We start from the raw sequence: 68,664 nt of genomic DNA, 5'->3' as shown, positions 1-68,664 counted from the left end.
TGAAGAATTTTGAGTTATTTGGCTTTTTATTCAGCAGCTCTCCAGTTTTCATTTTAAGCAATCTGGTAACCAGGTTCCAAACGACCCTAGCAACCATGCATTGATAGGAATAAGAGACTGGAATATGAATAGGAAGAGGGGCTGAACAGAAAGCTCAGCAATAAAAAGTATCGATAACAATACTAGTGCAGCCTTCCAGAGCATTCGCTTTTTAGAAGGGGTCAGCGACGCCCATTTGAAAGCTTCAAAGAGTCAGAAGAAAAAGGCAAATACTTATAAAAGTATAAAAAAATAAATAATGAAAACCAACTGAAAAGTTTCTTAGAATTTGCCATTCCATAACATACTAAAAGTTAACTTAAAAGTGAAACACCCCTTTAAATCAGCAGTGTCCCACTTTTTTGCCCCTGGGAGTCGTACAAGATCCAATTGAAAGCCGCCGTTCATTTTGGTGCAACGTTTGGCTTTTCGTGTGAATAACAAACCAGTCACTTCAGTAAAGTTGGCCATCCTGCCTAGGATTTAATTGTGTAATACACAGATATAAACTATATTGACGCTTGTATATAATTTGCGTCTGTGGGCAATGTATGAGCCATGGAGGCGGATTATATACCAGTCTAGTGATAGCTGTGAACTTTAGCTAAGGAAAATGCAAATACATTGGTATAAACCAGTAACTTAACTAGGGTCCCAGAGTCAGACCCTGCTGAATGCTGTGCCCCCCCTCTCTGGAAGCCATTTTATAGGTGTCAGGGTTGCCAGGTCTAATTTTACAAACCAGCCAAAGTCAAATACAAAACTAGCCCAGAATCAATTTAAAAGTAGCCCAAAAATATCACAATATAATATGTACAGTGAAAAAAAACTCTTAGGGGCCGATTCATCAAGAGTCGAATATCGAGGGTTAATTAACCCTCGATATTCGACTGGGAACTAAAATCGTTCGACTTCGAATATCGAAGTTGAACGATTTTGCGCAAATCCTGCGATCGATCGAAGGATTTTTCGTTCGATCGAACGATTAAATCCTTCGAATCGAACGATTCGAAGGATTTTAATCCAACGATCGAAGGAAAATCCTTCGATCAAAAAATCACAGGCAAGCCTATGGGGACCTTCCCCATAGGCTAACATTGACTTCGGTAGGTTTTATCTACCAAAGTAGGTGGTCGAAGTATTTTTTAAAGAGACAGTACTTCGATTATCGAATGGTCGAATAGTCGAACGATTTTTACTTCGAATCGTTCGAATCGTTCGAATTCGAACGAATTTAACCAATTCGATGGTCGAAGTACCCAAAAAATACTTCAAAATTCGAAGTTTTTTACATGTGAATTCTTCACTCGAATTTTGTAAATCTGCCCCTTAAATATAAATGACTATATGTGAATATATGTCTTTATCAAATTTGCACTTTCACACATTTTTCCATGAAACAAAATCGGACAGATTCGCCCATCAACTAGTGCGTAACTACTAGGGTTGCCACCGGTCGGTATTTTACCGGTCTAGCCGGTAAAACACCTGGCAATGCCCTTGGCCCGCCCCAAATTCGCTCAGTACTTACCGTTTTTTTCAGGTTTCTGTCCATCGCATGTGTTGCTCCGCCCCCTGTGCATGACTCCACCCCCTTTATGTCACAGCCCAACCATTTTTGTTCCCGCCCCCTCACCGGCCGGTACACTTTTTTTAGATGAGATGGCAACCCTAGTAACTTCAGACGGGGGCCCAGGAAGTATAGGGGCCTCATAATGCCCTAACACATATACAATTTTAATAAATATTGGTAAAACAGGTCAACTACTAGACATTTTTGTGGCCAGCAGATTTTTGCCCCAAAATTGTCTGAAATTAAGGAAAGTCACTGTAAAAAGCGAGAATGCTTAAGAGTGACAGGAGACTGGGGTATAGAGCCCAAAATCTGGTAACTCCCGACTTCTACACAAGTCAGTCCCATTGCATGCTGAGTATTGTAGTCTTACATTAAACTCGGTAGTTGGCAAATTGTTAAACAAAAATTACATTACCCGAGACGCAGGCTTGGCCAACAACAAAAAACTTCGGCTGGTTTCCAAAGTACAAACCAGCCAAAAGCCCAAAAAGTAGCCCAAATCCGTACCTTGGCTTTTTTGAACTTTCAAAACCCGCCTGGGCTTTAAATTAGTAGGCCCCTGGAAACCCTGTGTGCCGACTGCAGTATCAGGTTGTAGACTCCTGTATCAGAGTGCCGTCTGCTGTATCAGGTAGAGAGATTCATGCTGCTGCACTCCAAAATGTTGACATTCTGTGTGTATAAGTGCCAAAGTCTTTAGCACTAATAAACACAGAGTTTTACTATTTCGGAGTGCTGCATCGTGAATCTCTCTACAGTATTTGGTATTTGGGAAGCAGCTTGCACCCGACGCTACAAAAAGCATAAAGTGGAAGCAATTTAACTTTGATTGTATTGACTGTTGTATCAGGGTGCTAAGGGCTATGTAGGGGGTTGTGGAGAGCTGCATGTAGGGTTGCCACATCTGTTTAGTTTTTGACCTGAAGAGTTTGTTTTTTTAAAACCTGTTGGGGTCTCAATTTTCTGTTTGGTTTTCAGCCTTGTGAAACCCCAATAAATAAAAAACATTTAAAGGGGTTGTTCACCTTTAATTCAACTTTTAGTATGATAGAGAGTGATATTCTGAGATAATTTGTTTCAGCAATCTGGTTGCTAGGGTCCATTTCGGGGGTTCAGCCGAATCCAAAATAGTGGATTCGGTGCATCCCTACTAATTACTAACAACCATGCATTGATTTTGACGTGGAAATTTCTTATATTTCGCCATATGGCTGCCACCGATGCGGGATAAGCGTCTTTACGACCGACCTTTGCACAGTCGCCCGATCATTCCGATTCCCATCCGATTTGTGTTCATCAGGCATGAATGCAGCATGTCGGGTGTGGCGCCGGTTGGGATTGAGGAATACGGACCACTGAACAAAGGTGTATTTTTACAAGATCAGTACAAGCCATGCTAAGATCACTGTGTCTGTGTATATGTATATTACCGGGGGAAGTGCCTTTTGTCCTGGTGTCTTTTGTTTGCCTAGGGCAGTCTACCTTTCCCCCCCCTCTTCTATGGACATGTGTCTGTGTGCTGGTTCCACCAATTGATTCATAGCATAACATGCTCATTGATTGGATATATTGTAAGACCACCTTTTGTCTTGGTGTATAATAAACCACTGGCCATTGTAGAAGGAGGCAGAATACTGGACCCTAGCTAAGAACGACTGCTGTGACGTTATTTCCGGGGGATTGCGCAACATCACCACACGATACATCAAGGTTTCCGGATCGATTGTCCATTAAGGCAAAAGATCATTTAAGTCTACCACAACAATTTAAATAAGAGACTGGAATATGAAAAGTAGAGACCTGAATAGACAGATGAGACATACAAAGTAGAAATAACAATACATCTGTGGCCTTACAGAGCATTTGTTTTTAAATAGGGTCAGTGACCCCCAATTGAAAGCTGGAAAGGGTCAGAAAAAAAGGCAGATAAAAAAAACTATAATGAATAAATAATGAAGACCAATTGAAAAGTTGCCTTGAACTGGCTATTCTAGAAAATACCACCCTTTAAACTGAGCCAAATTAAATGAGTTAAAAAACAAATATGTCAAAATGAGGATGGTTTGTAACTCTAACTTATCAAAGATGAACCAGGTTGTTGACAACCAAGAAAGGATATTTAAAGAAGAATATACTAGCAAGTATGAGGGATTAACTTCAACAGTGCTTGTAGATATCAGAGAGATGATAACCACACCACACATATACATAGATCATTTTGAAAGTTACATAGTTAAATCGGGTTGAAAAAAGACCAAAGGCCATCAAGTTCAACCCCTCCAAATGAAATCCAGCATCCACACAAACACACACTGACCCCTCCATACACTCATATAAATGATTTATACTCATACACTAACTACAGATTTTAGTATCACATTAGCCTTGGATATTCTGCTTGAAATCATCCAAGCCACTCTTAGGCATTAACAGAATCAGCATCACAACATCATCCGGCAGTGCTTTCCACAACCTCACTGCCTTCACTGTGAAAAACCCCCTACGTTGCTTCAAATAAAAGTTCTTTTCATCTAGTCTGAAGGGGTGGCCTCTGGTACGGCGGCCACAGAATGACACTTCCCAGAATTAGACAATTTGTAATCCACAAAAACCTCTAGATCTTTCTCAGTTAAGGAAACTCCCAACACACTGCTATTTAGTGTATAACTTGCATTTATATTATTTTTGCCAAAGTGCATAACCTGCATTTATCAACATTGAACCTCATTTTCCAGTTTGCTGCCCAGTTTTCCAATTTGGTCAAATCATTCTGCAAAGTAGCAGCATCCTGCATGGAACCTATAGTTCTGCACAATTTATTATCCTCAGCAAAAGTAGAAACAGTACTTTCAATGCCCACCTCCAGGTCATTAAAAAATAAGTTGAAAAGCAAGGGACCTACTGCTGTACTCCACTAACAACACTGGTCCAATTAGAAAATGTTCCATTTACCACCACTCTTTGTAGCCAGTTCTCTATCCAGGTACAAATACTATGTTTCAGGCCAACATTCCTAAATATAAGCAGTAACCTTCTGGGTGGCACTGTATCAAATGCTTTAGTCTAAGTAAATCACATCCATTGCGATCCCAGAATCGAGGTCCCTGCTCACCTTCTCATAAAAGGAAATTAAATTAGTCTGGCAAGATCTATTTTACACATAAAATCACGCTGGCATAAACTCATAGTATTATTATTTGCAACGAAGTCCAGTATCTTATCTCTTAATACCCCTTATCTCTTAAAGCTTTCCTACAACTGTGAGACTAACCGGCCTAAAGTTTTGAGGCTGAGAACAGGATCCTTTTTTGAATAGCTGCACCACATTAGCAATACACCAGTCTCTCTGCACCATGCCAGACCTCAATGAATCCTGAAAAATTAAGTAAAGCAGTTTGGCAATCACAGAGCTAACCTCTCTAACTACCCTGGGATGAAAACCATCTGGTTCCGGACCTCTTTTGAATTTCTTCATGCGTGAACCATGTTTAATTAGTTGTATTACTAGGATTGGGACTATTAAGAAGGAAACCTTCATTAACGGATTCCTCATTTGTGTAGACCAGGGGTGCCCAAACTTTTTGCAACGAGGGCCAGATTTAGTGAGGTGAAAGTGACCATTCAGCCCAGCATTCTTTGAACCATTAACATTAAATTACAGGAATCAATTAACCATAGCAGTAATATTTTGGGCACATTAGTGAAATGATCTGCCACTTGGTCTATACTGCTGCCTGTGTGCTGAAGGTGTTAGTAATAGACACGTACTGGAACGCAGGAGTATGGACCAAGTGGCAGATCATTTCACTAATGTGCGTAAATATTACAGCTAGGCGATTCTTGATCGCACTGTGCTGGGGGGCCTCATTATTATTAATTTTATGAGGAGGCTGAGGGCCAGTATAAATTTGAATACGAGCCGCAATTGGCCCCCGCACTTTTGGACATGCCTGGTTTAGACAGACAAAAAAAATTGTTCAGAATCTCTGCTTTTTTTCTGTTCTCATCAACCAGCTGACCCCCCCCCCTACTTAAGTATCTACTGCTGCACATGCACCGTAGTGTGAAAAGCCAAACCTCAAGGGGTAGATCACTTGAAGTTAACTTTAAGTAGGTTATAGAATTCTAAGCAATTTTCAGTTAGTCTTCATTGTTTCTTTTTGTTTTATAGTTTTCTTTAATTATTGCCCTTTTCTTCTAACTTTACATTTTCAATTGGGGGAGGGGGTCACTTACTCCAGCAGCCAGAAAACTATTGCTCTTTTGAGGCTACAAGTTTATGGTTACTTTTTATTACTTATTTTTCTATTGAGGTCCTCTCCTCTCAGTACTTTAGCTTTGTTTTTAGTAATAGTGATAAGGCTAATGTCTCCGGTTGCTTTCCAGCATGCGAAAATGGGTATATAATCACCACTATGGCTCCCGTGTGCTGCTGCATGTTTCCCAATTTAAAGTTAATCTATAATAGGAGACAACAGTTGTTTTTCAAGTAAGAGAAATATGCCTTTGTGCAAATAGCCTTGTGGACAACACTCAGTAATCCTCCTTTGCTTGCTAAATATTATTCTTTTAATCTGTATAAAGATTCAGCCTCTAGACTCAGACCTTAGAAAACTCTTGATATAAAATGCACTGGATCCTAGTTGGCTGACTGTACCCAGTAGTGCAGACCACATAGCCTATTCACAGTATCCCATAGAGTTTAGCCCACTGGGAAATAGACTCTTCCCAAAAATACACTAGATTTCAGCATGAGCCAGCATTTTAAACCTGGATAAAATAACATCATGTTTTACAACTATGATTTAAAAATGTAGCTAAATCATACATTCCAGTCATTCCAAAAACTGAAAACAAGTAGCATGTCCTATATGCACTAAATTCTCATTTCTATGGCTATTCCTTTTTAACTAGAATATAATCTAACTATTTAAAAAGATCTATTTCCTTATTTGTACACCATTCCATTAGCAACTAAATATACAGCATCTGAGCGGATACAGTCTAGTTTCTTCGTTTTCCCACTAGAATTTAGCCCATCCTTCCTGGAGCTGATCATTGGCTGAGACTTTGATATTTTGGCTATTCTTCTATCCATTCAAATGGTAGTTTTCTGTTTTCTTCCACATCTTTCAGGTTTTGGTTGCCATTTTAAAGCATTGAGATCATTTCATCTGAGAATCCCATAATTTTCTGCACTTCTTTATGTTTCCCCTTCTCCAAACAACTTTTTAATCAAAGTACACTGTTCATCTGAAAAATGTCGGGAATGAGCCATTTTACTCAGATTTCAGTAAGAAATTCACTATAACCAGCAGCACATGCTTAAATAAGGGCCATGACTGACACCTGTTTTATCACAGAATAACTGGCCTCACTAATAGAACTCCACACTGCTACTATTTGGAACAAGCTATTATGATTTTGAACACTGCTATTATTTGGAATGAGCCTCAATGAATGATTCAATGACACAGAATCAGCAGCATGTCATGACCTTCGGTTTGTTGGTTTCTATTACTCTACTACACCTACTAGTAAATTTGCTTTGTAGAAATATAATTTCTATCAAAGACAATGACTGATCAGGTTAGTGATGTCGGACTGTTATTATTCTCAACACAACTGTATGACTAGATATTCTCCTAAATAATTCTTTGGCACAGTGCCGAATGTGTTTTTTTAATAATGACAAGTCCAGCATCCCCACCACTTCACTCTGCCATGGATCACTGTCAGTATGATGATCTTACTGTGAAATGCTGGGTAGGCTTTATGCCAGACATACTGGGACCAAGGTCATCCTCCAGAAGAAAAGGCCACATCTTCATACAAACAAAGGTAACAAGTTTTTTTGCAAGTTGCATGTTTGGACTGTTGAAAACGTGTAGCTTTAAGTAAATGCTGGTCCCTGGAACAAGACATCTGTTACAAACGTCTTCATTTTACATTTCAATAAAATAATCTTGATTCCTCATTAGTCAGTTCAGTTTATTCTCAGCAGCATGGAAGGGAAAACAATCTTTTTGATTTTCCCAGAGGAAGCGAAGGTTTAAGCAAGGGGTATTTTTACCCTTTCTCTCTCTCCGATGGCACTTCCTCATGTAATATGCTATCTGACAGACAAAGAATAAAAGGAGAGCTGGCACCAGGAAACCTGACATGTAATGTGCAAAAACCTCTCTATTTTCCCTGTTCTCTGCCACATATAGTTGTCTCTCCAAACATATTTACATGCATAATCATGTCATACTCTGTAGTAAATTGTGATGTATGTAATGGGAGATGTGGGGTGTTGCATCTTCCTGATGTCCGTGGCCTAACTGTCAGTACTGTATTTAAGTAATGGTACCTTTGCAAACAGCTGGGAGTAGGCATTAATGCTCCCCATCCATTACAGAGTGGAGAGGTAAAAAAGAAAACCAATAACTGTAAACACTAGAGCTGTGAATAGTGGTTTCTGAATAGTGCTCAGGTAAGGAACTGAAGCAATAGTTTATGCAACAGGGTATATACTGACTGTATATGTAGAGTCTGGCTACACACTTTAAAGTTCTTCCACTGTGCATATGATGTCCATTCTATTCCCGCACTAAGTTGTACCCCATCAGAGCTTACTAAATCCCCCCTTGAATAAAAGATATGTGGATGAGACAAATATAACCTTAGGGACCTAGCAGAGGAAGAACACCTTTCCTATAGTATATTCAACCGAGTGGCAACCCTACATGAACTATTTCCATTTAATGAACTACTGTATCTGTGTAACTGTCATCTTATACAGTTACAGCACAGTATTATGGGCACCTGGCGGATCCTGCTGTCTCACCAAACATAGCTACACCGTGTCATACTATGTAGTAAACTGTGGTGTATATAATGGGAGATGATTGTTATCTTATAGAGTAAGATGGGGGGCAGTTACCTTATCTCAAAGGAAGGGGCTTGCACCTTGCTGGTGGCAGTGCCCCTGTCAGTACTGTATTTAAGGAATATTACCTTTATACACAGCTTGAACTAGGCTTATATGCTCCCCATTAATCACATTGAGTGGAGAGGTAGAAAAGAAAACTAACAACACTGTAAACATTGGATCTGCGAGTAATGGTTTCTAAATAGTGGGCAAGCAAGGAACAGAAGCAATCATTTATGCAACAGGGTATATAATAATTTCATATGCAGAGTTCAGCTAGACACTGCTGTCCATTCCATTCCATCAGAGCTTACTGAACTCCCCCCCCCCATAAAAGATGTGTGGAAGAGACCAAAATAATAAATTAGGAACTTAGCAGAAGAAGAGCCTAGTTGTCTTCACTTAACTTCAGAACCACTTCCTATAGTATATTTAACGGAGGGGCAAACCTATATGTACTATTTAAGTTTAATAAACGTCTGTCTTTGCAACTGCCATCTTATACAGTTACAGCACAGGACTACAGGCATCTTGCTGATCCTGCTGTTGCTTTAGCCCATATCAAAGCCAACTCAAGACTTAAAGGAGAGCTAATTCTCTTTTCTTGAGGTTAAAAAAATTATATATAAGTATATAAAAAAAATTATAACAGTAGGAATGTAAAAACCTAAAAGCGCTTTTTCAGGGTAGCTAACCTCTTTTACTGTAGGGGTTTGAGGAGTTCATGACACCCCTTTTGCTCTCCCTTCTACTAAAAGTTCCATGGAGAGCGTGGGGTGAGGTAAGGCTGTGTGTGTCTGTGAGTCTCTGGGGGCTGCTCCCCACCCTCCAGTGAAGCTTATAATATAGTGCAGTAGTACAGATAACTGGACCAAGAGGAGGGAGCAGGCGAGGAGTCAGATGTCAGGAGGTCACAAGATTGAGATGGAGGCAGCGCAGTGTCAGGAGTAATGTGTATACAGAGGAGGTGCATGCACTGTGCCGTTCTGCTGTACTGGCTTGTAGGAAACCATATATTCTGTGTAGCTGATTGTCACCTTCTCACTGCGATACCTGTGTTAAAAAAAAAAAAAAAAAAAAAAAATGCTAATGGGCACACCTTCTTACTTTAAGAGATACGGACACAAGAAATGAAACCTTTTATATCTATCATAACATGATTTATAATTTTGCCATAAAAGTATTTTCCCAATGCTTTTACATTAGCCATCTGATACCACATGGGGGCTGCCATGTCCTACAGTAGTCTGTCAGCATTAGAAACTAACAGGTTGAGGTTGGCAAAAAAAAATATCTACATTAGCAATACAAAAAGAAGGGTATCAGGCACTCAGGAGAATCTCCACAAGGGCCGGCAAAAATAAAGTTAAAATGTAATATTTATTGCAGATTCATTAAAAAAGGAACAGTATCTCCATTAGCCAATACCCCTCTATTTGTACTTTGCTCTTTTTTCTGCTCCTTAAAGGACATGTAAACCCCCTCCACAAAAATTTAATCAGTTAACAGCCTCCTTTAAATCTTTAGATACCTGCCACTCTGGTTGTTAAAAGGTTAACAGTAAGGCTGCAGCTTCCCTTCAATCACTTAAGATTCCTTCTCTTCCTCAGCCCCCTCCCTCAGGAATTCTCTTTGGCTGTTGACTTATGAGCATGCTCAGTTCTTCTCAGCTTAGATCACTAAACACACCCTCCAGTCTAACAGCCAATAAAGAGATAGCATTGCTGGTTCCCATAGAAACTCTAGCTGTTTGATCCTATTTTTTTCCTCTCCTAACCACCTTAACCATTACAGTGCTCAACCCCAGCAGAACTTTTTATGAAGGTATGTTGTGCCTGTGTAACCTGCATTCTGCATCACATGGACTTTACAGCATACATGTCCTGTTTGCAGATGTCAATGTTACTGATGAGATGTCAGAGGGAGAATGGCTGCAGGGTGAAAACTGTTATTTGTTTTAAGAAAAATGTTATGGAGCTGGCAAATGGAGGGGGTATATGCAGTACAAATGATGTGGATTGGGGGGGGAGGATATGCCCGACTTATAAACATGGTAGGAAAATGTAGGCTTTATATGTCCTTTAAGCTGAGGGTCTGGGGGCTGGTGCACCGGTTCCACCTGGTGAGTGATCAACATATTTTGTGTCCTGTGCCCCCCTTTAAATCTACATTAATATTTTGAAGAGTAGTGTTTTTAGTGTTTCGGTTTAAAATCCATTAATTTTTCATAAAACATTCAGAACCTGGAATGTCCTTATTAATGGATTCAATGACATATCCCCTCTGTGTGCTATTAAAATGTTTACAGCAATCAGAATTGGATCACCACAAATATTGAACCATAGCAACCATGTACTGGGTACTGATAAGGAATAATTCATACAAATATCATATTCTCCAAGTAGACATCAGTATTAGAGATATACCGAATACAGGATTCGGTTCCGTATTCGGCCTTTTTCAGCAGAATTCATTTTTCACAAATCATATGCTGCAAATACAGCAGGGAGTTACTGAGAACTTTGTGGGGGTCATTTATCAACACTGGGCAAATTTGCTCATGGGCAGTTTCCCATGACAACCAATAAAATTGTTGCATTCATTGTTCTACTTGCAGCTGGCTTTAAAAAGGTAATCACTGATTGGTTGCTATGGGTAACTGCCCATGGGCAAAATTGGCCAGTGTTGATAAAGGACTCCCACTCTCCTAGAATACCGGAGACAAGCGTTCCAATTGAAAAGTAGGAGAAGCAGAAACAGTGAGCAATGACACTAGGCATGGTCATGTGACCATCCATTGATTAGAGCGAGCATGCAGCTTTTAAAGGAACAGTTCAGTGTGAAAATAAAAACTGGGTAAATAGATAGGCTGTGCAAAATAAAAAATGTTTCTAATATAGTTAGTTGTGCAAAAATGTAATGTATAAAGGCTGAAGTGACTGGATGTCTAATATAATAGCCAGAACACTACTTCCTGCTTTGTATCTCTCTTTAACGTTGAGTAAGTCAGCGACTTGAAGGGGGGGCCACATGGGACATATCTGTTCAGTGAGTTTGCAATTGATCCTCAGCCTTCAGCTCAGATTCAAAAGCAACAGATATGAACCATGTGGCCCCCTTCAAGTCTCCGATTGGTTACTGCCTGGTAACCAGTCAGTGTAAACCAAGAGAGCTGAAAAGCAGGAAGTAGTGTTCTGACTGATATGTTAGACATCCAGTCACCCCAGCCTTTTTACATTACATTTTTGCATAACTATATTAGAAACATTTTAATTTTGCACAGCCTATTTACCCTATTTTCACAATGAACAATTCCTTTAACTGCACTACTTTCTAATCATTCCTATGGGATTTTTAGAAGTGTATTTATCAATGGGTGAATATCAGAATTAGTCATTTGCTAAATACGCTTCTGAAAATCCCATAGGAATGAATAATAAACGCTACTGTAGTAAACTCTAATTTGCCATTTTTATAAATCTGCCCCTATGTCTCTTAAGTTTTGACCTTTAAACACACCACAGTCTGACAAATATTGGGCCAACCACTTACAGACTGCAAAATAATACCAGTTTTTCTTAAGAATTCAAGTGGCTTTATTACATTTCAAACGTTGCTTATGAGGCCCTAGCTACATTATGCTTTAGCAACAATAAGGACCTCTCAAAAAAAAGGACTTTATGACGTATGGATATGATCCAATACTGATAGCTATGAGCATTTTGAAGGGGTGGTTCACCTTTAACTTTAAGTATGTTATAGGATTACTAATTCTAATCAATTTTTCAATCGGTCTTTATTTTTTATTTGTTATAGTTTTTGAATTATTTGCCTTCTTCTTCTGACCCTTTCCAAACTTCAAATGGGAGTCACTGACCCCTTCTAAAAAACAATTGCTATGTAAGGCTACACATTTATTGTTATTGCCACTTTTTATTCAGACCCTCTCCTATTCATATTCCTATGTCTTACATAAATCAGTCCATGGTTGCTAGGGTAGTTTGTACCCTAGCAACCAGACAAACTGTAAACGGGAGAGCTGCTGAATAAAAAGCTAAATAACTCAAACACCACAAATAATAAAAAATGAAAACCAATTGCAAATTGTCTCAGAATATCCCTCTCATACTAAAAGTTAATTTAAAGGTTAACAAACTCTTTAACATAATTTGGAGGGGAGTTTTCTTGGGTTTGCTGGCAAGGGATGAACACACAATTATAACAGAAATGAGCTTTGAACTGGCAAATGCAAGTTAGTAACTGAAAGCATGTCAGATGGTTTCTACAGTGGGTGTTAAAGGAAAGCAACAAAAAATATAAGAATTTTAAAGTATTGAAAATATCATGTACTGTTGCCCTGCACTGGTAAAACGGTTTGCTTCAGAAACACTACTAAAATGCACATAAACAAGCTGTTGTGTAGCAATGGCAGCAATTGAAAAAAGGCTATATGGCACAGGATAAATAGTGGATAACAGATAACACAATTATGTTCTAGAAAGTTTATCTGCTAACTGCTGTGTAACCTGAGCCTCCTTTGAATAGCTGCCCCCATTGCTACACAGCAGCTTATTTATTACAACAACAGCAGTGTCTCTGAAGCAAACACAGCAGTTTTACCAGTGCAGGGCAACACTGAATTATATTTTTATTACTTTAAAACACTTATTTTTTTGATGTTACTGTTCCTTTAAGATTGTTTTAACCTGCAAAAGTATCTAATAAGCATGGAACTACACATTAAGGCTAGGGCCACACCATACTTGAGTGCAGGAAGATGCAGCAGATTTTGGCGTCGAGATGCAAGATTTGATATTCTCCACTTAGATCCACCGCATCTGCCTGAAGCAGAGGTAATGTTTCCAAGAGAAGGCAGTGCAGCAGCAGAGGAGCAGTGGGGGGAGTGGTTTCTTATCCTGAGTTTCTCTGCAGGCTGAGATCTGTATGGTATGACGCTTGCCTAATAGTCCATGCAAGAATGTGTATCTGGGCCTTGGCTCCAAAAGAGAGAAAAAAAAGCGTGCTTGGTGAAAGAAGGTAAGTTCGCAATATAGATGAAAGCAGCAAGTGCAATGAATCTCTGGTTTGCCAATGCCTTACCAACTATGTGTGGGTTTTCCCAGTTCCTTTCCAATATAATAAATAAAAGAAGTGAAATCGCTTTCTAAACAGTATTGAGTGGGGGGGAGCAACAAAGAATTCTCACCTTGTGAGTTTGATTGTTTTCCTAAACTCATTGGTGATGGGTGCCTTGAAGCCACCTTTCCTGAGCAGAGAGTCTATAGTCTGGATCTGATCCCAGTCTGAAATGAGGCAGGTTATTCCTTTAGTACGTTTGCTCAAAAACAATACATGGGTCAAAGATTGTCGGCATCTGAGCGCCATTCACAGGGGTCAAGTAAAAGTCTTCATTGTTTACAAGAATGGAGATAAAATAACAGTTACATATGTATATTATAAGCAACACCACAGTATAAATGTATTACTATAAATTCCAATTTATCTTAAAGTAAATGTTCAGTGTAAAAATTAAAAAACTGGGTAAATAGATAAGACTGTGCAAAATAAAAAAAATGTTTCTAATATAGTTAGTTAGGCAAAAATTTAATGTATAAAGGCTGGAGTGGCTAAATAAATTACTGCATTAATCAGAGTGTGTGCGGATCCATTTTCTATACACATACGTGACTGGATGTCTGACATAATAGTCAGAACACTACTTCCTGCTTTTCAGCGCTCTTGGTTTCCACTGATTGGTTACCAGGCAGTAACTTGAGGGGGGGGGCACATGGGTCATAACTGTTACTTTTGAATGTGAGCTGAATGCAAAGGATCAATTGCAAATTTTTTGAGCAGTTATGTCCCATGTGCCCCCCCCCTCTTAAAGTCACTGACTAACTCAGAGTTAGAGAGCTGAAAAGCAGGAAGTAGTGTTCTGGCTATCATGCTAGACATCCAGTCACTTCAGCCTTTATACATTACATTTTTTATTTGCACAGTCTATCTATTTACCCAGTTTTTATATTTACACTGAACTGTTCCTTTAAAGGGGACCTGTCACCCTAAGAAATAAATCCAAATCCTATTCCATGATGTTAGTCAAGTTAAACAAAAGTCACTTATACTATATACATTATTTAAATCTTGTTTCCTTCTTTCTGGGAATTCATAATTATAGCAAGCAGACAGTAGCCATTTTTTGGACACTGTTATTAAGGAAAGCCTTGCATCATCTCAAAATCTTGTTTGAGCACCAGCACGGGGGACCTGATGTCCATGCCCACGCACTGGCTACACAATTAGATGATGAGCAGGTAGGGGGAATGTGGGAAGTGCAGCGACATTTAGGAAGTGCTGAATGGAAAGTGAAAGCAGGTCTGGATTGGGAGTCAAAATAGGCCATGGTATTGCAAATACAGAGAGGCCCAATCAGCATCCCAACAAATAGTGGCTTTCTATGACATGTTATGGAAGCCCCTCTGGCATTTGCCAGAACCCACAGATTGCCAGTCTGGGCCTGAGTGAAAGTAATTGCTGCCTTGTCTAAGGCATAGAGGAGGGGCAGGCGATATATGACGGACAGCTAAGATTTTTAAACAAGTTAACACCAGGTATGAAAAAATTGTATTTAATGTTTAATTTGAAAATGACTTATTATATAGTTATTTATGTCTGGGTGACAGGTCTACTTTAAGGGGTCCTCTATTCTTATCATTACAGCTAGTCTTCATTTTTATCTATAATATTTCAATTACGTGCCCTTTTCTGCCTCTTTCTAGCTTTCAAAAGGTGGTTCATTGCCCCCCAGCAGCCAAAACACTATTGTTCTGGCACCTACAATATCTACAAAGTCTCTTATTCAAACCACTGCATGCTGCAAGGCTAAACTGTGTTATAGCAACCAGATAGCTATTTGAGAACTGGAAAGCTGCTGAACAAAAGGCTAAATAATTCAAAACCCACTAAAATAGAACATAAAAACCAACTGAATTATGTCTCAGAATATCAATGTCTGCATCTTACTAAAAGTACTCATTCATTAGAGTCTTTGACATGACTGTCATCACATAAACAGGTACAGTAGCTCCACAACAGCTATTATGCTACATCAAAGTATATTAAAAGATTCTACATTTCTTTTTATTATGAATGGATAATTCCCATATCTTGCTATTAAATGTTACAAACCTTATTGCAATAAACCACCAACTAATGTAATAAAACCACCGACATACCTTGTTCCTTTGCTACTTCAGGCAGGTAGGTGGCTGTGCGTTTTATTCCCTTCTCATTTAGGAACTCAATCCGGATGCCATGCACTCCAACCTAGAAGAGCAGTTAAAAAGTAACCTCTCCATAAGAAGAGAATGTGTCTGGGTTCCCAAAAATGTATTTTACCATTTATAACAGGCTAAGCCAAAATCGCTATAATGATAGTCATATAGTGTACTATCCTTGATTCGATTTACTTAAAGGAGAAGGAAAGCCAAAAAAAAACTTAAGCTCTAAGCGTTGGCAATGTATAGTAGATATATTTACCAGCAAGCATTCCCTCATTACTTTTTCACAAAATCTTTTTGCTTCAATCAATTTTTGTAAAAGTATAGACATGTATGAAAAAGATTACCTTTGTCTCTGTAAGAAATCCATAGAATTAGGGCACACGCATGCGCATTAGCTTCCATCCATGCCCTGCGCATGCGCATGAGTGTTTTCTCTTCCTTGTGCAGTGATGACGATGCGGTCACGTGACACAGACGCTCGTCATCGCTGACCTCTCTGCCCCCGCCTCATTAATCAGAGCTCCAATAGCCGATGCAGTTTCCCCTCTGCCAGGAAACTAGGGGAAGCTTTGAAGCTCCTGCGCTCGCTCCGGTTTTAATTTACAGTCTGTCAGTGAGCGAGCGCAGGAGCTGAGGAGGGGAGCTTTACAAAAGGCAGCAAAGGATCGGGTCTGTCTGACTGAGGTCTGTACATAAAGGCATAAAGCAAAAGACATGTTATTTTGACTTCAAACTACGTCCTGTATTTTTTTGTCTAACCCAGTGTACTCAATACATGTAAATTATGTTGTCACAATGTGGGTCACGAAGGAGGCACATGCGCATTCACGACGGAGCGCAAGGCGGAACTGACGTGACAATTTGAAAACGGCGGCGGCAAACTCATATAAGGGGGAAAACTTACAAACGCTTGTGCACAAATTCAGCACTGATTTCAGTGTTTTTACTGCTGTGTTTCAGGAGGGGGCCTGATGGAGAACAAAGTTAAGGTAGTTTAGTTGTTTGGCTTTCCTTCTCCTTTAATGTACTAAATTATGCCCAAAATACTTGAAAAAACATTCCACACGTGAGAGGAACAGAAGCACAAGCTGCATTCAAATTAACTTGTACAAAAACAAAACTTGTGTGCATCAAGGACCACGTGGAGCACTGATTAACTCATTATTTTTATACCAGGATCCACAAACAAGCTTTCCCAGCTGACACGGATATACACCTCTGAGCGTTCATATGGCTAGAGGGAAAATTTGTTTGGCAAAAGTTAAGTATCCATATTTTAGACAGATCTTCAGCATGTGGGCTTGCCCTCATGAGCAATCGGGCTGATAATACAATAAAAGCATTGATAGCATTCGGGTTCCATGGAAATTATGATTTAATTATTAATTTATGAGAAAATGTATATTGTTATAATTAACAAACAACTATTACTATTTCTTATGTAACCTTAAATTAAAGTAAAGTTGACCCGTCACCCAAAAAAAATTATTCAAAATCCTATTTTGTTTCCTTCAGTCTGGGAACTCATAATTCTAGCAAGCAGGCAGGAGCCATTTTGTGGACACTGTTATTAAGGCAAGCCTCGCATCATCTCAGAATCTTGTTTGTGCACCAGAATGGGGGACTTGATGTCCATCCCCATGCCCTGGCTACACAATTAAACGGTGAAGAGAACTGTGGGAATGTGTGGAGAGCAGTGACATCTAGGAAGTACTGAATGGAAAGTGAAAGTAGTTGTCTGCTCCGCCTCTATGCCTAAGGCATAGAGGAGGGGCAGACAATATTTGATTGACAGTGGAGATTTTTTAAATGAGCTTACAACAACTATGAATGCTTTAATAAAAAATAAAAATTGGAATCCGTGTTTAATTTGAAAAGGACTTGTATTATGCAGATTTTGGTGTCTGGGTGACAGGCCCACTTTAATAAATATCCAAATGAAAATAATGGCTTTTTGGTGTACATGATAAAGTGCCACATGAGGCAGCTAAACACCACTAAACACTGGATGAAACATAGCACATTTTCTATTCTATTCCCATCAGAAATTAAACAAGGAACATTTGCCCTATGAATAATACTGAACTGGTATTTGGCTCAATGAATGATCACATGGTCACATAATACTAAGCAACTTCTGGATCAATGGGCACGAACAATAGGGATTAAACTGGCAAAAATGCCCATTGGGTGCACCATTTCTTCTATGGGGCACCTTGGCTACAACTGCTTGCCAATGTCTATACTCCTTGAAAATGCTCACCTCCCAGTCGAGAAAGTCCCCCACATCCTCAAAGTTGGTGAGTAGAGACACAGAGCAGGACAGTTTAGGCAGTTCCTCACGAGTAAGTGGTGGGAAACGGCTGTCCTTAAGAGCACTGCAGCATAATAGATACAAACCTTCATTAAAACAATAGGCCTAAAGTATGTTTAGAACAAGCCCTGTTTGTTGATCTAATGTTAAAAAAAAAAAAGCATATACTGTCCCTTTCAGGCAGTTTTGAGACAAAATATTTATCTTTACTGGTATCTACCATCTGTGCATGGATATCAATCCCACATGTGTATGTAAATAGAAGACAATCTGCCAGTACTACATGTAATTCCAAGATATAAAGGGATGTATGTACGGTTTCTATGAATGAATTTTGTTAGAAACATGCCACCTGCTGGCATGTTTACCATTTTGACCACAAAGTAGTCATGGAGGTTATCAGGAGAAAGAAAGAGGGCTCAGATACTATTACTGCATAGATATGCCATTAGTAGTAGAGTTGTGAGCAAACATATGTAGAGCTCTCAGTACCTGGTTAGCGTGTAATCCCTGAGTCCTGAGTGAAGATTCATGGCAGAGAAGGTCCCAATACAGCCTCGAAGACGTTTTTCACGTCCAGCCTTCCACGTAACAAACAAGGGACTAGAATGGGGAAATTAAAATAATTAGGGGGGAGGGTTTATTTTTATTACAGGTTGAATTCTCCTTTAAAGTGTCAGCATGCAGTAAAGATGTTTTAATAAGTAGATTGCATACTAAGGCAGGCATATGAAATGTGAAAAACACAAGGGCCAAATTAAATTGACAAGAGTTGCTTTATTTGATAAGGGCTGTATAAATACTAAAGAAAATATCAGTATATAGGAGATAGTGTGTCTTGCTGCAGCTTTCTATAGTTCATTACATCTACAAAAACATGCATATTTTTTGTATGTATGCTTTTTTTTTATTAAAAAAAACTGTTGAATTCTCCTTTAAACAGGAAGTGCTGTTGCTGCGAACATCATCAAAAGTGGGCAGGAACAGAAAAACATTTTGTAAAAATTTAAAAGGAGTAAAATATAGACAATATAACATAAGATAAGAAATTTAGATGAGACCCGCAACTATGCCCGCAGCAGAAAATCCTACCCTCATCCCGCATGGTACCCGCTTTTTTAGGGGGTAAGCCGAGGGTACCTGACCCGCTGCAGGACTCTACTGTATGGTGTAATTTTTTGCTCAGAACAGTCATGGCTCGGCTCAGAAACAATGATGGCCAGGTCCATGGCTGCTTAGGACTGTCATTTATTTTAGCTCATTATATATTGTCATCTAAAATTCAAAACAGAATTTATAACATGGATAACTACAGGACGGGCGGTTAAAGAGTAGGATAAAAAGATGAGCATATATAATGAGCTAAAATAAATGACAGTCCTAAGCAGCCAGAGGCCATAGAACTGGCCATCATTGTCTCTGAGCCATGACAGTTCCCAGATACTTGCACCGTGGGAAATGCTAGACGTTACAGCTGTCTGATGATGTATAGGCTATGAATAACTCATTTCGGAGCATGCATACGATTTCTGCAGATCTGTTAGTATGATTGTGTATCCTGCTAGCCAGTCTATTTTGGGCTGAGCAGACACAATTATAGGTATTGCAGAATTTCTAAATGAAAGGCAAGAGGGTAAATATGTAAAACCAATTATTCCCTAATCTCTTATTGCCCATGATAGATCTGGGCTGTACATCCGATACTCACTAAGGGTCGTTGGTGAAACGTGGTAGGCGTGGCTGTGGGAGACCATGTAGGTGACAGTAGAGGACATCAAAGCAGTAGCAGCCCATTTCAGCGGTCACAACTGACTGCTCTCTTGCGGTCCCATTGGGCCGGGAGAGTGGGGTGAGGGCACCTGGACCCACTGTCTTGTCTTCAGAAGGCTGGCAGTTATTTGTGACAGGAGGCTGGCAGTTATTTGTGACAGAAGGCTGAATGCTGCCAGAAGGAGGGCACAGTTTGGGTTTCTTTACTCCACAGCATCCCAAGGATGGCTTGTTCTCGGTTGCTGATATGCAGCGCCTCTTCCCCATGATGAGAGGCACCCTGAAAAAGACAGCATAAAAGGAAGACTTCTGAGTCAACATGTTTGGGATAATTTGTCAAGGTTATGGTGTACTTGTGTGGAGGATTGTTGAATTAGTCAGGATTAGATCAAATACCATAATTGCACTTGCATATTACCAAGAGCAGATCAGTTAACAAACAGTTTTGAACAAGCTATTGTCTAGATTTTACAAAGGCTTTGTATATAGTGCCATGGAAAACATTTATCGCACAAGCTAATTAAAGCCGGGCCGCAGTATTGCAGATCACTGGATCACAGAAGGCACCGCAAGCGATTTTATGGCACTATAACTATATTTTCACAGACTTCTCTATGGATCAACACGTTTTAATAAAAGGCTCACTAAATATGGATAAATATGGACCTCATTGAATTAAAATGAGCTTAGTATTGAGAATTGCGAGTATATGCAGAGTTTAAAAAGGCTAGTTCCATCACTGGACTCAAATTCATGACAAGAGTGCAGCTATTAATTAGTAACTTAAACTGGCCATACACACATTAAAGATGCCGATTTGGCCCCTTTAGCCCAATTTGGCGGCTTATCTGGGCCCTTCCCAATGGCCTTTCCAATAGATATGTGACCAGAAATCAGGCAGACATCCCTTGGGCAGGTTTAAAAACCTGTTGGGTGGGTTCTATAGAGTTGATGCAGTGCAGACCTGTCCCAACAAGTCTGAATAAGCTTAAATTATGCTCTAATTGTTGGTCAGGGGCAGGGCCACCATTAGAAATCATGGGACCCCGTACAACAAAATGTTTAGGGCCCCCTGGGCCCCGCCCACACCACAGTTAAAAGACCACACAGACATCAGCGCTAAAAACGGTAAACCAAACACAAGTTATAAAAAGCTATTGATGGTCAGGGCCCCCTAGAAGTAAAAAAATAAAATAAAAAAAAAATATATATATTGGCTCCAGGGACCCCCCATAAAAGTTTTATAAAAATTGGGGCCCCAGGAAATATTAAAAAAAAAACAAAAAAACATTGGTGGCAGGGGACTGTATGGTATTAAAATGATACATTGGTGTTCAGTAGAACTGAACTTGTGGCTTTGGGACTTCAAGTTTGGCTCTTTCCGTGACTTTGGGTCTTTCCGTGGTTTCGTGACTTCGGCAGATCGGCTCTTTTCATGACTTCGGCAGTTCAGTTCAGGGGCTTTTCTGGACTTTTAAAGAGGCGGCACGTTTTCGGAACTGCCAAGGCCTTTAGGCACGGGCCCGGAACACTTGTACCCCCTGTGCCCCCCTGATGGCGGTCATGGTCTGGGGCAGTTTTAATTGTAAGCATTGAAAGTCTGCTATAAAGTCAGTGCAATATATGCCTTTAAACAAAAGACTTGGGTGAATACTGAACTGAATAGGAAGCCTAATTTGCTTTTCACATTTGAACAAAAGTACAAATATTTTCATAACCTTCAGTTTTCCAATGATTTAAATTCATGGGTTGGAGTTTGTTCTGTCAAGGGCAAGGGATTTGTACAAATCCAAATTTGTACATTCAGACCCAAACAACATTCTAGATATGCATCATCCCTACTTTCAGAGCACAGCTGTAAAATCTCCTGCCTTTATTTACAATTAATATATTAATTATAATAATTTACAATTAATATAATAATTCTTTATTAATATAGTGCCAACCTATTCCACAAAGGTTTATGGAGATTATGCATCATTCACATCTTTGACTTCACCTTTCTGCCTCTAACCAAGCAATCTAGGCTACATTAAGCCATTCTCCACAGAAGTAGATTACCCCCTGTTGGAGAACTGTACAAGAGGAGTCAAATGGGTGTCAAACTCACAGAGAAAATGGGGCTCAGCTGCAAAGATATCTCTGGAACAAATTCATGACAATCAAAAAGGGGACACCAGAAGTAACAGCTACTGGCAGCACAGAAGATAAATAGAGGATAAAATATATGTTGCAGGCATGGGCTCTATTATCCAGAGACCGTGGAAGACTGGTAGTCAGACATAATGCAGATGTAAAGCACTGGGCTACCGCTGGGTTGTTGGGGCCCTGTACAAGCAAACTGGCAGTTTAAGACCATGCACCCATGCCACAAGATTATTAAACCTGCCACCATGTCAAGGTAGACTCTTGTAGAAGACCATAATTCGGGGATTAAACAAATTTCCCAAATTGCACAAATCATGTTAAAGAAGTCTCACATAGTAAAACAAAAAAACTGTCTGTTTACGCCCACCTGGGACCAACATTTCACTGGGCCCCTGACAACAGTACCCAGTGTACCCCACAATAGTGGCCCTGAGATACAGGGGGAACATGCACTCAGAGAGCCATCGAGATATTATTGAAGGAATACATATTACTGGACACACATAATGCAGGAGTGAGAATTTTCTTTTGAGTACATACACACTGCTGCAGGGAAGTGCCCAGGAGTTATGCTTACTGCTGGGAAACCACACCATAGAAGTCATGCAGAAGCTTCCGGAGGGATAGATGCAGAAAGGGTCAAGCATTGTTCTGGACAGACATAGCACAGAAAAAATTGATGTACATACTGCATGTAAATGGACTTCACTATATAGCAGTGAAATGGGTGGCACACCTATTCCCAACCTCACCCAGTTGCATGGTTAAGACTTGCATATATTTCCAAAAAGAACCAGCAAACAAAAAAATATATATTTAGGTGAAGCATGTTTTAGCCAACTTATTATTTTGGTCCCCACTGGGACCTTTCTCAAGGCAACCACGCCCTAAACATAATGTGATATATATAGCCAATGAACCACAAACAATTAAGGAATTACATCACATTCAAAGCATTCAAGTGATTGGTGCAGAACATGAAAGTGATCAGTGCACATCATTTGAATAGAGTTAAACTCCTTTAACATTATTAAGGTGACGAGTGCTTACTAATTTACCATATACTAATAAAAATTACTATAAAAAAAAATAAAAATTACTATATTTAAATGATGTGCACTAATCACTTTCATGTTCTGCACCAATCACTTGAATGCTTTGAATGTGAGGTCATTCCTTAATTGCTTGTGGTTATATCACATTATGTTTAAGGTGTGGTTGCCTTGAAAAAGGTCCCAGTGGTATATTATTTTCTGTTTTGCTGGTTCTTTTTGGATTATATATATATATATATATATATATATATATATATATATATATATATATATATATATATATATATATATATATATATATATATATATATATATATATATCACACACACACACACACACGTGTGTGTATATTCAGATGTGTGTGTGTGGAGGATATAAAGTATGGGATCTGTTATCCAATAACCTGTTATCCAGAAAGCTCCACATTATGGGAAGACCATCTCCCATGGACTTCAAAGACCTCCTTTAAATGAAATAATTCACAATTTTTAAAATTATTTCCTTTTCTCTGTAATAATAAAACAGTAGCTTGTACTTGATCCAAACTAAGATATAATTAATCCTTATTGAAGGCAAAACAATTCTATTACATTGTATGTGTGAGTGGTGTAAATATAAATATATTTGTGTACAGGATGTAAAGATGTGGAATTCTCTTCCTGAATCAGAGGTACAGGCTGATAGATTTGAGAAGGGGTTGTATGGCTATTTAGCAAGTGAGGGAATACAGGGTTATGGAAGATAGCTCATAGTACAAGTTGATCCAGGGACTGGTCCGAGTGCCATCAAGGGGGTATATTTATCAAAGAGTGACGTTAGAGATCACCCAGTCCTCTAGAGTGAAATACCGCCTCTCTATTCATTACTATGGGAGTTTTTATCAATGGGTGAAAGTGAAAGTTCATCCTTTGACAAATATGCCTTTCAAAATCCCATAGAAATAAATGGAGAGTGGCGGAATTTCACTCTAGAGGACTGTAGCGATCTCTTAACTTCACTCTTTGATAAATGTGCCCCTTGGAGTAAGGAAAGAATTTTTTGCAAATTGTAGAGGCTTCAAATGTTTATTTTTTTTTTTGCCTTCCTCTGGATCGACTAGCAGTTAGGCAGGATGTATATAGCAGTGGTCCCCAACCTTTTTTGGCCCAGAGACAGGTGTTGGTCGGGAATGGTCAGTGTCAATTCTGGTGCGCCCGTGTACAAATCAGCAAGCCATTGTCTAATTTGACGAGCCTCATTAAAGGACCAGTAACAGTAATTTAAAAAAAAAAAAATAGTTTCTTTTTAACCAATAAAAAAGAGCAACGCAGTTGCTCCTCTTCTGAAATGGCAACAGGGCGATGATCCATCTGCGCTCGATTTCTCCTCCGCACGATGGATCGTCGCCCGGTCGCCGTACCAGAAGAGGAGCGCATGCAGAGAATGGGTAAGTAATTTCTTAATAAAAGCTTTGCGAATTAAAAGTTTAAACTGTGTTGTTGTTTTTTTTTTTCGTTAAAAAGAAACAAATTACTGTTACCCGTCCTTTAGTTGGTCGCTAGGCTCAGCAGCCCAGTTCAAGAAAGTCTTCGCCCTGGTTCTGGGCCGCGGCCAGTCGGTTGGGGACCCCAGATATAAAGATTTAAAAGGTTGAACTTGATGGACGTGTGTCCTTTTTTCAACCTGACTTACTATGTGGCTATGACACAGCAGCAGAGCAGGAGCTTTAGGTATTGCTGGAGGAATGACATGTGAGAGACTATGGCTAGAACTGGCCCGACACCCTGCAGGGTTTCTCTACGTGCTGACACAGGGATACAGTACAGGAAGCATAAATATACAGAAAGTACCAGACAGAGTGGTGGGGGAGCACTGGGAAGCATGAATACTGACGAACAAACACACAGAGCAGCTTATATATTGGAGAACAGGCTCTCCCTCATCAAATCCCAAAAAAACGTCACTCTCCCACACAGACCGTTAACTCACGTTCCACCCCCTGACAAAAATCCTCCTTCCTCTGACCTGCTGCCTGCCGGTGTGCCTCTGTAATAAAGTGCACCTTCCTACTTCCCTTCTTTGGATCGTCCTCCAGCCACGTGACAATGCTTGCGTGCAGCCGCGCGTCTGATCCTATTGGCTGCTGCTTCCAAGGGGCCGCACTGGCCCTGTTTGGCTTTGACAGCTGTTGGTTCACAAAAAGCGAAGAATCGGGAATTGATGAGTAGAGGGGCGGGGCTGAGGCTGGTAAGGTTAGGGGCTGAGGAAAAATTGCAGGCTTTTTCGTCACGGATGCTGGATGAATAAATTGGATATGAGAGCAGCGCTTTTTGTACACCCGAATGGTCCCTTCTTTTGATGGATCAACGTCGTGGTAGGCAGCGGTCTAGTTTTAGGGTAGCGCTGAGAGAAGCAGGCCGCCTGTAAGAGAATGGGGTATTTGAGCATCAATTGCTGTTAATTCTACATAACTGCCTGTCAGCTGTTTTTAAATGGCAACTGTGGCATACTGGGGAATGCTGGGTGGTGGAAGATGCAGCAGGAGGGTCCCTAAGGTTGGGCGAATCAGCCCACACAGTAACATAGCGCACATCCTCTACTGATATCCTTATAATACACAACAGCCATGAATATCTTATAAACGATATACTTATAAACGGTGAGTTCTGATGTCATCAGTTATAAACGGTGAGTTCTGATGTCATTTCTGTCACATGACTCACTGAAACATGTGTATTATAATAGATAAAGTATAAATAAAGTAGTATTCACTATATAATACACACAAGCCATGAATATCTTGTAAATTATAGAGTGAATAAAATACCCCCTAATTTTGAGACACAAAAACACAGTTTAGATAAGGAGAAATATTTTCAAACTTTCATAACCTGCCAAATTTTGTAAAACAAACATGGTAATTAGGGGGTGTTGCCACAGAAAGGGGTGTGGTCAAAAAATTGCTGCGCTACATGCAGAAAAAAAATTTTTGTCCCTCTTTTTACTTCCAAAATGTTGGGAGGTTTGCTTGTGTATTATAATAGATAAAGTATAAATAAAGTATTATTCACTATATAATACACACAAGCCATGAATATCTTGTAAATTATAGAGTGAATAAAATACCCCCTATTGTAAAATATTAGAAGTCACAGAGGAGTTTCATGACCATATAAAAACACGAGGCCATTTTATACAGGTCATGGAACTCTGAGGTGACTTCTACTATCCTCATATTTTACAAGAGGGGGTACTTTATTCACTATATATAAACAGTGCTTAGTGATGTCATCAGTAGGGCTGTCAAATTTTGCAAGGGGGGTGTTACATAGTTAAATTGGGTTGATAAAAGACAAAGTCCATCAAATTCAATCCCTCCAAATGAAAACCCAGCATCCATACACACACCCCTCTCTGTCCTGACTGTGAAGAACCCCCTACGTTGCTTCAAATGAAAGTTCTTTTCTTCTAGTCTAAAGGGGAGGCCTCTGGTACGGTGAATCCACTCTATGGGTAAAAAGGTCCCCTGCTGTGATGACACGAAGAGCAGGATTGTGGAACTAGAAGGGATAAACATGGTATAAGTTTAAACTAGATCCTGGCTGGTACTAAAAAAAAGGCACCACGACAGCGCCTTACGGAACACATCTGCTCCTCCACGTCCTGCTGGGTAAGGAATATAACAGTGAGGTGTTCCCAACCTTCCTTTAAGTATATCTAATGCAGACGAATATTCTTTATACGTTTGTAGTCATACATGAAATTTTTATGAAAATGGGAACAGATTTTTATTGGATTGAAAAAACATTTTTTAAAACCAAGGAGAAGTGAATGCCTTTTTTAGCCAATCTTTTTCCCACAGTTCCTCGATCTTGAGATGGAATAATATGCTTATATGTAGATTAATTATTAACTTTCTAAAAGTTTTCAGTGGTTATTATAGGATTTGTTCAATATAAAAATAAAAATTGGTTAAATAGATAGGCTGTGCAAAATAAAAAATAGTTCTAATATAGTTAGTTAGCCAAATATGTATTGTGTAAAGGCTGGAGTGACTGGATGTCTAACATAATAGCCAGAGCACTACTTCCTGCTTTTCAGCTCTCTTGGTTTCCACTGACTGGCTACCCTGGTGACTTGAGGGGGAGGGCACATAGGTTATAACTGTTGCTTTTGAATCTGAGCTGAATGCGGAGGATCAATTGCAAACTCACTCAATAGTTATGTCCCATGTGGCCCCCCTTCAAGTCGCTGACTTACTCAGCGTTAGAGAGCTACAAAGCAGTAAGTAGTGTTCTGGCTATTATGTTAGACATCCAATCACTCTTGTCAAAAATCCAGTCAAAATTGCAAATTGTCTCAGAAAATCGATCTCTACATCATACTAAAAGTTAAAACAAAGATGAACAACCCCTTTATGGAAGGAAGGCACCAATTGTTGTGCATGCTGGTTAAAGTGAATTTCACTCTGAAAATCAGAGTAAAATGGGTCGTTCCATTCATTGTTCAGAAGAACAGCGTACTTTGAAACATATAAAGAAGTGCAGAAAATGATAGGCTGCTCAGTTAAAATGATCTCAAATGCTTTAAAATGGCAACCAAAACCTGAAAGAAAACATAAAACTACCTTTCGAATGGATAGAAGAAAAGCCAAAATGGCAAAGACTCAGCCAGTCGTCAGCTCCATGAAGGTCTAAAGTTACCTGTGAAACTATTACAATTAGAAGAGGCCTATGTAAAGCCAAGCTATAGGCAAAAAGCCTCCACAAAGTCCCACTGTTGAAAAGGCATGTGCTGAAGAGCTTACAAGTAGCCAAAGAGATATGGTGCAACATTTTGTGGACTGATGAAAGCAAGATTTTTTTGGGTCTAGGGGCCCCAGGCAGTTTGTCAGACAACCCCCTGAATTCAAGTCACAGTACAGAGTGAAGACAATGAAACATGGTGGCACAAGTATCATGATATGGGAATGTTTCTCATACTATGGTGTTGGGCCTATTTATCACATACCAGGGATCATGGATCAGTTTCACTACATCAAAATACTTGGAGTTCATGTTGCCTCATGCCCTTGAAATGGGGGTTTCAACAAGGCGACGACCCCAAACACACCAGTAAACATGCAGCATATTGGTTCCAGACCAACAAGATTGACGTTATGGAGTGGCCAGTCCAATCCGCAGATCTTAATTTCAATAGAAAACTTGTGATTGTGATCAAAAATGCAGTTTCTGAGGCAAAACCAAGAAATGCAGAAGAATTGTGGAATGTAACAGGTGCTAGAAGTTGGTGGACTCCATGTAACACAGATGTGCAGCAGTTCTCAGAAACAGCAATTATAAAACTATATATAAGTACAGTGATTCAAAGGAAAGCAAATCTTGAGACATTTTTCATTCAAAGGGGACCTGTCACCTAGACATAAAAAGCTATATAATAAAGCTGTATAATAAAAGTATAATAAAAGTCCTTTTCAAATTATACATGAAATAATTTTTATTAAAGCATTCATAAACTCATTTAAAAATGTCAGCTGTCAATCAAATATTGCTTGCCCCTCCTCTATGCCTTAGGCATAGGGCCAGGACAGGCAATTACTTTTACGTTGCATTAGGGATGCACTGAATCCACTACTTTGGATTCGGCCTAACCCCCAAATCCTTCTCGAAAGATTTGGCCGAATACCAAATTTGCATATGCAAATTAGGGGTGGGAAGGGGAAAACATTTTGTACTTCGTTTTGTGACAAAAAGTCACAAGATTTCCCTCCCCGCCCCTGATTAGCATATGCAAATTAGGATTCGGTTTACCCGGGCAGAAGGATTCGGCCTGCTGAAAAAGGCCAAATCCCGGACCGAATCCTGGATTTGGTGTACTTACTAGATGTCACTGCAACCCCCACATTCAACCTCTCACTTTACCATTTAATTGTGTAACTCGGCATGGGAATGGCATTCTGGTGCACAAACAAGATTCTAAAATGATGCAAGGCCTTAATAACAGTGTCCACAAAATGGCTCCTGCTTGCTTGCTATAATTATGAGTTCCGAGCCGGAAGGAAAGAAGATTCAAATAATTTATATAGTGTAATTAAAGTTAATTTTGCTTGACTAATGTGATAATATAGGATTTGGAATCATTTTTTTGGGTGACGGGTTCCCTTTAATACAGTAAATGTTTGAGTTTGTAAAGAAGAATGCCTAACAGCCTAATATTATCTTTTCTTCCTTTTCTGTAAAGGAATCACACATTTTTTGTTTGATTTGGAATAGAAAGTGCAGTGTTCCCAATGCATTTGAGTGTATGCAAATAGAAGCTTTTATAAGGATTTTGAGCTTTATTTAGTTTATTAAACACACTTGTATTATTCTGAACACAACTGTATATTAACTCTGCCACTAGTGTAAAAACAGAAAAGATCACTGGAATGATTCAGTGTGAAGGAAGACAGTGATCCAAGTACAGGAGAAGGAAGAGAAACTCCAGCAGTATTACTGCAAACAAATTTTTATTCCAGGCAGTGGTAATCACAACATATTTGGGGTTCAATACCTTTTATCAAGTCACTTGATAAAGGGTATTGAACCCCAAACATGTTGTGATTACCACTGCCTGGAATAATACTGCTGGAGTTCCTCTTCCTTCTATACTTGGATCATTTGCAGCACAGAGCAACTATTAAGGAATTGGATGCAGATCATTTGGAAAAGCTGTGCTGACCACCATCCCCCTCTTCTATTTGAAGGAAGACAGTGCTTTGGTTTGGGGTTCTGGGTACACTCTGCAGTGGCAATGCTGTCTGAGTTATACTTTAAATAGTAGTGTGTTGGGGACCTTATTTGAGAAGGATTTGGGGATATCGGAGGATAACTGTAGGCAGTGAGACTAGTGCATAGTCTGTTCAACGGATTGAATGGTTACGGCTGTAGTCTAGTCTTCAGGGCTCATTAACACTGGCATTTCCTTCATTGCTTCGATATGTCTTCTGTATTTCCAGCAAGCAGTCGAGGACAGTAGAAGTTGCTGGAGGTCTAGGCAGCTGCTACTTTCATGCAACTAATTGCAATAAATCCTGCAAAGCTGCTCATGCCTATTGTAGGGATTATACTGCTTTTTTTAAATATTTCTGGCTTGAAAAAAAATTAAAAAAAGCCATTTTCCAACAAATTGCTAAGGAGTTGTAATGCACTACTGGTCCATTCATAGTATGTTATATCCGAGGACAGATGTTAAAGTCATCAGAGAACACAAAAGGTACTTTATGATGGCACACCTTTACTGCACAACAAAAGTTCTACATGCCACCTCATACACAAACCCTGTACCAGAAAACACGATCAAATAGGCTTTAGCTGCATTTGGTACAGGTAAAAAGCCCTAACACAGTGATTACTACACCCTACTGTTCTGAATTTAATAGTGAGCCACAAGGCCATGTACAAAAAGGCTACTGTTGGTAGGACGGATACATGGTGTAAGGTAAAGCATGTACACATTTGCTCATTGTGGATATCCATAGCGAATAAATGATGCAAGAGGGTAAAGCCTGTTATACATGTTAAACTTAATATTAAGCTCGTTGTACAACCCAAGGGAGGAAGTTCGCCATGAATATGTGTATTTGTTTTGGACCCACTATAGACTACCTATTGACGAGATGGGTTATTTAATCAATCCATATTTCACCATTTATGCCACATGAGCGGATCTCTCTGTGTATGGCCACGTTAAAGGAGAAGGAAAAGCTAAAATTAAATAAGCTTTATATAAATACACCAGTAAATCCTAAAAAAGTAATGCTGCTCTGAGTCCTGTCAAAAGAAATGAGAAAATCAATTCATTCTTACCGAGATTTTCTTTTCCTGGACTGTAACACACTATGGTTTAATCCCCCCCTGCCACGTGATTGGACAGGTTTTCCTCTATATAAAAAAACAAAACGTACTTCTGCCCCTGGCCGCCATCTTTTACCTACTGGAGTCTCCCCCAAACAGGGTGGGAAGCTGTGCCCACTGCCATGTTACAGTCCAGGAAAAGCAAATATCGTTAAGTATGAATTGATTTTCTCGTTTCCTGTTCCTTCCACATGGCAGTAGGCACACTATGGTATGTACAAAAGATCAACACAAATTGCTGAGGGATTATTTAATTCTCAAGTAAGGCAGACTGCACAACCGCTGAGCCAAATGCAGAACATTTTTTCATGAAAATATCAAATTGGTAGTGCTTAGCAAAGGTGTGAAGAGAGGACCAGACTGCTGCCTTGCAGATGTCTTCCACCGAAGCCCTGGAATGGAAGGCCCAGAATGCAGCCAATGCCCACATGGAGTGCGCTTTTACCTTGGAGGAAACACTGTTATTTTGGGAGTTATAACCCATATGTATACACTGCTTGATCCAGTTGGCTATTGACGACTTGGAAGGCTGAGTTCCTGCTTTGTTTCCGGAAGGGATTATCAAGAGGGAGTCAGACTTTCTGAAGGACTTGACCCAGATAGACAAGCATCTTATTACGTCCAGAGTATGTAGCCGGGTTTCCTGATCAGACTTGGGGTTTTGGAAGAAGGATGGTAATACAATCTCTTGTGATGTGTGAAAATCGGAGAGTCTCTTAGGATGAAAATCGTCTGCTGTTTTTAAGATGACTGTCTTGGAGAAAGAAAGTTTACCTTCTTGTATAGACAGGGCTTGTAGCTTGCATACTCTCCTAGCCGATGTAATGGCTAGCAGGAAGCACATCTTTAGTATCAGGAACTTAAGGGGTACTTAATCCAAAGGTTCAAAAGGTTCCTTTGTTAAGGAGTTGAGAACTAGATTGAGGTGCCACAAGGGAACATGTGAGTGGACTCTTGGTCTAAGTCTCCTCAGTCCTTGGAAACATCTTCTAATCAGGGCCTGTTGAGCTGAAGGAGTTTTGGAAAAATGAGAAATTGCAGAAACCTGACCTTTTAAGGTAGAGTTGCTGAGGCCTTTTTCAACCCCTTGCTGAAGAAATTATATTAGTTTGACTTCTGAGAGGTTTTGATGGTTCATGTCTTTGAACTTTCCCCAAGAAATTTTTCCCATGCTACAAAATACTTTGTGGAAGTTTTTCTAGACGCCAATAAGGTGGAAATTGAGTTGGCAGATAGCCCTGAAGATCTTAAGTTCCTCCTTTCAAGAGCCAAGCCGTCATGTGCAGTCTTTCTGGATGAGGGTGGGGTATTACTCCCTGGCTGAGATCTGGAAGGATAGGAAGACTGAGGGAACCAAGTTGTCCTTGGCCAAAGTGGGGCTACCAGTACTACTTCTGCTTGGCCTTCTTTGATTTTGTTCAAGATTCGAGGATCAGGGGGAACAGAGGGAAGAGGTAAGGTCTTTGGAAGTTCCATTTTTTTGAAAATGCGTCTGTGAAAACTGCCCTTTTGTCCGGGCCCCAAGACACAAAGGTTGGCAATTTCGTGTTCTTGTTCGTCGCCATCAGATCTATGGAAAACGGGCCCTATTTTGACTGGATAAGGAGGAAGGTTTTCTGATGTAGTTCCCATTCCCCCGGAACTGAATGGGAGTGGCTCAGTTTGTCTTCTTGTGAGTTCAAACTGCCGGGAACACGTACTGCCTTCAGATCTGTCAGATGATGTTCCGCCCACGAATACATAAGAGTGGTCAAGGCTAATAGCTCTTTGGATCTTGTTCCACCTTGCTTGTTGATGTATGTCACTGCAGTCATGTTGTCGGACCTGATCCGTACAGCCTTTCCCTGGACTATGTGTTGGAAGTTGAGAAGACTCAAGATGTATGGCTTTCAATTCCTTCCAGTTGGAAGATTTGGGTAATTCTTCCTTCTGCCAATTCCCCTGTATTCTGAGATTCTGTAGGTGAGCCCCCAGCCTTTCTTGCTGGCTCACAACTTTTTGGGAGAAGACATATAGGTTGGAGGAGATGGTCTTCCTGTAGCCACCACTTGAGGGATGCCAGGGTGTCTGAGCTTAGACAGATGAGCTGATTGGGATTCGCATGGTCGTGGTCCCATTTTGAGAAAAACTCCCTCTGGAGAGCTCTGGTGTGAATTCGGACCCATTTGACACATTCTGATGTGGATCCTAGTTTCCCTAAGATTTGTTGACATATTCTTGCTGTTGTCATGGGGAACCGAGTGAGAGATAGAACTGCCCCTCTGATATTTGGAAAAGACTGGTCCTTTGGTTTCCACTGCCTGGTTTGTATTGTTTTACATCTTTAAATGTAGGTCTAGATGTGTATGCTCTGACTGGTCTCCCATCTCTTCTTTCTTAAGGGAGAAAAGGTGATTTTCCAGCTGACACTTTGGATATGATTTGATCCAGTTCAGGTCCAAACAGGAGGTTACCCTTGAAAGGTAGAAAGCATAGGTTGTGTTTAGATTAAGGGTCGGCGTTCCAGTGTCTTAGCCATAGACCCCTCCTCGCAGTCACTGAGAGGCTCATGGATTTCCCTGCCAATTTGACAATGTCCATAGAGGCTTTGGCTTCAAAATCATTGGCCACCTTTATGTCTTGTAGCATGTGGGTGAGTTTGCCTCTGTCCTCGCCTCTTTTGATGGCTTCTTCAAGATCTTGTAGCCAAATGTTAGCGATAAAGACAGAGGTGATGCCCACGTAGGCTTTTTAATGAGGCGTCTTGCCTTCTCTCCATAGGATCTCGGAGTGAGACACCATAGTCCACTGGGAGCGTGGTTCTCCTGGCCTCACGAGTGATCGCTGCATCAACTTTAGGAGCGAATTCCCAAGTCTTAGACTGGTCTGCTGGAACAGGGAACATTTTCCTGAATTTCCTAGAGATCACCAATTTCTTATCTGGACTTTCCCACTCGAGTCCACCGTTTTCTTAATAAAATCATGGATCAGAAACAAATGATTCTTCTTAGATACAGATTTGAACATCTTGTCTTTTTTAGTTGAGGACTGTGTTTTTTCTTCCAGGTCCAAGGTTTTCCTTAAGGCTTTAATTAAAGGTTCTACTAGATCTGTATTGAAAGCGGAATCCTCTATGGTGGAGCAGTTAGCCTGGATTCAGACAGGGAATTATCTTCTATCACCAAGTAACTCTGGACTCCTTTCAAGAGCCATGGATTGAGTTATAGTCACTGGTGTAGGTTGATCTATTCCCCTTAGGTGGGGATCAATATTTTTAAGTACTTACAGTTGTACCCTCTGAACCGCACAAAGGCACTCCAGGCAAACCGTTTGTCTTACCAGTCTGGCAGCTTTGGGAGGAGAAGGCACTAGGAATTTAAATTTTCACGCCAATCCACTTCCTTGCGCCTTAGCGTCTATTTGGAGCATGCGTCAGCATAGATGCGCCTGCGTCAATGCATACCTTTAGCCCGCGACTACACGCCGGCGTCCGTCGCCATGTTGGAAGTGGGAACATCAGTGTGTAATTGTGCATAAGCCTGCAATACACGGCATTGCATCTGACTGGACCGGAGGCACACTTTGGCCATAAGCCTGTCAGCTTCTCCAAGAGCTCTCACAAGGACTTAGGCCTCGGCTCAGGAGCTTCAGCAGAAGAGAGGCAATCTGCTGGACATCAGGGGAGAGCGACAGGAGGAAAAAAGATGGCGGCCAGGGGCGGAAGTACGTTTTTTATAGAGGAAAACCTGTCCAATCACGTGGCAGGGAGGATTAACCCATAGTGTGCCCACTGCCACGTGGAAGGAACAGGAAACACCACATTTCTTTCCTTCTATTGTGTACACATGGACTTCTGTATCAGACTTCCTGTTTTCAGTTTAAACTTCCAGGGCTTGGGCTTAAAGGACCAGTAACAGTTTGTTTTTCAAAATAAAAAATAATTAATGTACATTACTTACCCCCAATATGCTGCCCTTTCCTGCGGTTTCAGCAAGACACCCCAAAAAAATTCAAACCAGCGCTGTCCCACGGCGTCCAAAGGGTCTCCACCATATTCTAGCTTCATCCTCTTTCTCCTTCCCTACGTGCGCGCAGCTGTGTGCCTCTTCCGGTTCTTTGTGACGTCACTTCCTTTCTCACTGCTGTTTCCTCAGCATGTTCCTGTCACACAGCCATTGACTCCGTGTGCGTCTCACTGCAGTTCCCTCACCCAGCCTTCAACTTTTCTCCCCCTCCTCTGTGTTCTTCTCACTGCCATTCAGTTGCGCAGCCTTCTCCTTTCGTCACTCCCCCCAGAGTTTCTTGACAAGCCTTCCTTTCTCCGTTACAGAATTTATTTCTGCCCCCCCCCCCACAGGCTTTCTGTCGGCACCCTTTCTGTCCCAGCAGCTTTCTGTGCAAGCTGTTCTGAAGCCCTCCCCCCCAGCATTTCTCTCTCTCCATGCAGCCTTCTCTCCCTGCCTCTCTGCTCTGTGTGTGACGTCCTGTTCCTGACTTCCGGTGCTGTGTGGAGGAACAGTGTCGGGAACGTGCACGCAGTGGCGAACTGATCAACACATCGCCGGTTTCCAAGGTAATGGAGAAATTGTATTTTGATTTTTAAAAAAAAAAAAAAAAAAACGCTAGGTATTTTATAGGGCATTATTAGGGCATGTCCATTATTTTTATCATATATAATGTATTTTTTAAATAAAATTTTTTGATGTTACTGGTCCTTTAAGCATTCTCAGTTTGCTCCTCTCCTCCCTGCTGTAATCGGAGTCTAGAGCTACGAGCGAGCAGGGAGGGACTTTGGCAGGAAGTGATGTCACAACAAGCCAATATGGCAGCTGCTATCCTAAACAGATAAGAGCTTCTAGAGCTGTTTAGTGAGGTTTAGTCAGGTATGGTACAGCATTCGGCAGAGCTTGCACTATTGTGGCTAATCTATTGGCAATAAACAGCTTTGGTAGCTTTCTTTCTCCTTTAACTCGAGACCTGTTGACCAGAAGAGCAGTGCAATTACAGTGCAATTTTCTTAAACAGAAGTAGTTACAGAGAGAAACCATGATTGCATTTCCTTTAATCCTAATAACCTGCGTACTTACACAGTGCTATGCAGTTTAACACGTACAGCAATTACAGTTTTTCTTGATTAGCCTGAGTTTAGAAATTGGATCTTTCCCACTGTTCATTATCCATTATTTGACTTTGCTGCTGTAAACATAAGAATTCTTCAATCTAATGTAAGAATGCTTTACTTAAAGATTCTGTCGATTGAGATCATTTGGGGAAAAATAACATATTTCTCAGTCACTAAAAAACAATGCATAAAATAAAATAAAAAAAAGACACTTGTACAACACTACATAACTTTACTCTATACTCCACAATTTAAAAGGCACAAACAAAAACTTGTACCCCATGATACATTCTATTTTTCATGATCTTCTTATTTAAACCCACAGCTGAACACTTCTTTTAATAGAACATGACTTTTAGGTATGAAATAAGACATGGGAGGAGATGGGTGTATGTGGTGGAAGATTTAGTCCTTAACTCATAAAAATACAACTTTTTTGGGCCATTTGTATAGGCTTTTCACCTATTCTTTCATTCATTCATTCATTCATTCAACAACCCTTTTAACCAGGGACATGTATAAAATATCCAACAGAGAGTTACATAGGTTTCAAAGCAGCCACGCAGAATTTTCTAAAAGTGTTCTTATTAAAATCGCTTGTTGGTAACACTATTTCCATCTCCGAATTACTGTTCAGAGTCTCAGATTACTAAAGACAGAGGAGCCAAAACAGATTACCTCACGCAGCCATGGACAAGTTAAAACATTGAAGACATAAGACATTTGTCTAAATAACCAATACCTGAAAACACATGACTAAAAATAATAATAAAACGTGTGTAAATACAAGGCAGGTTTGTCAGTAACAGTGAAAAGATGAATACAACTATATACAAACATTTGTGTGGCATACACAGACCAGTGCTTTTGTGTAGCACCAGCAATTCAATCAAGCGGTGTTGAACTCTCCTTGAAGAAAAGCAAGCATTTTAAGGTCCATCCAAGCATTATTAGCTGACCACAAGAAATCTCTGATAAAGCTGGAGCTTGTAGTAAGTGACCAAGTGAAAAAAGAAACAAACGATACAAACGCAGCATCCACAGAAAACTTGCCCTCTGCTGGTGCAGGAATAAACTTTAATATACACAATAGAAGGGAGTAGTGCTGGTTTTGGATTCACATTTTGTCCTTCTGTTTCACTTTTGAGAGCCTACGAGACGCCCCACTCTTATTGAGCAATTTTAGCACACGATCCTTGTGGTCCAGTACTTTAAGCATGCAGTCCCGAGACTCTGTTATTTGGTCCATGACCAGCTTGCACCGCTGCATATTACCCTGTAGGATAATGAAAAAAGACTCCTGAAACAATGTAGTAGAAGCCAGCTGATTAATATAACTGGATGTAATACATATGCTAAATGTTATTGGCCCAGCTGTTTCTGATGCACCTTACTCAAAATAATGAAAGGTAAATATGAAGAGGTACAGTTAGTGCCACCTACTGTCAACTTTGCCATGCATGGTAGCCAACAGTATTTCCAGTAGGGATGCACCGAATACACTATTTGGATTCAGCCGAACCCCCAAATCCTTTGAAAGATTCGGTCAAATACCAAACCCGAACCACATGCAAATCAGTGACGGGGAGGGAAAAATAGAGGAGCGCTCTTCCACAAAATTTTTACTTGTTTTGTGACGAAAAGTCACATGATTTTAAGGATTCGGTTCGGCCAGGCACAAGGATTCGCCGAATCCTGCTGAAAATGGCTGAATACCGAACCGAATCCTGGATTCGGTGCATCCCTAATTTCCAGATATGACTAAAGAAGCACAAATGTAAATTTTTCTTGTGACAAATGCAGCCTCTTAAGAAGGAACCTTGAACGTGCCAATTTGGCACCAGTGATCTTCCTACTAAACCCCATAGATACTTTCCACCTCAAAGGCAAGGCAACCTCAACTAGTTTGATTTTGACTAAATACCAGTAAATATGCATACTGAAGCATCCCAAGACATTATATGATGAACAATAAATGTAGGGGTTTCTTGATTGCTATGCCCTCAAATAATGCTCGGTGTTTCCCAGGAATGATCTTTCTGACCATCAACAAAAAAACCTAAACCTCATCTAACAGACCTAATCTATACATTCCCAATGTACTACAAAAGAACAATTAAAAGCTCACAATCAACTATTACCTGAATCAGTTCATTGATTCTGTGCAAGTCATCATCAGTGGCAGTCTTCTTCTTGGGAACGAGACCCTCCTGCAGCACTGTTAATCTTTCAAACACATCTTGCTCCAATTTAATCTGGTAAAAAAGTCAACAGAATAATCAAAATAATGACACATAAAACCATCCCTTAAAGGAAAACTATACCCCCCCAAACAATGTAGGTCTCTTTAAAAATATATTGCATAAAACAGCTCATATGTAAAACCCTGCTTAATGTAAATAAACCATTATTTTAATAATAATATACTTTTCTAGTAGTAAGTTCCATTGGGTAATCATAAATAGAAAATTTCCATTTCAAAAAATAAGGGCCGCCCCCTGGGAGTATACGATTCACTGTGCACACAAACTTTCCAACAAACCATACTTGTTAGGGCACATGAGCCAATTAACAGACCGAGTGCTGTCTTTTGCTTCCACACTTCTTCCTGTTACAGTTAGAGTTGTAGTATTTCTGGTCAGGTGATCTCTGAGACAGCACACAGACCATCACGAAATGGTGGCTCAAGGCAAGAGATGTAAAAGGGCAATATTTAAGTAAATATATAGACTAATTTAAGATTCTTTAATATGCCACTTAATATGGCATAATCTATTGCTTAAGTGTTAATTTTGGGGGGTATAGTTTTCCTTTAAATATCAAAATATTCGCATATCACACTTATTCTAGCATGTATTACAATGTAACTTAAAAGTGGCAAAGCATGCAGCTAACTAAGCCAGGGGGTGGGATATAGTGAAGTTTGCCACCCAGAGATGGATGTGCTGCTATTCTTCTGTTTCTTATGTGCAGACAAACATATTGTTACATTTCTATTTACGTTTCCTTCTCTTCTCCACATTAACTCACCAGCTGGAGAAGCTGAGCTGCACACAGATGGGTTTTCCAACCTTGAACTCTGCAGGTGATGCCTTTTTGGTTAGCTACTTCCTGCAATGTCAGTTTTTTTTCTTCTGCAATAAAGCATAGCAATAAACAGGCAATGTATGCATGAAGGCAAAACAATGAGAATTCGGAACACGAAGGCTGACATAAAATAATACTTTTTATGATTTCATTCTAAGGTAATCTGGCCCCTGAACACATGATTTGACCTGCTACATGGAAGACATTGGACAACATCATAAATATGTTTCTTGCTTTAATTCCATTTTCAGCCTCTCACACGTGAAGGGAATATTGTCATGGGATTGAAAGGTCAGTTTTACCAGCAGCATTTGACGCAGGCAGCAATTCAAAGGTGTTTTCAGTTGTTCTGTTGCATATGGGGGCAGGATTACACCAAGGTGAAAACATGTCCTGCGTGCCATTGCCCTAAATTTTACAGCCTCTTGTAGAAATCCATTTGGATGTGTGAGTTTAATGTAACTGGGTGCATGCTCAGCCAAAAATGTCATTAATAGAAAAGTAAAGTCATAGCTGCGACAGCAAAACCAAGTTAGCTCATAACCTATACAGTGAGATGCTATAAAATGATACCATCTTACATTTGTTTATGCTAAGCACTGTTCAAGTAGGAAATATTAGACTGAGGTTTAAGGGCAGAGACATACACTCAGAATCAGGGACTTTAATCGCCTGGCGACATCTCTTTTTAGGGGCGACTAATCTCTCCCAGAACTGCCTTCCCGTCTGCTAAAACCTAAATCGCTGGTGGGATGGCACTTGGAGCGGTTTGTTTTGGAAGTTTCCTCACGAGGAAACTTCGGGCGACTTCAGAAAACGAAGTGCTCCGAGTGCCATCCCGATTTACATTCTAGCTGGCGGGAAGGCAGTTCAGGGAAATAAGTCGCCCGAAGAAGATGAGATTTGAGTGTGTGTCTCTGCCCTTAAGATGATAAAAAGAATTGCAACAATAGGCAGGGACTAGTGTGTAAACAAACTGCCAGTATTTGAAATCAATTATTTTTTCAATACTTATTACCATTTCTGTGCTATTTACACACATTTTAGTAGCTTAGGAGTCATCCCTAGATCACCTTATATTGCACCCCCGTGAACATATAATGCCCGTTTTCTCGTATGACAGGTAGTACAAACAGAGAGTCATTCACATGTCTCTTACCTTTTACCCGCACATCACTGTATCGCTGAAAATGATGGTATGCAGCTTTCCATGGGTTGCGATAATGGCGCAGAAGCGTAATAGGAGGCCTTGGCCTTACTGGCACATACCGCACACCTTCCTCATCTGCAAAGAGATTACAGTTTAAACCCTACAATTTCTTGTTTTTAGCTCCTATTGAAACATCTTTATTATAGTATTTTGATTCCAATATGAATGATTTCTGTTATCTTCAGAGACTAAAGAGTATACTGGTCTAATAGCACATATATAACCTTATAATTTATAGCCATATGGGTTCAGAACAGGCTGGCTGCATGTATGCATATCAGTGCAAGATTTTGGAGCGTGGTTTTAGGGACATGTTTGGTAAACACTCACCATAGCTAAGATAGTTATACGTTTAATCTGAGACACCTCTACATAAAAGTGCAGCACAAAAACGCAACATCCACTATCATTTGTGCAGCTGCAGGCAAATCAGTTGTGGATCTTTGCGTGCAGGCTGGTAACGGTCTTAAAGGGAACTATCGCGAAAATGAAAATTTAACATAAGCTTCATCATACTGAAATAGTTCTAAATACAATTAAATATTCTGTACCGCTTCTGAAATAATCAAGTTCATATTCACTATTCCTCTCGCAGCATCTGTTTCTCTTCATTCCGTCTTCTCGCAGCAGTTGGGTGTCAGATTTCCATTGACAGTTAGATCCAATATATCTTATAGAGGGGGCTGCTTTTGCCTAGAAGATGTATTAGAGCTCGATCTATTAAAATCACCAGACATCCTGTTTCTCTACATGCAGGATTTGTGCAAAAGGCAGTTATTTTGTTAGATTTTGTTTGTACTGCAATCAGTTATTTGCGTGAGCTCTAATCCATCTGCTAGGAAAGGAAGCCCCCCCCCCATAAGATATACTGGATCTAATCGGACACCCAACTGCTGCATGAAGAGAAATAGATGTCGAGAGAGTGATAGTAAACATAAATTTGATTATTCCAGAAATTATGCAGATATTTATTTACAAATTTCAGTATGATAAAGCTTATATTAAATATTCGTTTTCGCAATAGTTACCCTTTAAAATTTGTTACTGAGGTTCCACAAAGACATTTAATTTCAATATCTTATAACATTTTTGAAGGCAGAATAAAAAATTGTTCTTGGCTTTACAGTTACAGATGTAAATAATGTGCAATACTTCATATTGAGATATTTTAAATTTAGATTTGCAGTAAAATGTTAAATTATAATGAATACCTATATACTCTTTGGGAGGAGATTTTCTCTTCTCAGGCCGAGATGTTAAAGGTTTTACAGCATGGCATCGCTCTTCATCTGTGCTGTTAGTCTCCATCATATCTCCCTCTTCTGTGGATATAACATGCTGCTGTTTACGTGGTTTCTTGCGAGGTGAGGCCCCTGGAAGTAGTTCCCCAACAGGAATAGAGATGTTATTGGCAAGCACAGTTAGTGGGGAAGATATTGAATTTGGGGGTAGTAGTGGCACTGCTGAGCAAGCACAGAAAAGAAAAGAACATTATACCAAAAACATTTTGATGCAAAATAAACTGATTAAACCCGTAAACACAAAAAAATAGAGGTGTGTGTGTGTGTGTTACAAATGAACAGTGGACATGTCCTTAAAGGAGAACTAAGCCTCCCTCCTAAAGACAAGAGTTCCATCCACCAGCCCCCATTGCCCCCCTCCATGCATAGCCAACTACCTCTGCATGCAGAGTAGCACAGCAAAGCTCACATGCTATCTATAGTGCTTTCTGGAGCATGTGCAGTAGTAGCGAACACCACACTGGCTCCGACTTTGTGTGCGCAAAAACCCTTAGTGGCAGATTTATCAAGAGTCGAATTGAGAATTCAAATTATTTTTTTTTTTATGGTCAAAACTGTCAAATTCGACTAGGGAGTTATTCAAATTTGAATTTCGAGATTTATCATACACTAGCCCGACTATTCACCACCTAAAACTTGCCGAATTGATGTTTAAGTCAATGGGAGGCGTCCAAGGATCAATTTGGAGTTGTTTGCAGCCTTCCTGACATTCAAGTTTTTTTTTTAAATTCGAATCAAATTCGATTCGAGTTTTCGGGTCGATTTAATTCACCCAAGTTTGAAAAATTTTATTCAAATAAGTTTTTAAAAACTCACATGAATTTTAAATTCGACCCTTGATAAATGCACCCGAGTGTTGGCAGTTCTTTACCAATTGTATCCAAATATGGCACCCGCGAGCTCCGCTACTAAGGAGGTCTGTGACAGTGATACTTTAAATAGTGGGCTATGTGGGGAGGGGGTTTAGTTCTCCTTTAAGCTCATTCCCTAGATGCACAGCAAGATATGGCCAATCATAGCTATATCCTCACACAGGGAAATATATACTGCAGTTACCAGGTTTGCCTAGCTGCTGGCTGACCTTCCACAAGACGGATTTGCTGGTGTCCCAAGTGCTTAGTACAGTCAGCTCTCTTGAGCAGATTTGGAAAGTATTCCAAATAAGACAGCAGATAAGTCCATTATGGAACTATAAAAAATTACCAAACTTGATAGCTCTCTACCTGAAACAGGTCTTGAAATGTCCATTGGCTCTGCCTCCTCTTTAACCTTGGCCTCAGGCATAACAGCTCCAGATGGTGCATTACTTAGAAGAGGTGGTGGTGCAGATAATGCAGGAATTGTGGCAGGAGTAATATGGATGCTGCTAGGCATGGATCCAGATGCAGGTTGAGAGGGAGGGCTTGGCACAGCTGCTGCAGGGTGATGAGAAGATGGTAGGGAAGCAGCTGCACTTGGCTGATCAGCTATTCCTGGATCCCCAGTCACTCCTGGTGCTACAGCCGCATGAAGATCTGCTTTGGGTTTGGTGCTGTATTGCAAGAAATCACACAATAACTACAGTTTAATTACAAAACTATGAAATAACCACAAAACCTCTTCTTAAAGGAACAGTTCAGTGTAAAAATAAAAACTGGGTAAATATATAGGGTGTGATAGTTAGCAACTTTCAGGGGGGCCACATGGGACATAACTGTTCAGTGAGTTTGCAATTGATCTTTAGCATGAAGCTCAGATTCAAAATCAACAGTTATGAACCATGTGCCGCCCCCTCAAGTCACTGATTGGTTACTGCCTGGTAACAAATCAGTGGAAACCAAGAGAGCTGCAAGCAGGAAGTAGTGTTCTGGCTATTATGTTAGACATCCAGTCACTTTTATACATTACATTTTTGGCTAACTGACTATAAAAGGAACATTTTTTTTATTTTGCACAGCCTAGCTATCTACACAGTTTTTATTTTTATACTGAACAATTCCTTTAACAACCACAGAAAACTTTTAGAAACCTGCACCAGACTATTAGTGGCAGCCTATCTACTTATGAGCATATTATTCCATCTCATGATCGAGGAACTGTGGGAAAAGGATTGGCTAAAAATAAACAAAAAAAAAAAACCCATTCACTTCTCCTTGGTTTTAAAAAATGTTTTTTCAATCCAATAAAAATCTGCTCCCGTTTTCATAAAACTTTCATGTCTGACTACAAACGTATAAAGAATATTCGTCTGCATTAGATCTACTAAAAGAAAGGTTGGGAACACCTCACTGTTATATTCCTTACCCAGCAGGCCGTGGAGAAGCAGATGTGCTCCGTAAGGCGCTGTCGTGGCGTGGGCTTACAGCATCTCCTGGGTGAGGGGGAATGAGGCTTTTTCTAACAGATAACCTTAAAGAAAAAACATACACTAAAATAATTATAAAGCACAAAATCACCTGAAGTACAAAATTTAAAGGTATTCACAGGAATATAATCTCTGTATTAAAATTAAAACACAAAAAGCATATTAACACAGCATTCAAAAAGAATAACATGCATAGTATCACACACAGAAGAGAAAATTAGAAACTAGTTTAGCAGTTCAACCTCAGTGTAACTCTGTGAAAAGGAGGCTCCAGGTCCAGCAACAAATCTTCGCTTCTGCAGTGACTAATCTCCCCGAAATGCCTTCCCGCCAGCAAGAATAGAAATCGCCGACGGGATGGCATACAAATCGCTTCGGATTTCCGAAGTTTCCCTGTGAGGCAAATTGGGAAATTCGAAGTGATTCGTATGCCATCCTGCCGGTGACTGATATTCTTGCTGGCAGGAAGACATTTCGGGGAGATTATTCGCCGCAGAAGCAAAGATTTGTCGCTGGGCAACTAACCTCCCTCTCTGCCAGCACCCTAAAAAGGTATTCACTTTCCAACACTTTTTTCATTTCAGTTGTTTGCACATAGAAATAAAGACTTTTTTTCAACTACCATCTATTTGTGACCGTTTTTCTAATACCGAAGTTTCAATTTTAATCTACTTTTTAAGTGGACCAAATACATGCAAATTTTAGCCTCCAATCGTATGAACGATCGGTTGGCCTCTCCTGATCTCCAAATAACCATTCAGATTAAATACAGTAGTAAAAGAACAAATCAGATGATGTTATGGCCATGACAGTACTAGTGACGGTCACCTGTTGATATCGTCAGATATCCTGTCTGAACAACTATGAAAAACTTGGGACAATCCACACACCATCCGAATATTGTACAAAACTATTTTCCGTGCCACTTTATCTTTGTGTTTATAATTAGTTCTGGGAGGGGGTCAAGACTCTGTAAACTGTTCTAAATTGATACATTTCTTATCTCTGGCCCTGTTGAGGATAGTCGCCGAGTTTCATTAAAATCTATTGTTGATACAATAGTTGCCAATGTTTCACAAATGCTGCTGAGAAATGTATCAACTAATGTAGCAAATTGTAACAGTTCAGAATCTGCGCCTGGATTACAGAGGGGCCAGACAAACACCAGTAAATTTAAAGGGGTTGTTCACCTGCCAACACTTTGCAGTTCAGTTGGTTTCAGATTGTTCACCAGAAAAAAAAAAGACTTTTGTGGCCGTTTTTATAATACTGAAGTGTAAAGTTTCATTTTTCACCTTCTAAAGCTGGGGGGGTTGCCTACTCATTAACAGTTTTAAATGGATACATTTATTATCTTTGTCCCTGCTGAGCAAAATCCGTCATTAAAAGCAGCTGAATTCCACAGATGCTGCGGAGATACTAGTTGTATCAACTAAATGTAGCAAATTGTATCAGTTTCAGATGTTCCTGTATCACTGAGCTGACAGACAAACACTAGAGACAGGGACATAAAACTTTAAAGGGGTTGTTCACCTTCAAACAACTAGTTGTTTTCAGATAGATCACCAGAAATAACGACTTTTTCCAATGACTTTCTATTTTCTATGTGTGACCCTTTTTCTAATATTGAAGTGTAAAGTGTAATTTTTCACCTTGTAAAGCAGTGAGAGGGGGGGTCGCCGACCCTGTAAACTGTTCTAAATGGATACACTTAGTTCATACATTTCTTATCTGTGTCCCTGCTGAGCAGACTCTCGGGATTTCATTACAGGCAGCTGTTAGACTTGATACAATAGTTGCTAATACTCCAGAGATGCTGAGAAATGTATCAACTAAATGTTTCAAAATTGTAACAGTTCAGAGTCTGCACCTGAATTACTGAGCTGCCAGACTGAAACACCAGAGACAGGGACATTCAACTTTAAACTTAGATTTTGAAAAAACAGTAAAAAATAAGTAATGGAAAGTGATTGGGAAAAAAAAAGTCTATTTTTGGGGAACAATCTGAAAACAACCGAATTGAAAAGTGTTTGGAAGGTGAACAACCCGTTTAAACTTGTGTTTTGAGGAAAATGGTAGAAATAAAAGATGGACAGCAATTGAAAAAATTAGTCGTCTATGGTGAACAATCTGAAAACGACTGAACTGAAAGAAGTGTTTGAAAGGTGAACAACCCCTTTAAACAGAAAACAACCAAAAATAAAAATGAAAGGAACTTGAAAAAAGTATTTCTGATAAGCAATCTGAAGAACTGAACAAAAATAAAGGTGAACAACCCCTTTATAATGGCTGTGTCATTTTACAAGCAGTATTTAACGAAGACCTATACACCACGTAATAATAGTGGAGTTAGCCACAGCAACAATAATGTTGGCTGGTCCCTACTGCCAGTTTGTGGGGTTTATCAAGTAGGCTTGGATTGTTTTCAATTTACTTCCTGTTTCAGTCAGCAGCAACACATCTCCTTATCTAGATTGTTATGATTTTAAATATATTTTGGGACTGCAAGCAAGTGTAATGCCTTCTGGGCATAGTGTTAACACATTAAACATAACTGCACCACTTTAAGCTGTAGAACTCACCCATCAGTTGCAGGTTTCTTTCGTAGGATGCTGGGCCGAGGAGAGGACCCCTGTGCAGGGGAACTGCCAATTCCGGGGCTCTGACTGTGGCTCTGCATAACTGTAGTGCCACCAGGTGTGGCATTGAAAGCACCGTTTATAGGATTTGCAACTATTGTTGCACCCTCTGCAAGTACAACTGTAGTGGAAAGAAGCAATCAGTTGGAATCTAAAAATATCAAACTCGAGCAGCAGTAATGTGCAGCACATATTTGCTGCTGGTTCATTTTCGATCTTCTCCTAAGGTATATGCAAAAAATGTCAGCACACAGTAGCACCCCTCTTAAGTGTTTATGAATCCAACAGCAGTGTCTAAAGTGTTCAGGAAAAGTCTTTATCCCCTTTTACTGGCTCTGCTGAAACACTGCTCAAGGGGTAGTTCACCATTAACTAAAATTTTTAGTATGCTATAGAATACGTTCATTTATAATACTTGCAAATGCTGCATGAAACCTGCCACAAGGCTTTATAGCATTATGGACATTCCCCTTTGCTTTAGTACTCCCAGTAACCCAGTGCATCCGTCAATAATACACCAAAGTACCCTTTGCTGGCGATGCTAAATGAAGATTAAGATTATTCTAGGAACCAATCAAAACACATCCTCAGCAAATCATTCCTGTGTTGTGTGGTCTCAATACAGGAGACAGCATGAATAATTACCTGAAGCCTTTGGTTCACTTGAAGCTTGCTGTGAGCTGACTGAAGATGTTTGAACTCCCTGGTTCGTTATTGAAGTTGCAGGGTGGATTGCCTGGGTGTTCATTTGAGTTGGCTGGATTCCCTGGGTACTTATAGGGGTTGCCTGAATGCCTTGTGCACTAAAAGGAGATTGTTGTATCCCCTGTGCACTAACTGGAGCTGGCTGGATACCCTGAATGTGGCGTGCATGTGATGTGTCCATGTTTATCAGCTGCATTTGGTTCAAATGGACAGTGGAAGCCACTGATTGGGCTGTGATGGCAGAGTTTGGAGCTTGAGCAGAAACTAAAAGTAATAAAAGTTTGATTATTTTGACTTTAGCACGTGTGTATTTTTCAGAACTCATTTCCAGTTACTTTCTGGAGTAAAGAAAAGCCCCACACCAAAAGGGGTGAAGGGAACAACATTGTCCCCTCTAATCTAATACTTATAACATCAAAACTCACTCCTGTGGTTTTCTACTTGTGAACAGGGTGGGGAATACCACAAACTCATCTCCAGTTTTAGATTACCCCCACTTTTTTTAATTACCCCTAAATGTTTTACTTGAGATACTGACCTGGGTATTGTCGAATGGTGGACACAGAGCTAGTAATAGGGGTATAAGTGTGTGCTGTCAAGGGATATGCAGATGGAGGATAGGTTGGTAGGAAGTACTGTAACTGCACTGGAACAGGCTGTCTGCAAAACACAAACAAACAGAAAGTTACTGATTAAAAGGAGTACCGTTTCCCCTTTGTGAATGGTCAGATATTATAGAAACTAAGGGGAGATAATGTTAACCTGTGCGATTTGGGGAAGGGATAGAAATGTTCCATGTATTAATATAAACCTATGCATTATTTTTCCGTTTTTTGTCTCAGAATCCTACTCAGGTTTATGCCTACTTGTATTCAATTTTAGCCGAATGATAAGCGGATCCCTAGAGGCGTGATTTTATAATCTTGTTTGTGTCTGTCATAATAACAGACATTCATTAAGCATCAACATATTCCATTGGACAATACTGATTGAAAAAGCTATGGGTGAAATACGCATTGGGGGTGGACTCGCAGCAATGTTAAGGTGAGGACTAAAGGATTGTGCAGTGCAAGGTGGTTGCCTCCATTGCCTTCATTTATTTTTGCTTATGCATGAAGGCAACTGGGGCATTGGGTATAAATTTGTATGGGAATCTTTTTTGAATCCCTAACATTACCCGAGTACTTAATTAAATGTGTTATTTTACCTTAAGTGAAACTAATGGATTGAAGCTACACCTAACACATTGCTGATATGTCAAGTTTTTTACCATGTATGTGTATTTTAAATTTGCATAAAGTGTGTTTTACCTAATATATTCCCAGTAGTGAGACCCCCTGTTTAATATATATATATATATATATATATATATATATATATATATATATATATAATCTATATCGCATGTTTGTAAGCAAGCATCCAGGGTAGTGTATAATATGTTTATCTTATAGCTCACCTGGGGTCCTCTCCCACAGTTAAGGAACCTTTGATTTAAATTAGTTTAGCTTTATACACATAGCAGGCCAGATTATATTAACATGACATCCAGCCAAAGGACATTGAGCCCTGAAGCATTAAAAAAAATTAAGTGGCTTCCCAGGGGAAGACCATGTCTAACAACAGTTCTGACAGCCTGGACCAGTTTCAAGAGTGTATACAAGCCCTCATGGAAGCTCACATTACCCATTTCCCTAATACTCACGACAGTCTGATACCAGTTCTCTAGTAAGGAATAAGCACTGCTTTTTGTTCCAGAGCATGCCTGTAGTCAAAACACTAGCTATGGTGATTTCTCTGCTCTAATGGACCTGATAAGCAGTTATAGGTAGTCTTCCATTCGTATTCAATTGCTCTCTATTTTCTCATGTGCATCTCTGCTCCTCTACTTCTGGCCAGCATGGATTTATTCCAGATGCACTTTTCACATTTAGGATTTTCACTAGTTACCTTTTCCAGGTTTCCACTTGTATATTCTATTCTATATATATTCTAGTAACCCATTCCATCCAATGGGAGTCTTTTGTTTGCCTGTCTTACTGTTGGTATGCAAAAGGGATTTGATATTTTCTTCTTTCCCTTTTTAGGTCCAAGCTGCTGAACAAAAAGCTGGAACATAATTTTTATTAGGCCATGTGTTCCCCTTAGCTATTTCAGGTGTGAAAGCTGCATCTCATCTCACTACTACTGTTTTACACCAGATGCAACACGATGCTCCATGAATGACATGGAAATCTCAACGGACTGAATGCGTGTTTGTTCCACCAGAAATCTGTGTCTGTAGAAAACTGCCGCTGACTTTGAGAGTTCTACGGTCGGTTTCCTTTTTGGTAAATTGCTTGTTTTGTTCAGAACAGGACAATGATCTAATGCACTAAAGAAGTTTCAATTTCAGGAAATCCTATATGAAAACTGCAGCATTCCCAGCTTGTGCCTTGATGAATTTACCTGTTTTCACTCCTAGCCTCCATTGTCATAGGATTCGGTGAAGCTCTGTGACCAGGAATAGGTATCAAGTTTCCTCTCTCTGTTCCATAATCTGACTGGATCCGGGGTGAGGTGTGAGTGATCTGCTGTGGAACTACTTTGGCTGGGGAAAAAATGCATACATTTTTCATTTCAGTGTGGGAGAAAACTAGACAAAACAAGTTATCCCAAAACTACATATATTAAAAAATAGTCTCTATTCAAAAATCATGTTAAAAAGATAGGTATACAGACCACATGGTATTCCGCCTTACGGGGTCATTGGTGTTTAAATTGACTTTTAGTATATCATAGAATGGCCAATTCTAAGCAACTTTTCAATTGGACTTTGTTTTATCTTTATGTTTTTTGCGTTAATTGACTTTTACTTATGACTTTGTCCAGCTTTCAAATGGGGGGTCACTGACCCCAACTAAAAAACAAATGCTCCGTAAGGCTACATATTTGTTGTTTTTGCAAATTTTTATTACTCATCTTTCTATTCAGGCCCTCTTTTATTCATATTTCAGTCTCTCATTCAATTCAATGCATAGTTGCTAGAGTAATTTCAACCCTAACAACCAGATTCCTTAAATTGCATACTGAAGCGCTGCTGAATAAAAAGCTAAATAACTCAAAAACCACAAATAATAAAAAATGAAAACGAATTGTCTGGGAATATAACGCTCTACATCATAATAAAAGTTAATTTAAAGGCGAATAACCCCTTTAATGAAACTTTTCCAGAAATTGAGTGAAGGGGTGGTCATAGACTTCCAATGAAGTAGACTTGATTTTTTTTTTTTTTTTGACGCAAAACGCCATACAAGTCTATGAGCGTCATTTCTGCGGCAAAACAAGGCAAAAAAAATGTGCCCATCCCTATTTGTGACTCCAAGGAGACAGATTACGGGAGTGTGTGTGTGTCAGGCAGGTTGAGCTCTGTCACAACTCATAATATATTGTATGACCTCAGCCCAAAACTGCTGAATTACTGTACACTCCCAGAATAAATGAAAAAAAGGTTCCTACCACAGTTCTGCACTTTGGGCAGGTATCAGGTGCTGTGGTATACAATTTAGCTAGCTTGTATGGGGTATAGTAGACTCTGTTAATAAACTTGATTTGTATAAACCAGTCCTTCATAGACAGTCACTTCAGGAACTTGTTTTAGAGCATCTCTCCACATATCCTCCAGTTCGGGGATGTCCCTTAACCATTTTTGCTTGGGCTTTTCCAAAGAATCAGGGCTTGCCTGCAGAAGTATTGTATAGCATAGTGAAAGTGGCTTTCGCAGACCTGGCTTGAGTAGGTAATTTTCTAAGCCCGTTTCTTTTAGGGATGCACCGAATCCACTTTTTGGGATTCATCCGAATACCTTATTCAGCCGAATACCTTACTTCCTTGTTGTAACAAAAAGTCATATGATTTCCCGTCCCAGACCTAATTTACATATGCAAATTAGGATTTGTTTCGGCCATTCACAAGGATGTGGCCTAATCCTGCTGAAAAAGGTTTAATCCTGGCGGAATCCCGAACCGAATCCTGGATTCGGTGCATCCCTAGTTTCTTTGGTCAATACTGGTCTAACAGAGAATTGTGATTGGAATGCGTGTTTAAAGGGATACTGTCATGGGGAAAAAAAAATTTTTTCAAAATGAATCAGTTAATATTGCTGCTCCAGCAGAATTCTGCACGGAAATCCATTTCTCAAAAGAGCAAACAGATTTTTTTATATTCAATTTTGAAATCTGACATGGGGCTAGACATATGGTCCATTACCCAGCTGCCCCAAGTCATGTGACTTGTGCTCTGATAAACTTCAATCACTCTTTACTGCTGTACTGCAAATTGGAGTGATACCACCCCCCTCCCTCCCCCCCCCCCCAGCAGCCAAAAAAAAGAACAATGGAAAGGTAACCAGATAGCAGCTCTCTAACACAGGCTAACAGCTGCCTGGTAGATCTAAGAACAACACTCAATAGTAAAAACCCATGTCTCACTGAGACACATTCAGTTACATTGAGAAGGAAAAACAGCAGCCTGCCAGAAAGCATTTCTCTCCTAAAGTGCAGGCACAAGTCACATGACCAGGGGCAGCTGGGAAATTGACAAAATGTCTAGCCCCATGTCAGATTTCAAAATTGAATATAAAAAAAATTGTTTGCTCTTTTGAGAAATGGATTTCAGTGCAGAATTCTGCTGGAGTAGCACTATTAACTGATGCATTTTGAAAAAAACATGTTTTCCCATGACAGTATCCCTTTAAGATGGAGGTATTACCAACTACCGTATATAATCGAGTATAAGCCGAGGTACCTAATTTTACCTACGAAAACTGGGAAAACTTATTGACTCTAGTATAAGCCTAGACACAACTACAGCCCTGTCTCCCAGCAGCGCACCTTCCGCCAAAGAGACTCCCCCAGCGATCGACCGGACTTCTTTGCAAAGTTGATGGTGACAGAGAATTAATTGTGCAGAGAGTGCTGTGTGTCATAAAACCATCACTGATCTTTCGTATAACCAACAGATGGCGCTGTGTGATATTGCCATCACTGTTAATCCTTTATTCAACCAACAGATGGCGCTGTGTGATATTGCAGTTACTGTTATTCTTTGATATAACCAACAGATGGCGCTGTGTGATATTGCAGTCAGTTATTTTTTGATACAACCAACAGATGGTGCTGTGTGATATTGCAGTCACTGTTATTCTTTGATACAACCAACAGATGGCGCTGTGCGATATTGCAGTCACTGTTATTCTTTGATACAACCAACAGATGGCGCTGTGTGATATTGCAGTCACTGTTATTCTTTGATACAACCAACAGATGGCGCTGTGCGATATTGCAGTCACTGTTATTCTTTGATATAACCAACAGATGGCGCTGTGTGATATTGCAGTTACTGTTATTCTTTGATATAACCAACAGATGGCGCTGTGTGATATTGCAGTCACTGTTATTCTTTGATACAACCAACAGATGGCGCTGTGTGATATTGCAGTCACTGTTATTCTTTGATATAACCAACAGAGGGCGCACTGTTATTCTTTCATAAAACCAACAGAGGGCATTGTGGGATATTGCAGTCTCTCCCCAAGTGAACTGTTGGTATAGGAATGATTAAAAGTGACTGCAATCTCAGCTACTGCCCGCTGACCCGAGTATAAGCCGAGGTAGACTTTTTCAGCACATTTTGGATGCTGAAAAACTCTGCTTATACTCGAGTATATACGGTATCTTTGATTCATCCTATTGTCAATCTGAATGTCATTTAACCAGCAACATTTCCTAGATTACATATTTTACAGATTGCCAATAAAAGGTTTAGGCTTCTGCCCGCACTTATCTCCAAATAATCTGTCGAGGTGCACAATTCTTGATAAGGGTCCCAGTGTGGACGGAGACGGACACAGGAGGTATTTAGTTTTTTATATATATTTTTAAGGCATATAATGCATTAGACATGGGGTGAAGTACACAAGCCAAGGCTGATCAAGAGGCTGCTGGAGGTCCCTGGCCCTCTGTACTGCCCCAAGTCCGGTGTTGTCTTAAACCACCACTAGATCTTTCATTCACTACGCTGAAGGGGTAAAAACACAAATGCATGCTGCAAAACACAGGCAATGAACAAATCATTTGACCCAATACGCGAGCTCCTTGATTCAAGCCTTGTACAAACTGAATCATAACGTAACAATTTTTAGAATGTTCCTATAGGAAAACAGGTTGTTTGTTTTGCCCAAATGCTTGACCAGATATAGCCCAGTTTGATCAAAAATTGGCAACATGGTTATTTTGGAGGCTTTATCTGTCAATGTCTCTTTCGCTTCAATAAGCTCTTCTAGAGAAGATCTTAAAAGTAATTTTATTAACTGGGACCAGATTCTCAGATTATAGAGATCCACGATCATAGAATTTACAACCTTCTCATTGCACAAGATTGCCAACAATGACTTTTGGGTGTATTCCAGTGGTTCTGTTTCCTTCTATTCTATATAAGAAGTCTTTGCAGTCACAGATCACTGTGGGACTCAGGCCTGTCACTGTGAAGCAGTAAAAACTGTTTTGACCTTTTATGACATCTTTTATATCAGCTATTCCAGTTGCCATTATGTTTTCTTGAGCATAACTTTTAAGTTGGTTTTCCTAATGCAACAGACAGGGCAATTTCTTTTATTCCCACAAAGCATGAAGAAGAAAAACTGAAACAGTCAACTTCTCTCTTCCGACAGGGAATAAGTTATAGATGATTATTCAGTTCTAGAAATCTTTGCCGCTTGGACCACTGATGTTTAAACAAGCAAACAGAATCCCTTTGGCCTTTCTAAAGTAAACACTAAAGGTTTTTCTCTAATGAGCTTCCTCTTGCTTGTATCCCAGATGTTGACTATGATATGATTGCAGCAAGCACCTTTTTCTATAAAATCACTATTTATTTACACACAAAAGAACATTAGCACTTACCCACAGGAATGTTGGAGGCAGTTACTGCTGTAGCATGTGATGAGTGAGTAGGCATGGTCATACTAACAATGGTGCTAGTAGGAACTTGTGTGTGGGGTGCAGAACCTGAAAATGCAATAGATACATATTTATACCATTAATTATACCATTTAAAATGTTATTTTTGAACCAATCATTTTTTTTTTTAGCTGGAATATCAGTGTTTAAGGAGTCATATCTACGGTCATTAAGTTTGATCTTGTGTTTGTAGTAAGAGCCAGCACTGCACATTCAAATGTTTTTAGATAACATTGAGTAGGAAAAACAATAGTTTATTTCCCAAGTCATTTCATCGATTTTTTTTTTTTTTTTTTTTTTAATGTTAATGGTTTTCAAAATATTATCCTTCCTATGCTGCATCATTCTGGCTGGTAATTTACAAGTGTAATGTAACCAAACCAAAATTGTAATGTAATGTAAACCCTGTAAAATTTATGTAAAAAAAATACATAATTTTTCCCCTTAAACGGGTGGGTGTCACGGACCCCAGCAGCCAAAAAATAATTGCCCTTTCAGGCAACAATTTTAATAATTTATTACTTTTCTTTCTAATCAGGTACTTTCCTATTAACCAGAATGTAAACAAAGCTTAACACTGGAAACTTTATTACTTTGATACTGGAAACATTATCTGGTTTATTTTCTCACAAGGAAACATTTCATTGTAACATTAGCAAACTTAGTAAAAACATGGAGGTCTCTTTGCAGTTAGTAATAATTTAAATGTATCAAGCCACTGCTGCTGCTGTATATCAGATACTGTTGCTTTTGAAATTTGTTACAGTTTCCTCTCCCAGGTAGTAGAGGCTTAACAAGCTGTCCTGTAAATTAAATCCAGGGCCCTCTGTCTCTATCTCACTGTGCTGAGCAGACCTGTTGATGTTGCAAAGTTGAGGATACAGACATCCTCAGTCTATCTTGGTTCTGATGTGCCAGCTTTCATGCAAGAATAATTCACAGAAGTACTGCAGCACTATTGAAGGGAAGTCTAATTCTACCACTTGTGCCAGCTGTTCTGCAAGCCACCAAGACTCTTCCCTTTCTCACCAGTAAGCTGCTTGCTCCCCAGTGATTTTCCAGCAGATCCTCCAAACTCTGTCTTGTGATGGCAGCAACAGATAACTCTTTCTCCTTCTCACTTCAGATGGTTTTACTGGTTCTAACTAACTCTCTCCCTTCTTCCCATGCTCCTCTACTAGAATCAACAAGCTCCTCCACCAGCCTCAGCCTGACAAATCCAACAAGCCAAAAACTCACATAACCGATTTAAACTTATGGAGGAATCTGGAGACAAGCTCCAGAATGTACTAAAAGATACCTACACTTCTTAGTAATTACAGTCCACACTCAGCAACACATCCACATCAAATCTCTCCATTTGAGTGTACCCTTACAAGTTGCTCATTCCTTGGTTGCTATGGTAATTTGGACCGTAGAAACCAGATAGTTGCTAAAATTCCATACTAGAAAGCGAAATTCAAATCCCACAAATAAGATAAAAGCGCACAAATGATAAAGAATAGAAGACCAATTACACATTATTTCAGAATATCATTCTCTACATCATACAGAAAGACAACTCAAACATGAACAACCCATACATATTATTTCATGATATCATTCTCTACATCATACCAAAAGTGTGAACACCCATTAAAAGTATGTGTTCCATGGAACAAACGTGATCCACTGCCTTCTCCAGTCTTCAAAATACACTGACAGTCAGGGCATCTGCATGTCAATGCACACAAGGTGTTGTGTATTAGGGTGCAAAAATGAACACTTTTGAGTTTCTATAGTCAAAAAGACAATATTATATTATCTTATTATATATCTCTGTTTTTGCCATACTGACCTGAAGTTGTTACTGAAGGAAGAGTGTTTGTTGCTAGAATTGGAGCCACTGTTGCTGCTGCCACTGGATTACCAGTACCAAACAGAGTCTTCTACAGAAAAAAAAAAATTAATAAGATTAAGAACAGTATAACAGAGAAACACAACAAAATTATTTACAGTTATCCAAAGCGATTATAAGGTATAAACCTACTGTTTAAAATTTAACGTTAAAGTCTAATGTTCTAAACTGTTACAATTTGCTAAATTTAATTGATACAATTGCTACATTTCTCAGCAGTATCTGTGTAATATTGGCAACTACTGCATCAATCATAACAGCTGCTTTTAATGAAGCTCAAGGTTAATAAATAGATCAACTAAATGTATCCATTTATTACAGTCGGTAACCGCCCCCGCCGAGCAGCTTTAGAAGGTGAAAACTAAAAGTTTGAACTTCAATATAAGAAAAAAAGTGATTGGAAAAATTCTTTATTTCTGGTGAACAATCTGAAACCAACAGAACTGAAAAAAAAAAAAGGTTCGAAGTTGAATAACCCATGTAACCATTATTTTGTATATCAACGAAAAAAGGTATTTTTTTCTCAAGGTTAGGCTGCATGATATTGGAGGAATAAAACTTAAAACCAACTGCATTAATGCGCAAACTGGATACCTCATATAATGGATAAAACTTAACTTTCACACATTCTAAAGCATGTTAACCATAATTTGTACAGTTTGTATAAAATAAAAGGAAATACCTGCGTCATTGCATGTAACTGTGGCTTCTGAACACCTAAAGCAGGGTGTGTTGGCAGTGTAATGCGCGTAGTTGCTGCATCACGAGCCTGAGCTGATCTCTGGATACTGATTGCAGAGGGAGGTGGGTGTTGCTGGATGGACAGAGTTGGTCTGTTTTATATGGAGAAGAAAGTATTAAATTTTAGAAAAAATTAAAAGCACCAGACATTAACAGCGCCATGGACCCAAGTATTAAAATACAAAGGATCCCAAAAGTTAGCTTCCCATGCAGCAAATAAGCAAACATTTAGGGGGAAGGCATATTTAATTTTCTATTATATATTGATATCTTAACCTATAGGAGATTTTAACTAAACACTGCTGGAATCGATATTCTGGTAACTACAAGTGGGTGATAGGTCATAAAATATTTACTTCCCAATGTAACTTTAGGGGCCCTGACCAAATGTTGTAATACAAGGAAGGGGGTCCGAGTAAATAAAGTGTTAAAACAAACAAATTGCAACTTTTCATTCAGTTAAAGGGGTTGTTCACCTTCAAACAACTAGTTGTTTTCAGATAGAAATAATGACATTTTTCTAATGACTTTTTATTTTCTATGTGTGACTGTTTTGCTTATATTGAAGTATAAAGAGTCATTTTTCAGCTTCTAAAGCCGCTCTTGGAGGGGGTCGCCAACCCTGTAAATGTAAACTATTCTAAATTGATACATTTCTTATCTTTGTCCTTGCTGAGCAGAATCTCTGGGTTTAATCACAGGCACCTGTTAGAATTGATACAATAGTTACTAATACTCCAGAGATGCTGCTGATAAATGTATCAACTAAATATTGCAAAATTGTAACAGTCTGCACCTGAATTACTGAGCTGTCAGACTCACACTAGAGAAAGGGACATTCAACTTTAAACTTAGATTTTGGAAAAACTGTAAAAAATAAATAATGGAAAATAATTAAAAAAAAAAAAAAAAAAAAAGTTTATTTCTGGTTAACTATCTGAAAACAACTGAACTGAAAAAAGTGTTTGGAAGGTGAACAACCCCTTTAAGCCATAACTAAGTATTCAGGTGAATTTCAGTCTTGCAAGTTGGGGACATAAAGGTTAGCTCACCTTAACACTGGCTCAGCAGCATGGGCTGGTGTAGTTGTAATGACTGGTGACTGTGCTCGAGTAGCAGATACTGTGGCTACCACAGCAGGAGTAAGCGATGTTGTTGTCACTGGAGGACGAGACTGAAAAAGATTTATAACATATATGTATATCAATATAGCAGTAAAGGTCTGAAGAACACTAGAGAGTGGGCTTAAAGCAAGATAATATACTTGATGAAAGTTTGTCTTTTTATTGGTGCTTCCAATTGTAATCAATTGGATGCCACACTCAGAAATCCTCTGTGGATCATAGCTTTAAAGGAGAAGAAAAGCAATGGATGCATTTTATTGCCAACAGATTAGCTGCAAAAGTGCAAGCTGGAATGCTATATTTATTTTGTAGAATGTTCTACTATACCTGAGTAAACAGCTTTAGATGCTCTCTCTGTTTGGGATAGCAGCTGCAGTATTAGCTTGGTGTGACATCACTTCCTGCTCACTTATAGCTCTGGGCTCAGATTACAGCAGAGAAGGGGGGGAGAAGAGCAAACTGAGCCTGCTCACGCCCGGGGCAAGGAGGTTTAAGCTGAAGGCAGGAAGTCTGATACAGAAGCCCATGTGTACGCAATAGAAGGAAAAAATACTATGTTTCTTTTGACAGAGGACTCAGAGCAGCATTACTTTGAGGGTTTACTGGTATATTTAGGTGGACCTTTCTGATAAGGCTTACTTAGTTTTAACCTTTCCTTCTCCTTTAAGCAGTGGTCACCATAGAACTATTATGTCACATGGAATCTAATTAAAATGAGGAAAAATGCTTTGTTCGAAAGTCAGATAGATAGTGGGCCCATTGTCCTTGCAGGCCCTTGGTGAATACCCTTTTGCCCATTTAGTGAAGTGAATCTGAATGCATGAAATAAATGTGTAGAAAGAAGGTATTAAAGGCTTGTTTTAGGACCCGCAACCTGATGGACAGAGCATTATCTACTGCTGTGAAAAGTGAACTGTAGATTTGTGTTATTAACAGTTAGTAAGTAAAATAGTGGGGTTAAAAAAAATCCAATAATTTTGTTACTGAAGTGAGGAGTTGGGAATCTACTGAATTCTCATGTCAACCAAAAGTCCTTTCCATATAAATAAATGATTACTGGCAATACAGATATTTAAGCATTAATGTTTAGAAAAATAATAAGGAAATATAACATATACAGTGTCAAAGTACATACCTGGATAGGTGGGTGGATAATATGTTGAGTGGCTGACTGGGCAGCAGCTGCACTAGGTATCTGGGCTGAAGCTGGTCTTAACATAGTAGTCACTTTAGAGCTTGACATGACAGCTGCTGCAGCAGCACCTAAGAACCAGAAAACAAAATGTGAATAAGGAATAAGAAAAAAAAGGGAGGCAAATGCACAACAGTCACAAAGCACTGTGTAGTTAAAGTTTGTTTACCTCTAGGAAGATGAGATGCTCCAATATGCAATGGAGGTCCTGGGGCACTGCTACGGATAATTGACATGTGAACATTTGTGGCAGCCATGATATGGTGGAGACTGTTGGGATGTCCCTGTATGAAAATAAAAAACATTTTGACTACTCTTAAGTGAACATTCCCAGCAGAATTAATACTGCCATTTAATTTAAACCTAAAAGCCTTTATAGAAAAAATGAAGCAACAAGGGTGGAGAGTGTAACAAACTTAAGAGAGCATACGATAATGCAACAAAATATTTGCAAGGTGGCCTGTAGAAAGAAACAGCCCAGCTTAATAGGAGTGTACTGTTTATAATCTGAACATACAGTACAGTAATTTCTGCAGAACTGACCTGCTGGCCACTTATTGTGGCCACAGGGATAGCAGAGGTCTGTGGAAGGCCACTCTCCATGGTGACAGTCCCTTGGCCAGAGACCTTTGGTACAGCAGTCATGGCAGAGGGAGGTGCTGGAGCAATAGGGCGGCTAGGCATAGTGGACTTTGAAGTCTGCTGCGGGAAAACATCAACAGTAAACTTCTGTCAAGACAAAATAACTGTGTAAATCCCATTATTTTGACAAATTAGATATAAGAATATGCAGTACTTGATACAGTGTTTGTGGAAACGTTTTTTTCAAAGCAAATGCCACAAAACAATCTACTCCCCTGCTCTGACTAATTACTTTGCTTTGCTATACTATTCAAATTAAAACATGATCGCTGAAATATACAAATATTAAGCTTTAAAACAAAGGTATACTCTTGTGTCAGCTTAAAGCAGACCCTGAACTTGTATCTGAAGTACATTTACAGCTCCAAGAGCCTTCTGAAATGCCATAACAAGTCCACATTTGAGAAGAAAGGGTGCCATTACATCAGTATAGAGACTGCTAGAGGGAGAGAGCGTGTTAATAAAATATCAAATACATTTAAATCTATACTGATAAGTCTGTAAAAATAGAAATATATAAAGGAAACTAATGCAATGTGGGCTATAAACCACATGCTTGAAGCAGAAATATCCATTTTTAGCTTGTATCATTTAGTTTACAAACCAGAATGCGGTCTATAATATCATTTTCACTTATGCTTTGTGGAAAAAAAAATTGAATAACAAAAATAAGCTTTAACTAAATATGAAACAGTTTCTAAGCCTTAAGCCACCCAGTAACAAAGTCTACTGGCGAAAAAAAACTCAAAACCCAAAGTTGTCTTCTTACCTTTAGGATATTCTCAGAGAATGACAGTGGAACAGCTGAGGTTAGGTGAGCAGGTTGCGCAGTCATAGTGAGGGAAGGGGCAGGCTGCAGTGGGTGGTGTGAAGTCAACATCTGAACTTGGGGGTACGGCCTGACAACCACTGGTTCCTGCTTATCATCGCGCGATGGTAGAACTGTGCCGGCACCAAGTAGATCACGGGATTGGACATCCATGTCTCGCGCTACTTCATCACCTACAAAAGGAAATGCAGTAAAAGATTTCATAAAACTTTTTTTATGCTTTCTTAAAGGGATTCATGATTTTTAAGGTGTCATTTTTATTTCTAAATTACACTGCAAATAATTCACTCTTCAATAAAAAATGTCACTGAACCAGCAACTGTATTTTTAAGTTGTAATATTGGTGTGTAGGCAGCCATCTCAGGTCATTTTGCCTGGTCATGTGATTTCAGAAAGAGCCAGCACTTTAGCAGGCTGTTGTTTCTCCTACTCAATGTAACTGAATGTGTCGCAGTGGGACCTGGATTTTACTATGGAGTGCTGTTCTTAGATCCACCAGGCAGCTGTTATTTTGTGTTAGAGAGCTGCTATCTGGTTACCTTCCCATTGTTTGGCTGATGGGCTGATATCACTCCAACTTGCAGTACAGGAGGTAAAGGATAATTCAACCGTTAACTAAAAAAATAAATAAATAAATTTAAAAAAAACCAACAACCTACTCCCCTAGCCTACATAGACCCCCTCCCTCCAGCCTAGCTGCTACCCCGAGCAAATGCCCCTAATTTTTTACTTACCCCTCGGTGCAATTTCCATCCATTTCGGCGCATGCGCAGTTGTCAAAACCCAGGAAATTGCTCCAACTGCAAATGCGCCACTTCACCGGTCTCAGTCAGAGTACTGAAGACCTGGAAGATGGCTGCTGTGAACTGCGATCTCTGAATCAGCACCGAGGGGTGAGTAAAAAGTTAGGGGCATTTCCCCAGGGTGGCAGCTAGGCTGGGGGGGGGAAGGAAGGGGGTCTACGTAGGGTAGGGTGTAGGGTTTTTTTTAGTTAACGGTTGAATTCTCCTTTAAGAGTGACTGCAGTTTATCAGAGCACAAGTCATATGACTGGGGCATCTGGGAAATTGACAATAAGGGGCATAATGATCAAGGATCGAATTTTGAATTGAAAAAAAAACTTCGAAATTCTAATTCAAAAAGACCAACCGAAAAATAAGTCGAAGTTTTTTTTGGTCGAATAGGTCCTTATTCGGACAAATTTGAATCGTACGAACCAAAGGAATAGTGCAATCAATCGAATTAGATTTAAAGTTTTTCCTAAAAAAACTTACATTTTTCAAAGTCCACCAATTGACTCCAAATAGGTTCTAGGAGGTCCCCCATAGGCTAAAACAGCAAAAAGGCAGGTTGTAGATGGCGAATGGTCGAAGTCAATTTTTTAAAGAGACAGTAAATGATAAATTTCGATATTCAAATTCGAATCGTATTTGGACTATTCCCTAGTCAAAGTAAACAAAATATAGCTCGGAATTCGAATTTTTTTCAATCGAAAATTCACCTTGACCTTTGATAAATCTGCCCCTAAGTCTATCCCCATATCAGATTTCAAAATTAAATTTTAAGAAATGGATTTTTAGTGCAGAATTCTGTTGGAGCAGCACTATTAACAGACATATTTTGAAAAAAAAATTCCCATGATAGTATCCCTTTAACTCAGTGGCTTCAGTGGCTCGCTGAACAAATTCTTGGCTATTACGCTCTGTCCCATTTTTTTGAAACTAAAGCCAGCACTTTGTCTGCTTCAATCATCTGCCCAAATTAGTAAACCACTGCACTATTTGTTGAGCCCCAACTATAAAATAAATAAAAACTCATCATAGCAGATATCATGAAACTTTGATATTATAGTGCTTTGTAACGAGTTTTCAAAGCGATCTCAGAGGTTTAAACTGTCAGTTTTAGCTGTAAGGAATGTAATCAGGAAATGGAAGGCCACAGGCACAGTTGCTGTAAAACCCAGGTCTGGCAGGCCAAGAAAAATACAGGAGGATTGTGAGAATGGTTACAGACAACCCAAAGATCCCCTCTAAAGACCTACAAGGACATCTTGCTGCAGATGGTGTATCTGTAAATCAAAAATTTAGTTATTTGGTCATAACAAAAAGCACTTTGCATGGCGGAAAAAGAACACCGCATTCCAAGAAATACACCTGCTACCTACTGTCAAATTTGGTGGAGGTTCCATCATGCTGTGGGGCTGTGGGGCTAGTTCAGGGACTGGGGCCCTTGTTAAAGTCGAGGGTCAGATGAATTCAACCCAATATCAACAAATTCTTCAGGATAATGTTCAAGCATCAGTCACATAGTTGAAGTTACGCAGGGGTTGGATATTCCAACAAGACAATGACCCTAAACACACTTGGAAATTTACAAAGGCATTTATGCAAAGAGAGAAGTAAAATATTCTGGAATGGCCTACTTGAATATCATCGAAAATCTATGGGATGATTTGAAGCAGGCTGTCCATGCTCTGCAGCCATCAGATTTAACTGAACTGGAGAGATTTTGTATGGACGAATGGTCAAAAATACCGCCATCCAGAATCCAGACACTCATCAAAGGCTATAGGAGGCGTCTAGAGGCTGTTACATTTGCCAAAGGAGGCTCGACTTAGTATTGATGTAATATCTCTGTTGGGCTGCCCAAATTTATGCACCTGTCTAATTTTGTTATGATGCATATTTTCTGATAATCCAATAAACTTTATGTCACTGCTGAAATACTACTGTTTCCATAAGGCATATTATATATTAAAAGGAAATTGCTACTTTGAAAGCTCAGCCAATGATAAACAAAACTCCAAAGAATTAAAAGGGGCTCCCAAACTTTTTCATATGATTGTAGGTTGCATGCAATGATGGTGTATGATCAGGTACAGATCCAGAGCTATATCTAGTACCATATAAACTTTGCTTTTTTTAATGTCAACTTACAATATTTAGCTATTCAAATCTATTACTTAAAGGGATACCGTCATGGGGAAAATGTTTTGTTTTTTTCAAAATGCATCAGTTAATAGAGCTGTTCCAACAGAATTCTCCGCTGAAATCCATTTCTCAAAAGAGCAAACAGATTTTCTTATATTTCATTTTGAAATCTGACATGGGGCTAGACCAGGGGTGTCCAAACTACGGCCCGCAGGCCAACTGCGGCCCGCGACTCATTTTTAATTGGCCCGCAGGCAGCAGCATTTCACACCACCCCCCTCCCCAGTCGGTGCAGTGGAAGTGGCCAGCGGTGAACAGGAAGTCTGCTGCAGTGCCAGAGAGGGAGCCGGAAGAGGAGCAGAACGTCGCAGCAGCACGTCACACGCGCACCTGCTGCACTTGAGAAAACTGCTGCCGACTGGGATTCTACCTCTCCTTACATGCCACAGCACAGGCACACCAACCCGCCTCCCCATTCCCACTGCAGCAGCCAGCAGCCTCCGTCAGTTTTTAAAGCTCTGTTCTCTCTCCGTTACATAAACACTAAACTTCTGTCACTCCCCCTCCCTCTCAGAAACTAAAGGTGGACTGGACTCCTTGACTGTGACTAACTTCCCTGCAGCTGCTGCACATTCATTTCTATGTGATCACTGAGACACGTGAGAAGTGAATGTGCTGCTGCAGCTTGATCCTGCTTATCTAACAAGTGTCTCAGTGATCACATAGAAATGAATGTGCAGCAGCTGCAGGGAAGACAGTCAAGGAGTCCAGTCCACCTTTAGTTTCTGAGAGGGAGGGGGGAGCTGGCAGCTCCAGAAGGAGAGGAGCTTGTGAGTAACGGAGACCGGAGTTGTAAAACTATCGAGGAGGGGGGGGGGGGAGGTTTGAGTCAGGGGATAGAAAGGGTTTTTTAGTAGTGTAGCTTTTTTTTCATGCCTGGTTTCTGAGAGGGAGGGGGAGTTACAGAAGGTGAGTGTGTAACGGAGAGAGAATGAACAGTTGAATAAAAAATTACAAGATTACAGAGGCTGGATTCGGGGGTGGGTGGGGGCTGGCTATCAGGCCTGGACTGGGAGTCAAAATAGGCCCTGCCATTCCAAGTACACAGAGGCCCAAACAGCCCCCTACCAGCCCACTCTATGGTAACTTTCAATGGAACCATACAGCAGCCCCTCTGGCATTTGCAGAACCCATAGATTGCCAGCCCGGGCCTGCTGGCTATGGGGAAAGAAGGAGATCAGTGCAGTAGGGCACTAACATTTCATAGTAGCTTCACATTTAATTTTGCCTGGATCCAGCAGCCCAGCAGCTTCATGAAAATAAACTTAATGGTTCGAGTCAAAGAATGTCAGGCTAAAATGGTCGGCCCCCGCACATTTTCACCCCATCAAATCTGGCCCTCGTTGTTAAAAGTTTGGACACCCCTGGGCTAGACAGTCAGTTTCCCTGCTGCCCCAGTCATGTGACTTGTGCTCTGATAAACTTCAGTGACTCTTTACTGCTGTACTGCAAGTTGGAGTGATATCACCCTCTTCCCTCCCCCCACCAACAGCCTAACAACAGAACAATGGGAAGGTAACCAGTTAGTATCTCGCTAACACAAGAGAACAGCTGCCTGGTAGATCTAAGAAAAGCACTCAATAGCAAAAACCAGGTCCCACTGCGACACATTCAGTTACATTGAGTAGGAGAAACAACAGCCTGCCAGAAAGCAGTTCCATCCTAAACTGCTGGCTCTTTCTGAAAGCACATGACCAGTCAAAATGACCTGAGATGGCGCCTACACACCAATATTACAACTAGAAAAAAAAAAAATACACTTGCTGGTTCAGGAATGAAATTTGATACGATAGTGTAAATTTAGAAATAAAAACTACATCATAAAAGTCATGAAACAATCCCTTTAAAGTACAGCCAAGAAACAAAGTTTTTTTCAAAAAAATGCTTTGGCATTACCTTGCCCTTGGACATTCTGCCCGACAGATGCTCCACTGTTTGAAATTTGGGGAGAAGGCATGGATGCTGCCTGGCGGGGAAATTGTTGAGAATTCATATCCACCTGACAGAGAAGGAATATTAATGTATGGACAGTTAAAATACTATAAATAGGATAGAGACAACTTAATTTCAAGGAAGCTTTTGGATATGATATGAAGGCTTGCCCTAGATTAAAGGAGAACTAAAGCTTAATTAAAGAAGTAGCTAGAAATGTTGTAGATTACGTTTTGTGCTTCTGTACCAGCTGAAGGCAACCACAGCCCTTTAGCAGTAAAGACCTGTGTCTCCAAAGATGCCCCAGTAGCTCCCCATCTTCTTTTCTGCTGATTCACTGCACATGCTCTGTGCTGCTGTCACTTACTGAGCTTAGGGACCCACTCACAAGATACAGTACACATAGAATAGAAATGTCACAACATAAGACTAATTAGTAATTAATACAGAAAATTACTACACGACATCACAGAAACCAGTGCAATTAGCATCAGAATTTAATAATCTGCCCTGTCGCATCAGTTTATATTACAGACCAACCTCATTTTCTGCTGGATAATTAGTGACGAGCCCTAAGCTTAGCTTCTCAACAGCTGCTCAGAGCCCACGGAGCATGTGAGTGTCGCAGACACTTTCCAAGATGGTGACCCCCTGTGACAAGTTTGAAGTCCTGGATCATTGCTGCTATTGAGAAGCTGAAACTTTAGGCTGCTGCAATAAGGTCATGATATAACATATGGCATTTTAACTCATATTCATTTTTAGGGTTAAATTCTCCTTTAAAAGGGTGCAGGTCGAATCTACTTCAATCCATATCAATAAGAGAGCTGCAAATAGCCAGAATTTTTGGCTGCAGCCCAACTAGATTATGCCACTTGCAGATATGAGTTTCCATCTTCCCACAAACGTTCTGTCAAAAGGGAAATCATATGTTGGGAGATGGAGATGCCCCATTAGAAGGTCAGCAATGACTTTGATCAGTTGTAGTTGTGAAGGAGATGGAGGGCTGCAGGCTGGACACCAGCTCTGTACCTGCAGGATAACATTAGCCAGAGAGCCACATGTACGCAATGATGTGTAGTTCCGTATGAAGCTTCCATCACATACATAGTTAAAATGAAATCCCAATGCAGTATCCCCTCCCCCTCGCCTCACGGGGGTCGCACAGACAGGACTCTGCAACGTTACTAGAGCCAAAGTCGAATCCATTTATGAACAAAGTTCAGGTCTTTACAACAAGCGGCTTTCCTGCTGTGGTTACACTCTAATTCCTAGGAACTCCTGAAAGCCGTCACAAGCTGTCGACTTCCGATGGGAAGTGTAGCGCATCCGTACCAGGAGAGATGCCGGATTATACCCGCGAGCGTTGTGTTGCTAAGCACAATATATACCACATTCGAGTGTCTTTAAACTTCTATACTTACTTTCCCCCCCGGACACCTTTAATGTCCAATATTGGCAATCCAGACTGTGGCTCCGTTGTCTAGCGTCGCATTTCGCCTTCCGGTTCCGGTCTCTAGTTCGTTTTCACCTCAGTCTGACTAAACCGCGCTCAGCCACCGATCACGTGATCCGCGTCTAGCCCCGCCTAAAGGTCAGCTGAAAGGAGTCACGTGGGCTGCAGCGACTGCGGTGAATAGCTTTTCTTAGATATTTGTTTACAAACACAGAGACATGACCTGACAGGGAATAAAAGGCGTAGCGATTTTCCACAAGTGTATTTTACGTCCATTTCATTATAGCTTTACTATTATAAAAGCACTTTAGCAGCTTATCTTTCACTATCTTCCCGGAGGTTTATGGTAAAAAAGACTTAAAGGGATCCTGTCATCGGTAAACATGTTTTTTTCAAAACGCATCAGTTAATAGTGCTACTCCAGCAGAATTCTACACTGAAATCCATTTCTCAAAAGGGCAAACAGATTTTTTTATATTCAATTTTTGAAAGCATTTCTCTCCTAAAGGGCAGGTACAAGTCACATGACTTGGGGCAGCTGGGAAATTGACAATATGCCTAACCCCGTGTCATATTTCAAATTTGAAAAAAAAATTTTTTCCCATGACAGTATCCCTTTAGGACTCTCATGGATTATTTTATGGAGAATTTAGGGAATGCAAGTCGCTGCAGATGATGTATCACTAGCCAGCCTCATGCAATTCTATGAAAATGTTACATTCACACATAAGAAACTATGCAAATACAGTAATGTATTTAAGGCTTGATAAAGAAACTGAGAAAATAAGAAACCACCTCCAGGATTGTCCTTTTCTGTGTGAATATGAAACATGAAGAAGAGGAAACCAGGAGTCCTGAGAGGGCCTTGTGCAAGATACACTACAGGTCTTCATACTGATGAAAGAATAAAGAAGCAGGCAATTCTGCAATCCATGGGGCCCAAGCTTCCTTACTGAAGTGTGGGTTTAAGTGCAGCTGCTGTGGATTTGCCACCCCCTAGGGAAGGCTCTGGCAACTAGTTGAGATGAAGCTGCCTAGACATACCCAGTACATAACACCACTAAAATGATAAAGACAAACTTTATATGCGCCTAGTTTAACATGAGGGTAAGCGCCAATTGTCAGTTATTGTTCAGCGAAATAAAATGATTATAGAATAAAGGTAGCGGCTAGTTCCTATCCTAGGAAAGGACCTGACGTCACGGTCATGTGATCCTACCATGTGACCGCTTCACTGCGGCTTACCTATTCGTGAGCGGCAAATTCAAACATGGGAAAGTAGTAATGGGTTCTAGTGGGTGGCTGCTGACTCTTGAGAGGACCTGCAACTTAATCCCCGGGTTTGCCAATTTGTATTGTAGGTTTAGTACAGGTTGTAACCTCTACCTTAGGTTTTGGGGCAACTGGATGATTGAAGGGATTGAAGGGATCACTGCCTCTGAATATCTGTGGGGTGAGGGGGGATCACAATTAATTAATGTCAGGTAGACTGTATTCAATATT

At 39.9% G+C, this 68,664-nt stretch overlaps 2 protein-coding genes across 14 annotated transcripts; both read right to left on the bottom strand.

Moving 5' to 3' along the window:
- Nucleotides 1-7,585: 7,585 nt before the first annotated feature.
- ammecr1l.S (AMMECR1 like S homeolog) lies at nucleotides 7,586-25,258 on the bottom strand. Of its 4 annotated transcripts, none has more exons than XM_018264185.2 (7): nucleotides 25,104-25,258; nucleotides 19,834-20,175; nucleotides 18,618-18,728; nucleotides 18,075-18,189; nucleotides 15,764-15,854; nucleotides 13,735-13,831; nucleotides 7,586-9,581 (listed from the first exon to the last, which is right to left on the bottom strand). In XM_018264185.2, the coding sequence occupies exons 2-7, from the start codon at nucleotides 20,160-20,162 to the stop codon at nucleotides 9,470-9,472; spliced, it is 855 nt and encodes a 284-aa protein (XP_018119674.1). In that variant the 5' UTR covers nucleotides 20,163-20,175; nucleotides 25,104-25,258; the 3' UTR covers nucleotides 7,586-9,469.
- Nucleotides 25,259-35,997: 10,739 nt separating this feature from the next.
- sap130.S (Sin3A associated protein 130kDa S homeolog) lies at nucleotides 35,998-67,291 on the bottom strand. Of its 10 annotated transcripts, none has more exons than XM_018264461.2 (21): nucleotides 67,130-67,291; nucleotides 65,670-65,772; nucleotides 60,724-60,956; nucleotides 59,856-60,041; nucleotides 59,482-59,596; nucleotides 59,256-59,383; nucleotides 58,049-58,170; nucleotides 56,938-57,088; nucleotides 56,196-56,286; nucleotides 54,302-54,406; nucleotides 49,809-49,950; nucleotides 47,899-48,020; nucleotides 47,301-47,624; nucleotides 46,599-46,776; nucleotides 43,956-44,060; nucleotides 42,896-43,203; nucleotides 41,583-41,834; nucleotides 40,321-40,446; nucleotides 39,105-39,208; nucleotides 38,216-38,329; nucleotides 35,998-37,350 (listed from the first exon to the last, which is right to left on the bottom strand). In XM_018264461.2, exons 2-21 carry the CDS (start codon nucleotides 65,764-65,766, stop codon nucleotides 37,192-37,194), a joined length of 3,162 nt encoding a protein of 1,053 aa, XP_018119950.1. In that variant the 5' UTR covers nucleotides 65,767-65,772; nucleotides 67,130-67,291; the 3' UTR covers nucleotides 35,998-37,191.
- Nucleotides 67,292-68,664: the final 1,373 nt, after the last annotated feature.

This window comes from Xenopus laevis, chromosome 5S, assembly GCF_017654675.1.
Source record: "Xenopus laevis strain J_2021 chromosome 5S, Xenopus_laevis_v10.1, whole genome shotgun sequence".
Lineage (NCBI taxonomy): Eukaryota > Metazoa > Chordata > Amphibia > Anura > Pipidae > Xenopus > Xenopus laevis.
This window is presented reverse-complemented; position numbering and strand designations above follow the sequence as displayed.

Bases quoted from the DNA above. Each gene is read 5' to 3' on its own strand.
- sap130.S (XM_018264454.2), bottom strand. From the start codon at position 66,914: ATGGATTCGACTTTGGCTCTAGTAACGTTGCAGAGTCCTGTCTGTGCG. The intron at 40,447-41,582 runs GTATTCATTATA...ATCTCTTTGCAG, and splicing joins TCCTCCCAAAGAGTATATAG to ATGAGGAAGGTGTGCGGTAT. The intron at 38,330-39,104 runs GTGAGTTAATGT...CTTTTTTACCAG, and splicing joins CAGCTCAGCTTCTCCAGCTG to ATTAAATTGGAGCAAGATGT.
- ammecr1l.S (XM_018264183.2), bottom strand. From the start codon at position 22,690: ATGCTTGACCCTTTCTGCATCTATCCCTCCGGAAGCTTCTGCATGACT. The intron at 18,729-19,833 runs GTGAGTATCGGA...TCCCCATTCTAG, and splicing joins CGTTTCACCAACGACCCTTA to TCCCTTGTTTGTTACGTGGA. The intron at 18,190-18,617 runs GTACTGAGAGCT...ATTATGCTGCAG, and splicing joins AGGGATTACACGCTAACCAG to TGCTCTTAAGGACAGCCGTT.